Below are 72,089 nucleotides of genomic sequence, written 5' to 3'. Positions count from 1 at the left end.
GAATGGTATAATTGTCCTGAATGGGAGCAAGCTCATGACCAAGTACAGCCACATGACATGGAAATAAGTTGTCAGAGATTGTAGCAAACCTTCCAGCCCACAGTGTTCTTGGCTCAAGAACAGTCCTTGTTAGACGAGTCTTGTCAGCGGACATCATGTCACATACAAGACAACTCAAACTCCCAGCCAACAGCACACAACATTTTGAGGTGCCAGTATGGTCCACTTTGGAGCTTTCTCAATAACAGCTCAGTGACAACCATTAGGCTTCTTTAGGATGGAAATGTACAGTTTGAAATGAGGAGTAAGACTCCTTTGGAGACTGGTTTTCCTGCAAGTGCTAGAGTCATGCTAGTTTGAAGTGGAGAGAATTGCTCCTCCATATGGGCATCCTGTGTCTGCCTGTGTCAAGTGAAAAATGAGTCATTTGGAAGTTTATGGTATATACCACAAGGAGTCTTGATGTGGTAGTTTATGTACTGTGTGTCCAAGTTCCAATTTCTACTAGAATGCACTTGCTTAAGGATTGTGGTGTTCTAAAGAACACTGAGAATAAAATCAATACATCATTACATCATTAAAAAAAAAAAAACTAATGGATCTGATGTTCCCTGAGCTGATGACTCAATCCAAATACTTATTGGTCATTGTGGATAATAATGGGGTACTGAGCAGCTGCCCATCTTAATATAGTTTCTACACGCCTCAAATATGATCTATATAATAAATATATCTTTCAGGCGGTACATTTTCTTTCAGCCAAGGACAATTCATAGGATAAGAAATAGCAGGGCCATGACATGGGATGGAAACAGGTGGGAGGAGGAGAAAGCACAGGTTGCAGAGGACATCTCAACTACTATTGTATCTATTTTTGTTCATGAATAATGAGGGTTTACTAATACTAATAGTTAAGCTAAACTGGTATTTGAGATCATTGAATGTACCCTCTTCTATAATATCTAACAGAATACTTAGAATTTACAACAATGAGAAATATGGTAGTATATTTAAATAAAGTATAAGCATTTTTGTTGTTCAGTCTTTTAGTCATATCCAACTCTTCATGACCCTATTGAGTCATACTTCTCCTCTATTTCCCAGGGTCTATACAAGTTCATGTTCTTTGCTTCTGTCACAACTATCAATCTCATCCTCTGTCATCTCTTTATTCTTTTGCCTTCAATCTTTCCCAAATTAATATCTTTTCCAATGACTCCTATATTTTATGTGCCTAAATTAATGTGATCTTAAGTAGCTACAGAAAGCCTGAAGCACACTGATAGAATAATAATATTCCCAAATATGCTTAAAAGAATATACATGTTTAACCTATATTGGATTGCTTGCTTTCTAGGAGAGAAAAGAGGGAGGGAGAAAAATTTGAGACACAAGGTTTTGCAGGGGGAATGTTGAAAACTATCTTTGTATATGTTTTGAAAATAAAAAGCTATTATTTTTAAATGTAATTTAGGAATCTAAGCAAGATTGTGAAAACATTGCACAAGTCATGAGTGTTGATACAGGTTCTACAGGGCTTGGTTCTTTCTCATATTTTCCTTCCTGTATTCGAAGTCGTATATAATACACAGAGGTTCAATTTGGTAAAGACTGATATTGAAGCTAATTGGTCCAATAGATCATCAGGAGATGAAGCTGCCAATTCTGCTTCATGACAGCCCGGGATATTCAGACAATCTGAAGAGAACACTGGGACCCTATAATTTAGTCTTTTCTGGTTCAGTAATCCTTCCAACAACATTGTTAATAAATGGTGATTCTCACCTGTTACTTTGTCTGCCAAGATGTGGAGGAAGCTTGTTCCATTATTATATAGAGTTAATTTCTGTTAAATTTATCTTTTATTTACCTAATTTGAAATCTGCCTTTTTAACTGCCACCCATTACTCGTAGCTCTGCTCTTTGGACCAAAATAAAGTCTAATTTCTCTTCCTAATGAGAGCTCTTAAATATTTTAATATAGTTCTCATATTTTGCCTAATTTTTGTCATCTTCAGGGCAAACATCCTCAGTTCCTTCAACTTTACAACATCATGTTCAGGCTGCTCTGTATTCAACATCTCCTTCTTCTCCACTCCAGTTTGTCAGTAATTTAAAATGCAGGAAAGAGAAGATAATAGAACAAACATAATGTGATTTTTCACTGGTCAGGGTAGCTAAACACTATGCCTCCTTTAAATCAGTCTGAGGTAATATTAGCTTTTTAACTGCACATCACAGTTAATATATATTAAATTTTCAATTCACTAAAACCCTTAAGATATAATTTACATAAATTGCTGCTTAGCCATACCTCCTTCAACCAGAACTTATTGTACTTATTTTATTTTTACATAAAGCACAGGATTTATGCTGATCAAATTCTAATGTATTAAATTTTTGGCCATTTTAAACTATCAAGATCTTTTTTTTAATTTTGAATCCATTATCTGATGTCTTAATTCTCACTTCTAATTTTCTTTCATTAGCAAATTTGAGAAGGGAATCATCTACATCTTCAAATAATTTATTTAAAATATGTTGAATCAAAGAAAAATCCATGAGATACTGCACTAGAGACTTCTTTCCATATTGAAATTGATCCATCAATTAATTCCCATTGGGTATAGTTAACATTATTTTCAGACAGCCTAATTGGACTATGCTCTAGGTCTAGGATATAATATGAGTTTTGGTTAAATGCTTTGCTGAAATTCAGTCCTACTATACTTGTGGCATTTCTCTGATCTATGGAAAGAAGAAAGAAGGAAGGAAGGAAGGAAGGAAGGAAGGAAGGAAGGAAGGAAGGAAGGAAGGAAGGAAGGAAGGAAGGAAGGAAGGAAGGAAGGAAGGAAGGAAGGAAGGAAGGAAGGAAGGAAGGAGAGAGAGAAGAAAGGAGGAAGGGAAGAAGGGAGGAAAAGAGGGAGGGAGGAGAAAAAGGAGGGAGGGAGCAAGGAAGGGAGAGAGGAAGGGAGGGAGGAAGGAAAGGAGGGAAGGAAGAAGAAAGGGAGGGAGAGAGAAAGGAAGGAAAGAAAGAAAAAAGGAGGGTATTTTTTTTATTTTGTTTTGTTTTTTGGCATGGCCAGGATCTCTTGATAAAGCTGCGATAATTTTTAAGTGTCAATGAATATTTTGTCCAAAATATTTCTTTATAAATCTCTATATACATTTTGCCAAAACTTGGAGTCAAGCTCAATAACTTATTTTTAAAACTTCGCAGTTGTTTCTTTTGAAAATTGGTGCATTCCTACTGTCTATCTACCCAGGTTACTTATACCTTCTGAATCCAATTCTTAACGTGCAACAAGAAAATTGGATTTACACACATATATTGTATCCAGGTTATACTGTAACACATGTAAAATGTATGGGATTGCCTGTCATCTGGGGAGAGAGTAGAGAGAGGGAGGGGAAATTTTGGAAAAATGAATACAAGGGATAATGTTATAAAAAAAATTACTCATGTATATGTACTGTTAAAAAATTGGTGCATTCATCTAGACTCGTGGCACCTCTTCTATTCATCACAATTTTTCCCCAAAGATCATTATAGTAATTCAGAAATCATTTTTTCAGTTCATTGACTCTGGGCTGAATAGTTCACATCTCCCCACTAAGGCTCTAAAGGGATTGGCTTCCTGGTTTACTTGTGTCAGACTCATTTTGACATCTATTTTCTATTAGGGTAGTACATGGTTGCTTAGAATTTTCATCTTGCTTTCCCCAAAACACTCCAAACCGATGATCAGAATCTTCTATAGCTAAGACTAAACACCCAGCAGTTTCAGGGGAAGCTAAAGGATTTTATTAGTATTGAGTCTGGTGACTTCATTATAATTACTTTGCTTGCAAAACCAACAGATTGATCTGGGCATGGCCCTTTCTTTTGGGTCTGTTCCTGGAGGCTAAGAGATGAGTATAAAATAGACTTGAAAGTCAATTGTTGTTCTGACTGCTGGACTTCCTGATATGCCACTTTGATTGTATATGTGTAATAAGTTTTTCACTATGATATCATAGGATTTTAGTGTTGTAAAGGACATCAAAGGTCACATAGTCCAGATCTCCTGTGGAGGATTGCATACGACTGGGAATTTCTTCTTGAGGCAGCTGAGTCCAGTGTGGAGCAGCTCTAATTAACAGAAAGTTTTCCCTTATGTTGAGCCAAAATGTGCCTTCCTATATTCTTTTCTTGTTTTGTCCTAGTTTTTCCCTGTTGGCCTAAGTTTAATCCCTCTTGTATATTAGGAAGCATAGATGAGTCCCTGTTTCCACTATTAAACTTGTCTTTCCTCTCAGTAACTGGCCACATTGAAAGTAAAATACATTTCATATTAAGAAGCATAAATGAGTATCTGTTTCCATTGTCTTTCCTCTCAATTATAATTAACATTAAAGGTGGCATACATATTACACAGGTATCCTTTAAGGTATTATGGGCTACATGCAAGATATGTTAGAGAGACAAAAACAGTCCCTGCCCTCAAGAAGCTCACATTCTGTTACAGAAACAGAATTTCAGAGTTGGGCAATTCTAGCCCAATCTAGACCCAAAAAGAATCCTCATTATAACATACCTTGAATTTATATTCCTCTTTGTTCTGACATCCCTTTAATAACATTTTCACTCTCTACTTCAGAGAATTTTGAAGAGAGCATTCTCTATGCTTTTAAACATTACAAAAATATTGGATATTATTTCAAAGAACTTTTATGATTGTGCATGTTTTTCTAAGAATATCTCATTTTTTAAAATATTTAATGAAGTGTCTATGGATGGTTCTTACCACTACTTTAGAGTACTTATCACCAGACTGTTATGAAAGTTCTTGGATGAAAACTGTTAACCATATTGTTAACCAAAATTACATTTGTCTAGAGAAAAATAGCATGGGTTAAGGATCAGGGGATGTCAGGTGGATCAAGTCTTTTAAGCAACTGGGGAACAAACTGAAGAAAGTCCAAGAAAGAAAACAGAATTCAGGATATAGTGATAATGGAACATTCCCCTGCCATGATAGTTTCCATCTATGGAAGCATTTGTCAGGGAAGAGAGAAAAGACATATAATTTCATTCACAGAAGGAACTGAAACAAGAGGAGAGCTCATCAGTGAATGTTATGTGGACTACAGTGGAGCAGAAACTATCTTTGTGCTATGTAAAGAGCTACTTACTTTTAATATTTTTGCTTTGTTAATTATTGTTTTCTAATATGGGATTGTAAAATAGTATCACATCCAACAAAGAGAAAACTATAAGGTCTCAGACCCTATAGTCTGGATGCTGTTCAAGGTGAGCTTTGTTTGGTGCTTCTTAAGCTCAGTCTTATGCAAATATATAAAGGGACTATGAGTTCATCATCTTAGAGAGCTCACAGATAGAAAATATATGATTTAGTGAGGTAAATAAAGCTTAAGTGACTTGCCCAGGGTTACACAGCTTGCAATTGTCATACAGGAAATAAACCTCAGTCTTTTGGACTCCAAACCCAGTTCTCTATCCACTACATCAAACTGACTATAAATTCATTCATGTCCCAAATAAATTTGTTCAACATGTCATTTTGTCATTAATACATCACAACTAAGTCACACCTCAACATTAAAAATTATTCTTCACTTCAGCCAGATATCATTCTTATAGAACTAACTACCCTCAGTAATATTGTACCTATCACCATAATGTTTTCTGGAATTAATTAAGGATATCATGTGGAATATGCCTACATTAATCTTCTACCAGTAATTTGGCAACAATTGGAAGTTAGCTGTATTATAAAGTTTCTGACTTTGCTTGATTCAAAATCGATTTAATATCTTCACTTTAAAATCTCATGAGCCAGTTTATCTCCTAAGTAATTTGTACTTGGATACCTCTTTGGCTTATAAAAATGACCTTGGAAAAAGTTCTTACTACTTCTGAACTGAAAACTTTTAAATGTCTCATTTCCTTAATGTGCCCTCATTTTAGGAAGACAAATCTTCTGCAAAAGGCAAACTGTCAAGCAGGTTTGGTCAATGGTAAAGTCAAATGAACAATTCTTTTTTCTTCTTTTCCGCCCTCCTTCCTGATGCTATACTTTAGGAATGACTTATCTAAGACTGATCATCATCCAAGAGCAATAGAATTACTGAACCAGAATTATTTGATTATAAAGAATAAAATGGATTGGCAATTCTTGTCGACAATTGTGTGAGCCAGCTAACTGAAGATTGAGTGGTATAATTAAAAAATATGGAAAAAGCATGGTAAGTTATTCCACAATCCAGCAGAATGAGAAATGAAACTGCTGATAATGTGAGGTCTAGAAATTAAAAGCAATTCAACTGTGCTAAGATAAAGCAATGATGTTCTCAATAAACTGAAAACTAATTGTGAGTGAAAGTTGAATAACTAAATGTGTACCAATGCCCTAGATTTATACATTATCTTGTTCCCAAAAAGCTCATACAGTCATTATTGAGAGACAGTGTGTCATGACTGGCAGCATGCTAGACTTATAGTCAGGAGAATCTGGCTTAAAATTCTGTCTGGAATATTAATGAGCTGTATAATCTCAGGTAAAGCCTACTAAATTCTCTGAGTTTCCATTTCTTCTTCTGTAAAATGGGTTGTTGAGAAGCTTAAATGAGATAATTTATATAAAAAGTGTGCAAAATTTCCATATTTTATAAATATATATGTGTGTGTATAACATGTATGTATGTATATATATATATTATGTGTGTATATATGGTGTATATACACACATATGTATATATATATATATATGTACATACATATACATGTCAATTTTATTGAATGTGTCTCCACAATACCACTGTGGGAGTAACTAGTTCCTCCACTGTCCATAGAACACAGTGGACACAGATCAAAGTCTGAGTATCATTTTTGCTCTAGAGCAGGGTTCTTAACCTAATTATTTGTCAATAATACATTGACATTGTGGTAAATTTTATAGCCCCTTTCTCAAAACAATATTTTTATATGAATAAAATAACATACTTAGCATGACAAAGGAAATCAATTATATTTAAGTAAAGTTGACAACTTATTTTTTACATTTCATAGCCTCAGGTTAAAAACCCCTTCACTAAAAATGTCTTTAAAGAAGATTGTTCCATATTGCACGGACTATTTTATTACCCCCATCAACATAGGTCACATTAAAGTAGCTATATGCAGCTGATTGGCTTGTACGTTTGACAGCATTATAGCTTTAAAAATTATTGGTGAGGAAGAGGTGGGGGTGGGGAATCAACTGTGCAGCTACATCATTTTACTTATTTGGTCATTTTAATGTCACCCATTAGGAAGAGAAGCACATTGTGATACCTCCTAAAAAGCCTCCTATAAGTACAAAAAATATTTACAACAACTCTCAGGGAAAAAAAAAGAAAAGAAAAGAAAATTGAAGGAATGCCCGTCAATTGGAGAATAGCTGGTTAAATTATGGCATGTGATTATGATAGAATATTATTGTTCTGTAGGGAATGATGAGCAGAATGTTCTCAGAAAAACCTGGAAATCCCTTCACGAATTCAAGCAAAATAAAACATATTGTGTACAAAGTAATAGCAATATTCTGGGATGATCACTTGTGAATGACTTTGCTATTTTCAGAAATACAAGATTCATGACTGCTCTGAAGGACTTATGATGAAAAATGCTATTCATATCCAGAAAGAGAGCTGATCATATATGAATACTCTTTTTTAAACCTTATTCTTCCTGAGGTTTTTTGGGGGGGATGAAGAGATCTATGTTTTCCAAGAAATTTGATTTAATACATATATTGTATGTACGTTTTATTGTAACACATTTAATATATATGGGATTGCCTGTCATCTAGGGGAGGGAGTGGAGAGAGGGAGGGGAAATTTTGGAAAAGTGAATATAAGGGATAATGTTGTAAAAAAAATTACCCAAGCATATGTACTGTCAAAAAAATTATAATTATAAAATTAATAAATTATTTTTTAAAAAGAGCTGTTTTGTTCCTCAACATGACATTTATGGAAATATTTTGCATAACTTCATAAGTGCCTTCTTAATGGGGGTGGAGGTGGGGAGGAAGTGAGAAAATGTGGAATTCAAAGTTTTAAAAACAAATTTAAAGAATTGTTTTACATATTGCTGAAGGAAAATAAAACTATTAAATTAAAAAAGAGTAAATAAACAAATAAGCCTCAACAAAAATGAGGGGTGAAGGAAAGAAAAAGTAGAAGGGAAGAAAGAAAAGAAAAGATGAAAAGAGGAAGACACAGAAACAGAGAGGAAGAGGCAGGGAGATAGAGAGAGACAGAGAAAACTAATAGTCTGAACTCTAAGAATTCCAGAGAATATAGGACAGCAGAAGCTATTTAATTTATCATTATATTTGAACTGGAATTTTCTATAATAATATACGCAACATTTAATTCTCCAGATTCAGTAAGGAGCATCCAATTTTTCCCCAAAGCAGTTCATGTCATGCTGACATAGCTGTAATTTGATAAGAGGTTTTTCCCTTATGCTGAGCTCAGAATCAAGAGAGAGCAGGATCTTGTGTAAAAACTGGCTCTGAGATTGTGCTTTGAAGGAAAGTAAGGACTCTAAGAATTAGAAGTAGTAGGGAATGAATTTCAAATTTTGGAGAATTATACAAAGGCAATGAGATCCTGTCCAAATTTGAGGCTTTGTGCTTCTGTGAAAATATTTTGAGGAAGTGAAGACTAACCACAAGAATTATGAAAAAGGCATTGAGGAAGGAGATAGTATATGATGTATAAAAAATAATAAGTAAGGCAGTTTGAAGGAAAAGGAAATGATGTCAAAGTAATATAAATCTGAAAAGGTAGAAGAAAGCGATATTATTTTTAAATATGAAGCTGAGGATTTTGCAATTTAGCCTAAAATCAATAGAAAGATCTTTAGGTTTTTTTTTTTTTTTGGAAGAGTGACATAGTAAGGTTCATGTTCTAAGATGATCAATTTGAATATTTAGGTCAAATGACCAAGAAGATAGAAATTAGACATTTTCTCCAGTTATCAAGACTTAATAAACTTCTCCAAAATAGGAATACTACACAAGATGTAAAGCAGTTTCAGGTGGGACTATAGTCTGTACTGTATATACTTGTAGCCCAGCATATTACTGTGAGAGTAGTATAAAAATATAGATAGAAATGACAATTATTAAACTGTGTCCCCATAGGGCATATATTAACTTAGAAAACAACTTGTTGATATTATCTGTTTTAGTGTATTTTTATTTGATTTGTTAAATATCCCCTAATTATATTTTAATCTGATTCTGGTTACACTCAGAAATATTTGGGCTATATGTGACTCACAGGTCATGCATTTGACACTTCTGGTTTAGGACTCAAAGTAGTTATTTCCTAACCCTCAATTGTTCAATCAGTTCCCCTTCCTCAAATATCCACTAAATGAGCAGAGTTGTATGAACTGAACTTACAATAGAACCTAACTCAATGACTCCCACCTCCCAAAGCCAAAAAAATTCCAGTGCCTGTTTTAACTGGGACAGTAGCATGATATCTGTACTGAAACAGAGCTCAGTTAAAGAACCAAGAAACAAAAGAAACTTGACAGGGATGTGCTGGAGCCAGGTCAAACTGGCTAAAGAGGACTTATAGTTAAATTGTTAATGAGAACATTTACACTTTGGAAATCATAAAATGCTTAATATAATAGCATGATTTAATATTTTGTTGATTTCTAGATGTGAGTGAAGAAGAAAGTGTTAACACATATTAAACTTAAAAGTGTCTTGTATCTTAGCATACCCCTGAAACTTGAGGAGGACAGGTATATGTGACACTATTAAGCCTAAGAAAAAGAATCTATCATCCACCTGGAGCCAGTTCTTAGCCAAGAAAATTCATTTGGGTAAGAGATTTAGATTGCAGAAGCGTGTATCACACAGCATGGGAGGAAGCTAAGATGGTTTTGAGATCTATCCCCAGGGAAATCATAATCAAAAATAAACAAGTCAGACAGTGAGTAACACAATAAAGTAAGAGGGGAAAACTGAAATTAAAAAATATTTCAGAAGGAAGAAAACTCAAAGACCTTGAGTTTAAGTAGATTGGTTTTATACTTTGTTCTTCAGTCTCAAGAAGGTAATGTCATGACATGCAAATGAACTGGATTTAAATAAGGGTAGACTATGCAAAGTTACTAGCCTTTCTTCTAGAATCTTCTGGATCTAGTGGCAAGATATATCAGTGGTCCTCAAACTTTTTAAATAGGGGGTTGGTTCACTCTTCCTCAGACTGTGGGAGGGCGGGACTATAGTAAAAACAAAAGCTCACACTCTGTCTCGGCCCCTCAGCCCGTTTGCCATAACCAGCAGGCCTCATAAATGTCCTCAGCAGCAGCATCTGGCCCTCGGGCTGTAGTTTGAGAACTCCTGATATATATCAATGAATAACAATTAGTTATTGTTAATTAATATAGTTATAATTATATAGTTATATTATATAACAATAACAAATAAATAACAAATTGCTACAAATAGAACAATGAATAACAATGAATTCAATGGGAAACCTTGACCTTTTTCACCTAAGGTCTTTCCCAGGTGTCAGATTGCCTGAGGCAACACCCATTTAGTGATTAAGGATAGGTAAGAAGAAATGAGGTATATAATAATAGCCTTTTTTATCAGCTACAGAAGAGGGCTCATAAAAGAAGAGAGGAAAATAAAAGAAAGAAAGTAATTTGCAGTGTGACAATCAAGTCAAATGTTAACACTGAAGGGAATATAACTCTTATTTTCTCTTAGGAATAAGATTTTACAGGAAAATGTAGGAGGAAGCAAAAGGGTGAATTAAAGCATGCAGGGGGTAAAAAGTCATTAATGAATATAGCAATTCAGATATTTTTAAACAAAACTCTATCAAATATGCTATGACGATTTTTCAAAGGAATAATTCATCATCACAAATTCGATTTATATCAAGGGTTCAAGGATTGTTCAACATTTGAAAGACAATGAATATATTTAATTATATTAAAAATAAAAACATCTACAACTACATGATAGCTTCAATAAATATGAAGATTTTGACAAAATACAAAACTTATTTATGCTAAAAATCCTACACAATATAAGCATAGAGCAACCCTTTTAATATCACAAAAGTATCTCTCAATATTTTAAAAGTATCTATGAGATAGAAGCATCACATGCAATGGAAATACACTAGAATCTTTCCAAATAAATTCAGAAATAAAGCAAAAATGTTCACCCTCTACACTGTTATTTGATATAAGTTTGGAAATTCTAGAAGTAGCAATCACACAAGAATAATAAATTAAAGACATAAAATATATATAAATAAAAATATCCTTAAATATTGATATGTGATATTATACTAAGCAACTCCTAAGGAATCAGAAAGATTCTGACACAATATTATTAACAAAATTGGAGTCAGAGCAAAGATGGCAGAGAGTAGAAAGGCCTTTGAACTTTTCCTGATTTCCTTCAAATCAATACTAGATCAAGCCTCTGAACTGGTTTTGGAGTGACAGAACAACTATTTGGAGTGGAACAAATATCCTGCTCTGGGGGAATCTAATGGGAGGCCAAAATACAATAGCATTGGCTATTCTTTCCTTGTTCAGAAGGCAGAAGATCAGTAAACTAGCTGTGAAACTTCCAAACAACTAAAGAAGGAAAATAATGAGCCCCTGAATAACACAAGACCTGGCATGAGAAGGAAGCCAGAAGCACCGATCCCTGGGTACCATGAAGCCACTGTCTCCTGAAGAGGAAGCTTAGGACAATCTCCCCTTTGCTCTAAGAGTAGACTTCAACCTTTAAAAATGAGCAAAAAAGCAAAAAGAGCTCTGAACATAAATAACTTTTATGGAGACAGGGAAGAACAGACCTCAAATCCTGAGAACACTAAAGGCAAAATGTGCCAAGATGAAGCCTCAAAGGATAATATTGAGTTGGTCTCCATCTCACAAGACTGTCTTAGAAGAATTCAAAAAGGATTCTAAAGGAGAGTTAGAAGAAAAATGGGAAAGAGAAATGAAAACTTTACAGAAGAGCTTGGGGAAAAACCACAGAAATTATCTGAAGAAAACTTTTAAAAATAGATTCAGCAAAATGGGGAAAAAATATAAGTCCTTGAAAAACAAAATTTCTGAAGGGAAAAAAATCCAATGAACAAAACAACTCATTTTTTTTATTGAAAATAAAGTCACTTTATTGTAAAATTTTTTGACAGTATATCTGCATGAGTAATTTTTTTATAACATTATCCCTTATAATCATTTTCCCAAATTATCCCCTCCCTCCCTCTATCCCTCCCCTAGATGACAGGTAATCCCATACATTTTACATGTGTTACAGTATAACCTAGATACAATATATGTGTGTAAATCCAATTTTCTTGTTGCACGTTAAGTATTGGATTCCGAAGGTGTAAGTAACCTGAGTAGATAGACAGTAGTGCTAACAATTTACATTCACTTCCCAGTGTTCCTTCTCTGGGTGTAGTTATTTCTGTCCATCATTGATCAGCTGGAAGTGAGTTGGATCTTCTTTATGTTGAAGATAGCCACTTCCATCAGAATACATCTTCATACAACATTGAAGTATACAGAGATCTTCTAGTTCTATTCATTTCACTCAGCATCAGTTGATCTAAGTCTTTCCAAACCTCTCTGTATTCGTCCTGCTGGTCATTTCTTACAGAGCAGTAATATTCCATAACCTTCATATACCATAATTTACCCAACCATTCTCCAATTGATGGACATCCATTCATTTTCCAGTTTCTAGCCACTATGAAAAGGGCTGCTACAAACATTTTGGCACATACAGGTCCCTTTTCCCTCCTCAGTATTTCTTTGGGATATAAGCCCAATAGCAGCAATGCTATATCAAAGGGTATGCACAGTTTGATAACTTTTTGTGCATAATTCCAGATTGCTCTCCAGAATGGCTGGATTCTTTCACAACTCCACCAACAATGTATTAGTGTCCCAGTTTTTCCACATCCCCTCCAACATTCATCATTATTTGTTCCTGTCATCTTAGCCAATCTGACAGGTGTGTAGTGGTATCTCAGAGTTGTCTTAATTTGCATTTCTCTGATCAGTAGTGATTTGGAACACTCTTTCATATGAGTGGATATAATTTGAATTTCATCATCTGAAAATTGTCTGTTCATATCCTTTGACCATTTCTCAATTGGAGAATGATTTGATTTCTTATAAATTAGGGTCAGTTCTCTATATATTTTGGAAATGAGACCTTTATCAGAACCTTTAACTGTAAAAATATTTTCCCAATTTGTTACTTCCCTTCTAATCTTGTTTGCATTAGTATTGTTTGTACAGAAACTTTTTAGTTTGATGTAATCAAAATCTTCTATTTTGTGATCAATAATGATCTCTAGTTCTCCTCTGGTGATAAATTACTTCCTCCTCCACAAGTCTGAGAGGTAGACTATCCTCTGTTACTCTAATCTATTTATGATCTCATTCTTTATGCCTAAATCATGGACCCATTTTGATCTTATCTTGGTATATGGTGTTAAGTGTGGATCATATCTAATTTCTGCCATACTAATTTCCATTTTTCCCAAAAGTTTTTTTCCAAATAATGAATTTTTATCCCTAATGTTGGTATCTTTGGGTTTGTCAAAGACTAGATTGCTGTAGATGTGCCCTCAAAACAACTCATTTAAAATTTCAATTTGCCAAATGTAAAAAAAGCTAACTGATGAAAATAATTCACTAAAAATTAGAATTGAACAAATAGAAGTGAATGACTCAACAAAAGTTTAAGAATCATTCAAACAAAATCAAAAAAGAAAAAAATAGAAGAAAAGGTAAAATATCTCACTGGAAAAACAACTCATCTGGAAAAAAGATCCAGAAGAGACAATCTAAGAATTATTGGACTACCTGAAAATGATAATGAAAAAAAAAAGTCTAGACAACATCTTTCAAGAAATCATCAAGGAAAACTGCCTTAATATCCTAGAACCAGAGGATAAAATAACTATTGAAAGAATTCACCAATTACCTCCTGAAAGAGACCCCAAAACAGAAAACTCCAAATAATACCATAGCTAAATTTCAGAATTATCAGATTCTTCAAGCAGACAGAAAGAAACAATTCTAATATTAAGGAGCCACAATCAGGATTAGCTTGGACTTTATAGCTTCCTCTTTAAAGGATCAAAAGGCCTAGAATATGATATTCCAAAGGGTAAAGAAGTTTGGATTGCAGCCAAGAATCAACTATCAGCAAAATTAAGCATTATCTTTCAGGGAAAAGAAGATGAATATTCAATGAAATAGGTGAATTTCATTTATTTTTGAGGAAAAGATTAGAGCTAAACAGAAAATTTGATCTTCAAATACAGAATTCAAGAGAAGCATAAAAAGGTAAAAAAGAAAAGAAAAAAACAAAACAAAACTATGTTTTTAAAGGTTAAAACGTTTACATCCCTATATGGGTAGATGATGTTTAACTCTTGAGAATTGTATCTTTATTGGGGTATATTTAGAGAGTATAAATATAATTTGACTTTATTGTGATGACAAAAAAACTAGGGGTGGAAAGTGGCTTGTACTAGAAGAAGAAGAAAGGGGAGGTAAAATGAGGTAAATTACATCTCATGAAAAAGTTAGGGAGGAAAAAGAGAGCATTGTGTGAGCTTTAACCTCATTGTATTTGGCTCCAAGAGAGAACATCACACATATTTAGTTTCATAGGAAAACTTGTCTCACTCTATAGGAAAATAGGAGGGGAAAGAGGAAAGAAAGGGGTGGGGGTGGTCTAATAGAAGAGAACAGAAGTAGAAGGGAAAAGGAATAAGAAAGGGGGAGGTTTTGTAAAAGAAGAGGGCTGCTTGAGAGAGGTGGTGAAAGCAAAACACTAGAGAGGAGGGAAAGGAGGAAAAGAAAGAAAAAAGTATAACTCGAAAGAAATAAGATGGTGGGAAATAGTTAGTCATTTTAACTGTGAATGTGAATAGGATGAATTTTCCCATAAAATGGAAGTGTATAGCAGACTGGATTAAAAGTCAGAATCCTACAATTTATTGTTCACAAGAAACACATTTAAAGTAATACTGAGTAAAGGTAAAAGGGTGGAAAAGAATCTATTATGCTTTGACTGAAGTAAAAAAAAAAACAACACAAGTAGCAATCCTGATCTCAGATCAAGCAAAAGCAAAAATAGATCTAATTAAAAGAGATAAGGAAGGAACTTTTGCTAGAGGGTACCATAAATAATGAAGCAATATCAATACTAAATATAAGCATGAAAATTCCTAAAACAGAAATAAAGAGAGCTGTAAGAAGAAATAAACAGCAAAACTATAATAGTGGGAGATCTCAACCTTGCTCTCTCAGAACTAGATAAATTGAACCACAAAATAAATAAGAAAGAAGTTAAGAAGATAAAAAGAACTTTAGAAAAGTTAAGTAGGCAAACTAATATAATAAAAATGATTACCTAAATCAATCTACTTATTCAGTGTTATACCAATCAAACTGATTCATTTCTAAAATATAAAAAGGATTGACTCAAATTTATAAGAATACAAGCCATTCTCCAATGGATAAATGGTCAAAAGTCACAAATAGACAACTTTTAGATGAAGAAATCAGAACCATTTCTAGTCATATAAAAAAATGCTCTAAATCAGAGAAATGCAAATTAAAACAATTCTTAGGTACCACTACACACCTCTCAGATTGGCTAAGATGACAGGAAAAGATAATGATAAATGTTGGAGGGGATGTGGGAAAACTAGGACACATACTTTGATGGTGGAGTTGTGAACTGATTCAATCATTCTGAAGAGCAGTGTGAAACTAGCCCAAAGGGCTATTAAACTGTGCATACCCTTTGATTTAGCAGTTTCTCTACTAGGCCTGTATCCCAACATACACAAGGGGAAAGGACCCACATGTGCAAAAATATTTGTAGCAGCCCTTTTTGTAGTGATAAGGAAATGGAAACTGAGTGGATGCCCATCAATTGGAGAATGGCTGAATAAGTTATGGTATATGAATGTTGTGGAATATTATTGTTATATAAGAAATGATCAGCAGGATGATTACAGAAAAGCCTAGAGAGACTTCCACAAACTGATGCTAAGTGAAGTGAATAGAACCAAGAGAACACTGAATACAGAAACAAGATTATGAAATGATCAATTATGGAGGACATGGCTCTTTTCAATAGTAAGGTATTTCAGGCCACTTCCAATGGACTTATGATGGAGAGAGCCATCTATATCCAGAGAGAGGGCTATGGGGACTGAGTGTGGCTCATAACATAGTATTTTCAATTTTTTGTGGTTGTTTGCTTTTTGTTTTCTTTCTCATTTTTTCTTCTTTTTGATCTGATATTTCTTGGGCAATATGGTAATTGTAGAAATATATATAGAAGAAGTGTACATGTTACTAGCTATCTATGTGAAGAAATGGGGTAAGGGAGGGACAAAAAAATTTGGAACACAAAGTTTTACAAGGGTGAATGGTGAAAATTATCTATGCCTGTATTTTGAAAATTAAAAAAGAAACAAAAAAAATTTTGCAGCCTGCAGATTAAATTTTCAAAAATCAATAGTATTTTATATAATAATAAAATCCAAGAATTAATAGTACAAAGGGAAATCCTATTCTAAATAAATACAAAATCTGTAAGATATCTGGGAAGCAATTTACAAAAGTATCCAAAAAAAGACTTATAAGTCTATAATTTCACTACTAGACTTCACTCCAAATAAGCCACATATATATATTAAGACATTTTAGTGATAGTAAAGAATTGGAAACAAAATAAATATTCATTTACTAAAGAATGGCTTAATAAATAATGGTACAGGATTGTAAAATAATATTATTTCTATTGTAAGAAATAATGAATATAATGAGTTCAGAGAATCATAGAAAGTTTTATATGAATTGACATAGAATACAGTAAGCAAAGCAAAGAAAAAAGAATACAAAGTAATTACAGTGATATAAATTGAAAGAACAACCATGAAAAAGTCAAGTTAATGTTCAAAATTATAAAGAAAAGTATGACACAAAAGAGAATGTATGAGAAAATGTAATATTCTCTTTAAAATGTAATGTTCTATATTGTATTTAATTTATACTTTAACGTATTTAACATGTATTGGTTCGTCTGCCATCTTGGGGAGGGGGTGGAAGGAAGGAGGGGAAAAATTGGAACAAAAGGTTTGGCAATTGTTGATGCTGTAAAATTACCCATGCATATATCTGGCAAATAAAAACTATGATTTAAATAAATAAATAATAAAATAAAATATAATGTTCTCTGTTGAGGTTTTCTTGGGATCTCTGGGAGCAACCTTCACTTCAGTTCAGTAATCACTCCACAAGTAGCCAAGGGTTAAAGTCCAAATCCTTTATTGTCTCCTTCAAAGTCTTGTTTCCTTCACTTGGGGCTCTGCTAGTTTTTCTGGAGGTCTATCTCTCTTCTTGGTTTCAAGAGCTTGAGCTTCTGGCCTGCCTTATCTGGCTTCTGAATCTCCTGGACTGAATCCTGGCTAAGGCTCCCAAGCTTATATGCTCCACACTGAGTATAAACCAATCATTATAACACTAGGAAACTATTATTTGTTGTAGGATTAAATCAATGCTAAACAACAAACTGCAGACCTTAATATAGGGAGATAAATTCTACTTCATAGATGTCCCTAAATATTGTGAGATGTCACTCTACTGAAATATTCTACTTCTATTTCTCTACAAAAGTGGAGCACTCTTTGTATTTAAAAGGAAAAAAATATATATTTCCAGAAAGTTTATGAGAGAGAAAATTGTCTAATATAGAATTAGCTGAGTTATTCATGGTGAAAGACAGAGGAAAAAAAGGTGAAGAATATAGTATATGAAATAACTCAGGGAGAAGAAAGGTAGTAGAGGGAAAAGACATTGGGTCAGACAGTTCTCAAAGTAGTCACCAGATGGTGCCATTATTACATCTTAGCTACTATTGAAAAGGGACAAAGTAATAGTTAATCACTGTAATTGTAATAGTTGTAATATGTGACAATTCAGTGATAGGTTTATCAAATGTCTAAGATCTTCAATAACCAATAGTCTTAACCCAAGGACTATCTATATGTGATTAAAAAAAAGGGGGGGGGGAGAGACCATTGCAGCATTTTCCTTTGTGAATTGAAAGTTAATTATTAGCTATTAATTTTCTATGTGTTGGGTTTTTTTTTCTTCCTTTCCTCCTCCCTCCCTTTCCTCCTCCCTCCCTTTCCTCCTCCCTCCCTTTCTTTCTCCCTCCCTTTCTTTCTTTCTTCCTTCCTTCCTTTCTTCCTCCCTCCCTTTCTTTCTTTCTTCCTTCCTTCCTTTCTTCCTCCCTCCCTTCCTTTCTTTCTTTCTTTCTTTCTTTCTTTCTTTCTTTCTTTCTTTCTTTCTTTCTTTCTTTCTTTCTTTCTTTCTTTCTTTCTTTCTTTCTTTGTTTCTTTCTTTCTTTCTTTCTTTCTTTCTTTTTTTTTCTTCATTCCTTCTTTCTTTCTTTCTTTCTTTCTTTCTTTCTTTCTTTCTTTCTTTCTTTCTTTTTTTTTCTTCATTCCTTCTTTCTTTCTTTCTAATCTCAACACATGGCTGAGTGCCTGGCACAGATCTAACACTTAATAAATACATGTCATTCAACTTACTAGCATGACCATGATGGTATTCTATTAAAATGATACAACTAGGAGGCAGCTAGATGGCTTAGTGGATAGAGTACCAGCCTTGAACTCAAGAGGACTGAAGTTCAAATGTGCCCTCAGACATTTAAACTTACTAGCTGTGTGACTCTGGGCAATTGCCTCACTAAATGAAAAAAAAAAAAAAAAAAATTTTTCAAAAAAATGTTACAACCAGCCCTTAAGCTCACATCTTCTAAGTCATTTTAAGTGTACAATCTTTCTTCAAAACTTGATATTGGATTAAACGCATAGTTTGCAATCTATTTCCTCAGTCTAACTAGATCTCAGATTTCTGATATGTAAAAAAAAATAAAATAAAATAAAATTGATCAACAAATACTTATTAAGAATTTACTATGTGCCAGGTGATGTGTTAGACATTGGGAATACATAAAACAAAACTACTGCTGTTCACAAAGACATCGTATTTAATCATAAAAGATGATGTCCATATATAAAATCAATATAAAGTAAGATATTAACAGCTGAAGACATCAGGAAATTTTTCATATAAAAGGTGGTACTTGAACTGAACTTGAACTGAGAAATTCAAGATATTCTAAGAGGCCAAAGTAAGAAAGGGTCTTTTAAGAATGAGGGACAGGGGCAGCTAGGTGGGGCAGTGGATAGAGCACCAGCCCTGAATTTGGAAGTTCAAATCTGACCTCACTTAACACTTCCTAGCTGTGTGACCCTGGGCAAGTCACTTAACCCCAATTGCCTCAAGGTGCGGAGGGGGGGGGAAGGAAAATGAGGGACAAACTGTGCAAAGGCATAAAAACATTTGAAATGAGTTGTTGTTTGGGAAGAATAGAAAGATTTCCCCAAGCATATCTAACTACTCCCCCAAGAATGCTGTAAAATCTCTCTCATGGAATACATTAAAACAAAAAGGTCTAATAACTTTTTCTATGCATACCTTAATCCAATTATAGGGACTTTTCCCAGGCATACCTTATCTGAGACTGCCCAAAGGAAGCAAACTAGAAACTATCATAGAAGAGATTAGGTCATAAGATTTAAGTATCACTTATATATAAATAGACCAGAATCACCCTCTGATGGGCAGAAATGGATGGATTGGAATTTTGTGGGCTTGGAGGGAACATACATATTTTGAATATTTGACCTGCCTACTTTAATGAAATATTTTTACTATAATTTTTCAGTTTTATTTTCTGTAGCACTAGTGTAATAAAATGTGTGGGATTGTCAGGAAGAACTGAGTTTGAATCAAATATACATTTTCTGTGTGGTCAAATCATTTAACCTTCCTCAGCCTTGGTTTTCTTATTTCTATAATAGAAAAAAATAATGGTACCTATCTTATAGGATTAGTGTAAGAATCAAATTAGTCAAAAATATACATACATATATATATATATATATAATGACCTTTGCAAACCTTAAATCATTATAAAATGTTAGCTTTTATCATTTTTATTATTTTAATGATCACTAAAATATTTAGATATTGTTCATACTAACTCCTTCTTTGATCCAAATCTCCTATTGTGATTGCATTTTCTGCCAGTAATTTGATCAGGACTAACAGATTTGTATAATTATATTTGTATGAATAATTTATACATTTGGTATATTTTCTTAATTTTTTTCAAAGATTTCAGAATTCTCAACTTACTGAAATATATTTCCTTTTCTTTTTGTGCATTTTCTGACATTTTTTAGAGATATTCATATTCACACCATTTTTTTTCTATTTTAATTCATAGTGCTTTGATGGATCTTTGACTATCTCAGTATAGGTAATTCTCCAATAATGCATCATTTTCTTTCTTATCCTTTATGCATAAATCCTCCTGAACACTAAAGGCCTTCCTTTATCTTGATATGTCAACATATAGCTCAGGCTACCCATCTCTTGCTGTTATTCTCATCCAGCCAGCCCACCTCCTTTTCCAACAATACTTCTTTTGATAATGATCATTGTTAATCCAAATAACCATTAGTAATATTCCATCAACTGATTACAGCCATTGAGTGTCTTTCAATTGCTTTTTAAATTGATATTTTACTTCTACTTAGATGACAGTGTTCCATGATTTGTTATAATCATGGGGAAAATATTTGTGTCAAAAAAAGATGATCTCCAATGTTCCTTCCAGTACTGAATTCAATGATGAAAGGAGATGGGAAAGGGCATAAGAATGCCTCCAGTAGAGATGGGATTTTTTGACAGTAATTAGAAGTCATTGAAAACTTCACAATTTCCCAAATGTTTATGTGGCCTGATTTCTTCCTTTATTTAATTCTAGGTCCAGTCTACATGCATACATCTTCAGTATCTACATAAGATAATCATTATTTGACTAATTTAGCAGGTTGCTCCACTAGTTGTATTACACAGCGTAGGTAATATGCATTTTATATCCATTTTGTTTCTCAAATTTTAATAGTTAAACCAATAACTTTCTTATGTTATGAATTTCACTGAAGAGCCTTCAAAGTATCTCTTGGTTTGATTTATTATAACATCACCCTAAAATATGAATCTGAAAAACTCTGTTAGCAATAGGGAATTTTCCCTTAGTTTGGACTCTTCATAGTACATTCACATGATAATGACAATGTCATAGGTGAATATTCACAGGACTCAAAAATCCTCAAAGAGATTTTGAATCAGCATATTCATTTAATCAATCTGACATGGTCTTATTTCCTTGGGGATAAAAGAAAAAAAATCCACTACACTATTTATAGATAGTTATATCTGGCTTGACAGAACTATTCCAAACCTGGAAAAAAAAAAAAAAAAAAAAAAAAAAGTTAGCATATTCTGAGGAGTTAAATTCTTTGTTAGAATGTTTAATTTTTAAGTCAAAATCCTATTTTCCAGGTCTCTAGAATAGTCTCAAATTTATCTACAGGACCTAAGGACTCAAGCTAGCTCTCTAGTATAAGGTCAAACTTTTTCTTTTCACAATTAATATTCAGTTGTTTTTGTTACTTTTAAATTAGAAGCCAAGAAAGTTAAAAATGAATTATTCCACCTTGGGCAAAGGAAGGCTGTCACATTTAATTATTTCCTTACTCTCAATTCAGAAAATGGAATTGAAACCTCAGGAAATGAATAAGCTGAAATTTACTGAATATATATTTTTATAAAATGTATTTATTTTTAATACACATTGCTTTGTGAATCATGTTAGGAGAGAAAAATTATAGCAAAAGAGAAAAAACTATGAGAGATTAAAGAAACAGAAAAAATAAGTGAACATAGCATGTGTTGATTTACATTCAATCTTTATAGTTCTTTTTTTCTGGATGCAGATGGCATTTTCTGTCCAGAGTCTATTGGGATTGCTTTAATCACTGAACCACTGAGAAGAATCAAGTTTTTTAATAATTAAATCATCACACATTCTTGTTGTTACAATATATGTGTACAATATATTCCTGGTTCTTCCTGTTTCAGCATCAATTCCTGTAAATCTTTCCAGGCCTTTCTATAATAAGCTTGTTCATTATTTTTTATAGAATAATATTCCATTACTTTCATGTACCACAACTTGTTCAGCCATTCCCCAACTGATGGACAACCACTCATTTTTCAATTCTTTGCTGCCATAAAAAGAAACTGTTGCAAATATTTTTTGCACATGTGGGTCATTTTCCCTTATGATTTCCTTGGGTTACAGACCCAGTAAGGGCACTGCTGGGTCAAAGGGTATACACAAGAATATGTAGTTTTGTGTGGTACAGAAATGGTGAGGGGTGACCATTTAATTTTTTAAAAAAGCTGTAGAGATCTCTAGAAGCAAAGCCTAGTTTATTATACTTTCTTGCAAGAAAGGTATCCCAGTCCTCAAGCAGACAATCAAAGGGAGGAAGCACCTTCTGGGGAAGGATTAACACCTTTTAATCCACAACGCAAATACTCCTTCCCACCACTGACCCTCATCCTCTTTGGCTGAAAATCTTATATTCTAAACCCGAGATCTACCCACGAAATTCAACTTGACTAATAAGTACATAGTTGCCCATATTTGACTGAAATAAGGAGGAAATGATGTCATGGGAGGATAGCAGGAAGGGGACTCAATTATGTCCTTGACTCGATCTTCAGAGTCCTTCAGGCCTACTCAAACTCTGAAGTGGATGAAACCTTACTCAATTTTCACAACTGTCTTGAAAGATCTCACCTCATCTCATTCAGTCCTTTGGACGTAGCTCCAGATTGCTTTCCAGAATAGTTGAATCATTTCACAACTCCACCAACAATGCATTAATGCCCCAATTTTCCCACATCCCCTCCAACATTTATCATTATCTTTTCCTGTTATCTTAGCCAATCTGAGAAGTATGAGGTGGTACCTCACAGTTGTTTTAATTTTCATTTCTCTAATCAATAGTGATTTAGAGCATCTTTTTTTTTTCGGATGACTATAGATGGCTTTAATTTTGTGACCTGAAAATTGTCTCTTCAAATTCTATTACTGTTTATCAGTTGGGAAATGACTTACATGCTCATAAATTTGACGCCATTTTTCCTATATTTTAGAAATGAGACCTTAATCAGAAACACTGGCCATGAAGATTTATTCCCAGCTTTTTACTTCCCTTTTAAGCTTGTTTCTATTGTTTTTGTTTGTGCAAAAAAAAAAAATAAAATAAAAAATTAATTTATTGTAATCAAAATTGTCCATTTTGCCTTTTACAATGTTCTCTAATTCTTCTTTGGTCATAAAAATCTAATAGATAAGTTGCTCTTCTAATTTGCTTATGGTATCTCACCTTTTATGCCCAAATCATGAACCTATTTTAACCTTATTGCGGTGTGAGATGTAGGTCTATCCTGATTTTCTAACATATTATTTTCCACTTTTCCCAGCAATTTTTGTCAAATAGTGAGTTCTTATCCCAGAAGCTAGAGTTTGGAGGTTTATCAAATACTAGATTACTATAGGCATTGATTATTGTATCTTGTGTATCTAATCTATTACACTTATCTATCACTCTATTTCTTAGTATCAAATGGTTTTCATGACTGCTGCTTTATAATATAGTTTTTAGATTTTTATACTGCTAGGCCACTAACCTTTGTATTTTTTTCATTAATTCCCTTGATATTCTTGACCTTTTGTTCTTCCAGATAATTGTTATTATTTTTTCTAGTTTTGTAAAATAATGCTTTGGCAGTTTGATTGGTTTGGCACTGAACAACTAGACCAATTTAGGCAGGAATGTGATTTTTATTATATTAGTTTGGCCTACCCATGAGTAATTGATATTTTTTCAAATGTTTAGATCTGACTTTATTTGTGTGATATGCTACTGATTATATTTTAATTAATGATTTGTACTACACACCTAATATTGTATTTACAAAACTGATACTATATTTAGTGTTATAAAGAAGAACATATATTTTGACTTTAAAGGAACATAAAAGTTTTTTATAGATGAAGGAAATGAGGTCCAAAAGAGGTGAAATGACCTTGCCCAAGTTCACACAGTAACTGAAATTACACTTAGGAATCTCTTCTCCTTTGAGATTCATTCAGTCCTTATCTATTACTCTATCAAAATCCTGACAATTGTTGCATATAGATTGCCATAATATTCCCTTTCTTTCTAGAATGAGTTTATTGTCTGGTTCAGAGGCTTTTCTCCCCAATGCCTGCCCTCATAATAAAGGACTTTATATTGATACTTCTTCAAACATTCTTATTTCCTGTCTTTCCAATTTACTCCATCCTACTTCAGCCACGTATAAAGACAGTCATACCCTTTATCTTGCCATCACCCACAAATGTAGCACTTTCTGAAATCCCCTTTTGCCATTTCATTTCTCCATCTGCCTTATAACCTCAAACCCTGTTCTTCCTGTCCTGGCTTTCAATCCTTCAACCCATCAGTTCTCTTCTAAGACTTCTCCTTCTACCAAATACACTCTTCTTCCTTCATTCCTTGGCGAACCAGATCAACCTTACACTGTCCTCTTCTCCTGTTGTCCCTTTCTCATATCTTCAATTTTGCCTTCCAGAGTCTCAGATTTGAATCATTCTCATCCTCTATCATTGCACTTACACATGTGCTGCTTGAGAAAATTATGAAATGTTGAATGTTGTTGAATGAGTCTACTACAATACTATGTTACACAACATAATTGTGATTTTACTACTACAAGGCAATGCTTTTATAACTCCCTGACTCATAACCATAACAGCTTTTCCAAACATTTTCATCCTGCATCAAACTTCCTGGGGTTCCCACTTTTACCATCTTTTCAGCTGAGAACTTAGCCTAATTTTTACTGAAAAAATTAAACAATTTCTTGGGTCCTCCCTTTTCCCCTTTCTTTTTTTTTTCTCGTATCACTTGGATGCTTTAGGCATAATCTCCTCCTGTCTCTCTTCACAAGATGAGATAGCCCTTCTCTTCAGTGAGGCAAAGCCTTCTTCATGATCAAGTGATCCCATTCCATCAGAACTGTCCCTTCAGCACCCCCATTCTTTCACCTATTTTCAGTCTTTCCGTGTTTGCTAGCTGCTTCCCCACTCTTTATAAACTAGCATATGGTCTCCTCCAGCTTCAAAAATCCCTCACTTGATCCATTTATCCTTACTGTTATCATCCTATGTCTCTCCTTGCTTCTGTTTCTCTGCTGAATTCCTTACAATTTGATCCACTTGTAATGTTACTATTGATATAAAACTTTGCCCCTTGGCTCCTAAGGAGATGGGTTCAAGTCTGCAAATTCTTTTGAGATACCTCATGACACCAGTCTGGGACCCCAAACTTTTGGGGTCCCCCTTCCCAATCTCAACAATTTTACTTCATAAAATCTCTCACTTATCTCCCTTCTTTACTGTGATATTGCCACTACCTGGTGTAGGCCCTCATTTTGCCTGGTCATCATAAAATAGCCTGCTGCTTAATCTCTGGGCTGCAAGTTTTTTCCTCCCAAGTCCATCTTCCATTCAACTATCCAAGTGATCTTCCTAAAACCCAGGTCCTTTCCTGATCAAACTCTATGATTCTATGGCATATATGTGGTATGAAGAGAATAATTAGGTCATTCCCTAGCTCAATAAACCTCAGTGGTTTCATATAATCTCCAGGATCAAATATAAATTCCTCTATTTAGTATTCAATTCCTTTCAATTCTGCCCCCACCCCCACCCCATAAACACACAGTTTTAGTCTTCTTAAACCTTATTCTCTACCATATACTCTGTGTTCCAGTAATACTGCTTTGCCATTCCTCGAAAAAAATTCTCCATCTACTAACTTCAGGCATTTTTGATACTTGTCTCTTAGATCCAGAGTCCCCTTCTTCCTCATCTTTACCTTCAAATCTCGTAAAATCCTTCTTTCTACAAGAAGCCTTTCCTAATGCCCCTCAATGCTAGTTCCTTCCTTTAAAGGTCACAAAGTGGTACTTGTGCTACCAGATATAATTGGCTTAAGTTATGACTCATTTCCTGGATGGTGGTGTAAATGCAAAGCTTTTTAAACTGCAGTTTGTGACTCCATATGGAGTCTCATAACTGACTGTAGGAGTGGTGACATTATGACTTATTATTAGTAAATGTTTGATTTATCTACACACACACACACACACACACACACATACACACACACACATATATATATCACATATACATATAAACATTTCTTAGGGAAAAAAGGAGTCATGAGTAGAAAAAAGTTTCCCAGCATACAGCATTGCCTGCTCACCCCAGGACCCCCCCCACATATTTCTCCCTACAGTATAAAAACTCTTATGTGCCTCTTTTACATGAAAGTTTTCCCCATTCTTCCTTTCCCTTCTCCCTTCTGGTCCATTTCTCTTTCTTACCCTTTCATTCTTATTTTTGAAGTCATTTTAACACATGCCTGTCCTTTGTCTAAGTAGATTCTTTCTAACTGCCCTAATAATGAAAAAGTTCCTTAGGATTTACATGTATCATCTTCCCATATAGGAATATAAACAGTTTAATCTTATTAAGTCCCATATAAATTCTCTTTCAAGTTTATCTCTTTATACTCCTCTTATGTTCTATATCTGAAAGTCAAATTTCTATGAAACTCTGGTCTTTTCATCAGGAATGCTTGAAGTCCTCTCTTATTACATATCTTTTCTTTCCCCTTAAGGATTATGCTCAGTTTTGCTGAGTAAATTATTCTTGATTGTAATCCTAGCTCCTTTGCCTTCCAGTATATTAGATTCCAAATCCTTTTTTCTTATGTATTGCCTTCCAAGGTAGTGTGATCCACGGAGTTCTGGTCATTACCCTCCTGATCTGCACTGCACTGTGGTCCTGTCTCTCAACCACAAACATAATGATTCCCCTCTACTCTGGAATGGTTAATCAGCACTGGATGACAGAGCTGCCAAATGGTGTCTGGGTCCTTGGGAATATCTCTCTGTGCAAAAACTTAATCCCCTTAGTACTTTTGGTACCACCCACCGCTGATGCTTCTACTTACTGCAGGTACTGCTAGAACCAGCTCCCTGTCTAGTCTAGTTTTCAGGCAACCTCTCTTTTGGTCCTACTAACTGTCCTGGGATGCAAAAATGAGAAACTATGATTTTTTTTCTATCACACTCAGAATTTGATTTGAGGCATTTTTAAAAAAAGTTTAGAGGTTTGGGTTGGGATTGCTCAGTAGAAATGCCCAATTTCCTTTTGAACATATTCTAATGTGAACCTCCCAATTACTCTATGATGCAGGAAGAGCAGATATTATTCTTATTTTGCAAATAAAGAAACAAGCTCAGAGAAATTAAGTATCATGAATTTTGTAAGTGGCAAAGCTGGAACTATAAAATAAATTTTGACTCCTGGGCCAGTGATCTTCAAATTGGATGCCAGTGACATAAAGGAAGTTAAATCCGGGTCATAGAAAAGTTTGTTCTGAGTGAATGTCTAAAGTGGGTTGGTTTCTTTTTGTTTTGGGGGATAAACCTGTATTTTTCTTTCTATCCCTGCCACCTAGCACAATACCTTACCAATAATAGGTATTTAGTAAATATTTGTTGAACAAAAATGGAAAGTACTTTGGCAAGCATAAAAAAAATTGCTGTGTAGAAGGTATTATTATTCACAGACTCTCTGTATATATCCCCGTTTCTTTCTCTTGTAACCAGCATCCTCACGCCATTGTGACTGCAAGCTCTAGGGTACTAGTGTTCCTCCTCACCCTGGTTCTATGATCCTGATCCCTGTTTAGGCAATGAAAAAGAATCTTGCACCCAGTAGCAGCAGTGTTCTCTACAATCCGAGGGCTCCGGGAGTCACTGACACTGATTCAATTGCCTCCAAATCCTACACTAGCATACTGGGGCAAGGCTCCTCTGCTAGTCTGGGGGACATGGCCTGCTGCTGGCTCATGGAGTTCACTTGCTCTGGACTGTGCTCCACTCTCACCGCAGTGACACTTTTCTTGTCAACCTTCCAAATTGTCTTGGGCTGGAAAAATGTTTCACCCCATCCTTTTGTTGGTTCTAGAATTTGTTTTGAGGTCTCATTTTAAAATTATTTGGAATTTGTGAACTTCAGGCAAGTTCCATCATCTTGGCTCTGTCCTGTGTGGTGGATATGTATTTCTCTTCTCTAGGTTTCGGGTTCCCAATCTTTTTCTCTCAGTGAAATTATTCAGGGAGGGAGAAAGGTTTCAAAACTTATTTAAACCATTCCCCTCTCTTATGAATGGGGAAAAAATTAGTCCATCAGGCTGTTATGCCTTGCCAAGGATCACAAGTCATTAGAGGCTGTTAGTCCAGCTCTCTAGCTCCAAATTCACTGTTTTGTTGGTTCTTTTTCTTCACTGCATTGGAAATGGAGAGCAAAGTTCAAATTCAAAATAGTTCAGAAATTATGAGTTGGAAATAGGTTAAATATGAAAAGTGAAAGACTCAAAAAATATCAGGGAAATTAGAAGAGGGAATTGAGAGAATTAGGATAAGTGGTCAATTGTGGGAATTGAAAGGCTATCTTAATTGTTTGAACCCAGCTCTGCTTGGCTAGGAGATTGGACCAGCATGGCTAGGAAATTGGACCACCTCTATCTGCTACTTAGAGACCCTTCACCAAGAATTTGAGCTATGCTGACCAGAAACTTGGACAGATCCAAAGATTGACGCAATTCTCACAATTGGACATCTCAAGCAATTGGTTCCATGTGCTTTTGATTACAGACAGCTGTGGTGAATGTCATTTTCTGAATTTAGGAAATTGCACCTATTCACTCTCCTCCTCCAATTTAGAAAGTTTAATCCTTTATCCAATTAGAAATCAGATTACCTAATGTTGCATTTTCCTTTTAATTAATTGACCTTATTTGATTGCTTTTGATGTAGAGGTCCAGTCTATTGTTTGTTGGACAACTGGAATGCATTACTTAATGAGTCAATATGCTCAAAAGCTGTTCAAAAGAAAAACTTGTGTTTTCCTCAGTCACTTTGTGTTTCACCTGGCACAAACAAGAGAAAAGGGAAAGGGGCCATTTACCTTTTGATTTTACTGGCTTTAGATGACAAGACCTCCAAGTGAATATCTTTTTAGAAGATGAACAGTAGGACTGAAGCAGACATCAGAGGACGGATTTGGAAATTAGACTGCAGGTTTATTCATAAAAAGGTGGTAGTTGAGAGAAATCATTCATTCATTCCACATGTATTTATATATATATATATATATATATATATATATATAAAAATCCATTGAGAGCTGGTGCTGAGGCAGCATAGGGATAAAAAGACAAGAGCTAAAGAACCTAGTTTTTAATTTTTTAGAGAAAAAAGAAAGACAAATTAGAGTTATTTGTATTTAGGTATAATAGAAATACTGTATTTGGATGAGCTGGCTGTCATATTGGTAAAAGTATAGGGAATTTGTGCAGGCTGTTTTCATATCCATAACCAGTAGTTCAAGAGGAAGAGTTAAGCTTCTGAGTTTCTTACTTGTGGTAACTCACCTGTTCCTTCCCTTATAGCCTCATCACCTCTCAAATGAGGTAGCATTCAGCATTCCAAAGTTTTAGTAGGGCAATTAATTAGGAAGCATTTGTAATTTGTTTTCATGGTAAGGAATTAGGATGGAAAAAAATGGAAGAAATAAATATCTTTTTCTTTTCATATGACTTCCATTTTCTATGGAGGAACAACTTAAGTGATATAAGGGGAATAATACATAAAGACAGTTTAAAAAGGTACCAAGACATAGTACTGTACATTATATAAACAGGGGATCAACTCGTGCAGATAAATTACTGTTCTCAAAAACATCTTTTTGAATTGTAGTTCTAGAAGAACTGCTGATCATTAAAGGTCAGAAGTCAGGCATGAAGAGTAATCAACCCCAAGTATAAAAGGAATGATTAAATATTTACCTTTGGTCAGGCTTCATCATTCCAATGAATACATTCTAAAAGTGAAATAAATAACTGGAAATAAGTTCAATAGAGGGGGGGAAAAAAGCAGGAATGAGGTAATAATAGGGCTATCTCTTCTGAAATCCAGTATTGCAAAGATTCACAGTTTGACTTTATATTCTTACAAAAACTAAGTAGGTAAAGAAGAGATAAAAGAAAGATTTTAGGGAAAAGCAGTAAAAAGAAAGGAAACAAGCATTTATTAAGTAAGCACTTTACAAATATTTTATTTGATCCTCATAACACTTCTGGGAGATATATGTTGTTGTTATTTTCATTAGTGTTAGATTCAGTTTGACCCCAGAGGGGAAATCTGGAGCAATAAATGAAAGTGGAAAAGAGGCAAATGTTGGCTTGATGAGAAGAAAAAACTTCCTGATGATTACAACTACCCCTAAATGGAATGAACTGTCTTAGCCCCCTCTTGAGATCTTCAAGCTGGATGACCACTTAACCGGTATGTCATACTGAGGATTGTATTTCATGTATGAGTTGGATTAGATGGTGCTTATACTCTCCACTCCAACTCCAAAATTCTGCGATTCTCATAAGTGGTAGGAACAGAAGCATTTGTTCTCAATTTTTTCTATGCTTAAGGAGACAATTCTAAAGATTGATTACCATCTCAAAATCCACGTCCCAAGCACAATAATCCCATTTACTTCAATTGGGCACCCTACTCGAAATAACAGAACCATATTCCGTCAGTATAAGTAAATTTATTTCTATGGCAGAAATGGTTGTCTCAACAATAGAAAAATAACACTATTTGCAGAGTCAGGAAGTACAAACATACCTAGACACATATAACCTATGTATGTGTAATCTATGGCATATGTTCTAGTTCTACACATCAGCAAGCCACTCTGGATTTCACAAGGAGCAAATACACAGCCAGTCAAGTTCTCTCAATGTGTGAGATGAATTAAGTGCTAGGCTTCAGTTGTACAAAACAGAAAATACAAAAGATCTAGTTGAAAGATGTTTCCATTTTCTCTTCTCCTCCCTATTTTTTTTTTCTAAAGTGAATGTAGTGCTCATGAAAGGTGCTAAATTGATCAATGGAAGACTTCAATTCCCAGAACCAGCCCAGGAAGCAATAGCTCTACACCCTAACCCACCAACAGTAGTTGGAGCAGGGGTTGTGACCTGAGCATGGAGGAAGCACCTCCAGTATTAAGGAGAGGATTTTCTCCAATTTAAATAAATCCTAAGTTTCTGTGATTAGTGCCAATAGAGTTGATGAAACAAATATTATTCCTTGGAGTGGGGCATAAGGAAGAAATCCATTTTGTCTTAAAATGTATGCCCCTCCCCACAACTCCATTTTTTAAAAGCCTAAAAATTGCCACAGGATTTAAACTCATGTACAACTGCAAAAATTTCTATCATGCTCACCCATTTACTTGTTCAAGTTTTTAGTTAACATAGAGAAGATAGTTTTTTGTAGGACTCAAGAAAAGGGATTAATTCTGCAGCTGTGTCTACATAGGTTTGATACTGACAAAAATATCCAGTCATCAGGATAAATTGAACAGTCTTCAAATGTGATTTATTTTAGGTAAATCCCTAACAATTCCTGAACTGCTGAATCTTAAATGGCTGTTTATAAACTGAAGTGTGTGTGAGGGAAAAAGGATTATTATCATTCAATACACTATAAGATAACTACACATTTCTACATATTTAGTATTTAATGTTTTGGTCATTTAAATAACCAATGTGAATTTATTTCACCTGTCTGTAGTTTTAGGAGCAAAGTTAATAGAATATTGAAATTATACAATTAGCCTAAACATGAAGGTGCTTATGTATCCTGGACACGTATCACACAACATTCTATATAACATTACTGAATGGAAGAGAATAGCACATTCATTTTTCCTATAGTGAAAAAGCTATATCACATAAAATATGTACTACTTAGTCACAATGAGTTATTGCCTACCTTTTTTTTTTAAATTTTAAGTACACTGACAGAAAAACAGCTAAAAAAAAAAAAAGCAACTATCTTGTTGCTACTTGATTTAGAGAAATCCTACCTATGACTTATAAACCTTTACATGAAGCTATTCATTATTTATGGAAATTTAGAAAATTCATTTCAAGTGTCCCTCCCTCTGAATACGAAGCCGTTCTTTTTCTATCTGTAAGCGTTCCTTTTCAATCTGAAGCTTCTCAGATTCAAACTTTAAAAACTGCAACCTATCTTTTTCCAGTTGCAAGCGTTCTTTCTCAAGTTTCAATTTCTCAGTCTCTAAATCCAGAGGCTGCAGAATGTTTTTTTCTGCTTGGCCAAGATCATTTTCCAAAGCAGGTTTCTCCAAATGGACAACCTGTAACCTCAATTTTTCTCTTTCGATCTGCAGACGCTCTTTCTCTACTTGGAGTCTTTCATGCTCCATGTCTAAATGCCATAACCGTTCCTTCTCGATTTGTAGACGTTCTTTTTCTATCTGTAACCTTTCTGCCTCAATATCTAGCCGTTGCTTTTCTATCTCAAGCTTCTGTTTCTCCAAGGTTATAAGTAAATAGGAATCATCATAGGTAGTTTGAGGCTGTATTGAAGAAAGAGTACCAAATTCTTTGATGTGGGGGAAATCATCAAGCTCGTTTTCCCTCTTAGAATCTGGTACCACGGAAGATAACATTGCTTCCTCCTCCTCCTCCATTTCAAACTGCAAGAAAAAAAAAAAGAGGACTTTTTAAGTATTTATTTGCAACTTCAGTAAAAGCACTTTAATTCCCAATACTGTTTAAAATCTGGATTGCTTTGCCACACAAAATAAAAATGCATGCTAAAATTTCCTAGATGTCAAAGCATACACACCCATCTCACTTTTTAAAAAGCTGTATGAAAATCTCAAGACTACCATAGGAAACATGTTTCTGTGCATATATAAAGGTATATGTGCATGTGTGCATTACATATATATACACACATACAAATGCAAATATATACATACATACACATATATTCTTCTCAAGTACTCAAGGACTACACATTAGCACTGCACACAAAACCAAGCTAGCCACTTACTTCAAAATGCTGTGGACCCTTCATTTCTTCTTCCTCTTCTTCCTCTTTGACTTCTGTTAAGGAGCCACTTGCTTCCTTGAAATCAGCTGTATTTTGCCAATCCAAATTTGACTCATTTGGAAATAAAATCTTTTCATCCAGCTCTTCAGTGATAGAGTCATTGAAATCTGGTGATGAAATGGGGTAGCCAGAGCCCACCAGCTTTATGTTCGCCTTCAACCATTTCCTCTTCATAAGTGCTCGCCAGTCAAGATATCGCCTTTTCACCTCAGTCCCAGTTCTTTGTTCTCCTTCCCCCACAGCATTCACACACTCAGCAATCTCTTCCCAAGCCTTCCGTTTCATCTCATTAATTGTTGTATTGAGCTGCTTGGAAAATATGATATCTTTCCGCTTACTAATTTCTTTCAAAAGAGTCTGAGTTTCTTGAACACTAAAATTGCTTTTCCTTTTTCTTTTCAACTGCTTCATTTTTCCAACTTGAATACAATTTTTACTGTCAGTGTAAAAGTATTGAATGATGCCTAGAAATTTCAGGGACCAAAGACAATCCCTAGTTGGCACTTTGTTTTAAAATTACAGTTCTCTACTCAGCTAGAAGTATAGGTTGGATCCTAAAGGGAAAAAGAATAAAAAGAAAAAAAAAAAATCAATCAAAAAACCCAAATCAATTTCCAATGCATGTGGTGCATACTTCACCTAATAAACTTTGTTCAAAAACAAAGAATCATTATGCCAAACTGGCCACTGAGAAGAGAAAGAAACAAAACAAAATTTTTAACACTTCAATTTACAGTGTAATTATAGGGGTAATATTGGAGGTTTCAATGGGAGGAGTTACTAGCAGTGAGTAGCCATGGCCTTGGAATTAGGAAGGTCTGCTATGTACTACTGACTTTGTGACCCAGGATTATTCATTTAACTTCGCAGTGACCCAGATAACTCCTTAGATTTTAACTTGTAGATCTGGCAGAATAGATCTGCAATATGCAAGAAAATTTCCTCACCAGAAGTTCCCTTTATTAATAAAAGCACAAGTCTAATCCTTCCTCCATTCTTACCCTGCCCTCAGGCCCCATCAGAAAAAAAAAAAAAAAAAAAAAAAAAAAAAAAAAAAAAAACCTGAAATGAATGAATTCTGAACAACTATCACTGTACTTAGGCTGAAATGATACTATAACCTCAAAGACCTCTTAATACTATGGTGTTTAAAGTAAGTTTTCAGAAAAGAAATGAACAAAAAACAGTAAGAAAAATCTTAAACCACCAAAGGAAACTAATCATAACAGTACACATTTAGTTACACTGTGGTTTCTTATTTATTGAGCACTTTTCTCACAGTAGTCTTATAATGATGATAGTACAAGTATTTTCATTCTCATTTTTACAAATTATTAAAACACCGAATCCCTAACTCCCTTATGATCACATGGTTAAATAAATAGTAAAGCTATATCTTAAATCCAGATTTTCTGATTCCAATTCCAGACCTCTTTCTAAGAAGTTAGTCTTAGAACAATGGGCTATTTGCCTAAAAATCAATAGTTGTTTTTAGTTTCCTGAGGTTGTAACTTGCTCATGGTCAAACTGCAAGTATGTGTCAGAAGTACACTCTAGTCAAATTCCAACATTGAATCTATATCTACTAAGTCACATTGCATTCATGACTCACTAAGTTTTTAAAACCAACATAAAACATTTGATGAGTATAAAAAATAAATATTATCAGTTATAAAGGAGATTCCTCACCTTTTGATCAAATGCTCACTCCTACATTAAAGATCAGTAATTCCATCTGAATTCCTATCCCCTTTTCTTCCCACCAAAATATATTCATATATCTATAATCTACCTAGATAGATACACACATTATATCTGCATATATTTGCATATATACATGTGCATATTTCATATGTGAATGTAAAAAGATATAAACATACATATATCTCATAAATATATAATATAAAAATGCACAAACATACATATATCTCATATATACTGTAACATACTGTTAGGGTTTTTACTCTCCCCTAACTAATGCTAACCGGTCCTTATTCCTAGGCCTATCAAAGAAAAACTGGCAAATATATCAATAATATCAATCTCACCTCTGTTTTGAGGTCCTCAGAATCCTCTGGCTACTATCTCACATGGAAGTAGTTTGAAGCACAACAGAGCACCCGGGAGTATAAATGAACAAGCTTAGATTTTATTCTCGTAAATCACATCTACTCTATGACCTCCTGCACATACCTTAGTAGCGACTTCCAAGTCCAGTCTCCAGGTGAGAGGGGGAAAAGAGGGAAGAGACGCTCTTCCTGTCCAGAGCTTAAATAGGGTCAATGAGGTCAGACACAAGCCAATGGAGACTTCATTGCCAGATCTAGGTTCCCACCATGGGTGGAGGTCCCACCCACAAAGGAAGTCCCTAAGTTCTCAACTCTCAAGCACATCTGGGGATACAGACCATTGGTCCACTTACATCTCAATTGTGCTTGCCTGACCTTTCTTTGGACCCTTACAAGACACATACACACACACACACACACACACACACACACACACACACACACACACACACACACATATAGTTGTATATGTTGTGTGTATATTCAATAATTTTTGATGTCTAAAGTTTTCTAAAAATTTGATTTTCTGACTTCCTTCTTTTTCCTCTTTGTAAGGTCCCTAACACATTCACACAAAGTTCTATAGAACATATAATTGTACTTTATCTTCATGAATCATAAAGTGACTTGCAACTGCTTTTGTTTTGAAAATTTCACAAAAGCCTTAAATCTAAAAACAGAGCCAGGGATCAGCAATATAGGAAAACAAATGAGGTTAAAAACAGTGCTTTTAAAATTCATTTCATAATGTAATATGGGACAAAAATCCTTAATATAAACTCTTAACAATGGGTAGATTCTTTTTTAAGTATATCATGAAAGGATGAAAGAAAGGTTTTCCTCAAGTTTCTAAGGCAATTCATTGTTCTAATGGAGGAAAAAGGTAAATAGTAAGAGGTCATATTCATGACTACTGGTTTTACTTTTATCCTGTACAGTTTACAGAATAAAAACAAAGTTAGAGCTCTTAAACTACGTACTGTCTTTTGCATCCAGGATATATGGAGTAAGCAAGAATGAAAGTTAGGTGGCACAATCAATACAGTTTCATGCCTGGAGTAATAAAAACTCATTTTCCTAAGTTCAAATCTGGTCTCAAATCTGGATGCTTAGTAGCTGTATGATCCTGTTTGCTGCAATTTCTTCATTTGTAAAATTAAGCTGGAGAAGGAAAAGATAAACAGCTCTGATATTTTTGCTATGCCAGAAAATCATAGTAAGCTCTACTTTATTTAAACTAAGTCTACAGATCCTCTTTGTAGTGGCCCAAAACTGGAAACCAAGTGGATGCCCATCAATTGGAGAATGGCTGAATAAATTGTGGTATATGAATGTTATGGAATATTATTGTTCTGTAAGAAATGACCAGCAGGATGAACAGAGAGAGGCCTGGAGAGACTTACATGAACTGATGTATACATATATTATATTTAACATATACTTTAACATATGTAACATGTATTGGTCAACCTGCCACCTTGGGAGAGGGGGTGGGGGGAAGGAGGGGAAAAATTGGAAAAAAAGGTTTTGCAATTATCAATGCTGAAAAATTACCCATGCATATCTTGTAAATAAAAAGCTATATACTAATTTAAAAAAAAAAAGAAAGAAAAAGAAAAAACAAAAACAAAAACTAAGTCTACAGGGAAAACATTCAAGAAAATCTGTCTCAAAGTTGAAAAAATTTCCCTAATGGTCTAGAGTACAATGTGTACAGAGTATACATGTGTATATACACACATGTATGAGTATCTATTATGTATGTGCATGTACATACATATTTATATATTGTTCTTCTAAGAGTTACAGAATCCACAGCTATTATAAAGTTAAGGAACAAAAGAATTTAATAGAATATTTTTCTAGTTCAATGTTACAGTGGTTATATTTCATATAATAATAATAATTACTAAGGGTTTAATTGTTTGATTGGGGGAACATTATTTAAATGATATGAATTTTTGATTAAAGAAAGAAGTCAACAATTTCTCATTTATGCTTGTACACAGATGTAAATTTGGGACAATGAGACAATTATATTTTTGCAAAACTAGTGCCGTTTTGGAAAAGGTTTATTAAAAGGATTATAAAAAGGGTAAGATTTTGATTAAAATAATCTAGATGTTAGGTTCTTACTAGATGTTAAGTCCGCACTTAACAACAAAAAAAAAGGTTCAAACTTCACCTTTGCTACTTAATGCCAGTATGACCTTAAGTAATTTAAACTCTGTTTCTCATTTTGCATTTTATAAATGAAGGTTTACACTAGAACAGTGATCTCTAACCTGTAACTCCTCCCATATTGTACTGTTTAACAGAAGTAAAATATGAGCCCCCTTGAGGACAAAGATCATCTTATTCTTGTCTCTTTATAGCTCCAAAACTTAGTGTAGTGCCATATACTTGATGACATGTTTCATACACACATATGTAAATACATATTCTATAGACTAAGTATGTATTATTTTTCAACTGTATAAAGATATGATTACAATGCAAATTCATTTAAAAGCATTACTGAATTCATAATAGCTTTAAATAATTTTAATATTTTTAAAGAATCAGAATTGGGAGAACCCTCAGACCATTTAGTCCAAATCATCCCTGAACATGAATTCTCTTTACAGTAATCCTCCTTATTAAGCTGTTTGGATCTATTTAATAAATGTAACTGGTAGATATTTATTTTGGCTACCAGTACCAGGAAAAATATTCTGAATTCTGAGGCAGAATAATGAAAGCCAAGAAATTTTGGGAACTTCTGGCTTAGCCATGTAAAAAAATATGTATTTTTAAAAAGTTTAAAATATTTCTTAGGTAATAATTTTAAAGCATTTTTTTTTTACTATATTACTCTTTAGGTCAAAACTTTAGAGTCTAAATACCAAAACATTATTAAAGGATGTCATGATTTAAAATATAAGCAGATAACAATAAATGTAATCAAAGATTTGAACTATAGGTTTTTATAACTTTTGTGTTTTTTATAACATTCTATAATAAGTAACTATTGGACGGGCAGTTAAATGGTGAAGTGGATAGAGCACCAAGCCTGTATTCAAGAGGACTTGAGTTGAAATCCAACCTCAAACATTTAACACTTCTTAACTTCGTGATCCTGAGCCAGTCACTTAACCCCAATTGCAAAGAAGGAAGGAAGGGAAAGAAAGGAAGGGAGGGAAGGCAGAAAGGGAGGGAGGGAGGGAGGAAAGAAAAAGTAACTATTGGCTGTTATTATCAAAGTTTTCTGCTGTTATTTTAAAAATACTTTTCTTCCTAGAATGTTTGAGCTAAAGTAATAGGATGAAGATTAGAAACAAAAAATAAAATCTATAAAGTCTAAATCACTAGATAACACCCTAATTTTATAGATGAGGAGAAACTGAAATGTTAAGAGATTGTTTCACTTTTTATTTAAAATCATACTACTCAAACTAACAGCTTTCCAAAAGTATATTACAGAGCAATTATGAACCACCAGCCTCTGAGGAATGAGCAAGATGATTTAACAAACCCATCTATAATTTCTAGGACTATGAAATATAAAACAAAACAAAATTGCACTAACAACATTGTGAATTAGCCAGACATTTTAGGAATACCAAATTCTTCATTATTTGTGAAAGAAAAAAAATTAGTAAAAATAGATTATCATATAAAAAGCTTTAAGCAGCCTCCTTCCATTATGTTTGTTACTGCTAAATATATTACTGTTCATTCTATTGCCCCATGCCACCTAAAACAGATATGCCAAACTTGAAGTATTCAAAGTAGACTAGGAAAAATGAGTAAAGGGCTGGAATTAAAACCATGGATAAGAGGTGCCCCAGGCAATCAGGGGACTAACAGTAGTAGGGATAGCAGCAAACAAAACCCCAAATATGAGTTAGTACTATCTACTCTGGAAAGGTACAAGGATTCATCTTGAAGAATCTCAGTGTTAGATGTTAAGCAAAATTGTAAGGAATTAATAATTAGCGTTGAGGAAAATTTTCCTGATATTAAAAGTGGCCAAAGACTAGAAAACTGTTATCAAGGCAGGTTAAAATATTCTTTTCTGGAAGTTGTTTTTTTTTTTTTTTTTTTTTTTTTTTTTTTAATGTAGAAGACAGAATTAGAGACCACATTATGATGTGTTCATTGGGGAGTGGGATTTTTTTTGTTTGTTTTGTTTTGTTTTGTTTTGTTTTTTAATGTCAAGAGAGGATGAAAAGTGATGGCTGATGAGAACAGTAAAGATTGATACCTGGTGTTGAATGAGCCTGGCAGAGCAGTGTGATTATACCATTAGTAGCCTTTCTATTGCACAAGAAATATTTCTAATTTTATTTTAATAAACTTTCTATTACAAAAGAAGACATTAGATTCTTATTTTAGGACTTAAGAGTCATTTGCTGAGTGTTTTACTATGTCATTGTTCTAAGCACAGGAGACACAAATAGGAAATATATGTGATATAGAGATCCATACAGAATTCTTTCATGCATGCATATGTGCATCTTCAAGTATTTTTATATGTGGCTATGTATGTATAAAGATACAGAAGGTTTAAGTAGGTACAGTCTCAAGATAAGGGAATGGAAAATTCCTGGCTCCTTCAGCTCTTCCAAATAGTGAGTTCTGTTTTGTTTCTATTGTTGGTATTTCTATAATAGTATACTACTCCTAATAGTTCTCTTTGCCCTTGATTTCTTTCTCCTCTTTGTTGATGTCTGTCAGTAAGCAGACTATTCTAGTACTATGCCTTTCCAGTTTAGTATATATTAACAGACGTCAAATCCTTATAGAAAAAGAATAATATTCCACTATTACTAATTTCAAAGATTTTTGTAATGTTTTATTTTTATTTCCAGATTCTAACAATTTCCGTTGTTTTGTTGTTCTTATGTGGTTAATATTACTTTGAAAAATTCCCCTATTGTACTCTCTTTATTCTAAGCACTGATGTGGAATAACTATCTTCTGAACTGCAATGAGGCACTGCTGAAATGGAGGTCAGTAAGAACTACAGATTCAGAAAGGCAGAAAATGAACACTTTGGGAATAAAGATCTGATTTTACCCCCCCCCCAAAAAAGTATATAATATACTAATACTAATGCAGAAAATGAACATAAGAAAACTTCCCAAAATGAATTATCTTTTATGAAGTCTAAGAGATATTTAAGGTTAAAACCAAAATCAACTAAGTCAGGAAAGTATTTGACAAGCTTCTGTACCCTGATACCTATATTGACATTTACTATTACCAAAAGTATGGTGTCTACTTGTGGACATTTAATATATATATAATCTTTTTTTAAAATAGTTTTTATTTACCAGATATATGCATGGGTAATTTTACAACATTGATAATTGCCAAACCTTTTGTTTTCATTTTTCTCCTCCTTCCCCCCTCCCAGATGACAGGCTGACCAATACATGTTCAATGTGTTAAAGTATAAATTAAATACAATATATGTATACATGTCCAAACAGTTTATATATAGAATCTTAATCTTACTATGATAAACCAAAGCTGATAGGAGCTTAGCTAATCCAACATTTTATATAAAAACATCAAAATGAATAAAACAATTCTTACAATCCTCAAGATCTATCATAAAAAAGAAGCAATTTCAACATAAAAGTTATTCCTATATTATCCAATTTATGGAGTGGTTCTCAGTGACCCCATAATTATTACCTTTCTTACATTCTTCATGGCCACAAGAGACCCTGAAACAAAACTGTTTTGATAGTGTATTCCCCTCTATTTTATGGTAACTCTTGCCATGGGAGCTAAGTTCCTGTTTTAGTTCCTGAAAAGCAGAATCCAGAGTCTCTTATTTGTTTTTTATGATCCCTGATAGTGCACACCTCACAGCAGTCTGCTATATGTACAGAAATTACTAATAACTCTTTTGTGACAAAAAAATCGGAATCTCTTTTCAGCAGATTTCTTCCTTTGGAAGAAGAGGAAAAGACTTGTCCCTCCCTGCCAACTGCAGGTACCAGCAATGCCCCTCCATAAGTCAATTTAGTGGGGTAAAATTACAAAACCCACATTCTGTGTTAATTTTTTTTTTTTAATGGCTGTACATCTCTCCAAAGTACAAAGACAAAGAGATAGAAAAATAAAGTCAAAACCCTTCAATGAATGTGAGCACAGAAAACCTACTGCCAGATTTGTTCATTTGGAATTGGCATAGGAACTAAAACTAATTTAAGTGGAAGAAAATATATCAGAAAATACTGAGCCATTTGGCATTTCAAACTGGATGTCTTATAGGGAACTCAAATATAATGTTAAAAACAGAACTCTCAGTATCTTTTCCCAACAATCCACTCCTCTTCCAAACTTATTTCCATCAAGGTATCACTACACCTCTACTCACCTAAAATTACAATTTTGGAGTTCCTCTCAACTCCTCACTTTCCATCAATCCAAATATATAAACAATTGCCAAGGCTAGTCCATTTTATTACCCAACCTGCCTTACATAATCCCCTTCTTTCCACTCACAGTCATTACCCAAGCTCATATCTTCATTATCATTAATGACTTGAAACATTGAAATAGGCCTAATTGATCTCCCTGACTCAAGTGTCTCTCCTATCCAATGTATTTTCCATATTGTTGTAGTATATGGAATAATAAAGTACAGGTCTGACGACTTGTCATTCTCAAACTCAATAAACTTTATTCCTTAGCAGCCCTAGGGTAGAATATGAATATTTTGGTTTGGCCTTTTATAATCTGGCTCCAACATTATCTTTCCAGTTGAATTATACATGACTCCCTTTTTTTTTAATATGTTTTTTTCTCCTAGCCAAACTGACTTTCTTGCTGTTTCTTGCAAATATTATTTGGCTTCTAATCTCTGTTCCCTTGCACAGTCTGCCAACAAGCCATCAACAGACAAAAGAAAAATGAGATCCAAGGAAACCAGAAGGCAGAGATGAGTGAAGATCAAATTCCAGGTACAGGGAACAATCAGTGAAAATGCCAGGAATTGGAAGACTAAATATGTTGCGTAAATAACAACAAGAAAGCTAGTGTCAGTAGATTGTGGGCTGAGTAGGAAATATAAAATATATGAGTTTTGAAAAGATGGGCCAGAGCAGGTTAGTAATTTTCATAACTGAGTGAAGGGCAAACTGGGGTAGGCTGAGGTTTGCTGCTGACACCCAACAGCAGACTTACCTACAATAACAGAAATAGACAAACTGTGGAAGTGATAAGGGCCTGCAGCAAGATGGGGGCAGTGGCAGGGGAGAGAAGAGGGGGAATTCAAAAGAAGCAAAGGTAAAATGAACACTCTTACTGTTGGGTGGCTGAGAGATCTAAAGCAACTCCATTTTGTCTGCAATCTATCTTTTCTCTGTTATAATCCCCACACTGTCTTCACCCTTCCTTTCTGCTGAGACAGCAAATATCCAGAATGATTCTAACTATTAAAGAGAGAGCAAACCTGAAAAAGAACCTTTCCTGTTATTAGCCTCAGCAACAGGCCCTATCCAATACCCTTTACATCCCCAACTCCTACCCTGTAAAACCCCAGCAACAAGCTTAGTCCAATCAAGAAATGCCCCAATACTCTCCAGGCTAAAATGTAATCTATAGAAGCTCTGTTCTTTTGTTCTTTTGGTATGGGTGGGACTCCCACTTTGCCTCAATAAAGCCTGTTGCTTCTTAAATTTTTGGTTAGTTTGTTCTGGTCTCAACAATTTTATCCACACTATACTCCCCCATGCCAATAATGCAGTCCCTATTTACTATATCCCAGAATCTCTAATTTCCTTCAAAACTCAAGTATACTACATGAAGCTTTTTCTGATTCTTTATTAAGGCCCCACCCTCACCCATTCCCTTGAAATCCTTTGCATATGTTTGTGTCTTACATATACTTTTATATGTATTCTGTTTATATGTAATAAACTCCTTGAGGGCAGGGACTAATATTTTTCTCATGTTCCTAGCACCTAACCTGGCATCAACCTGACAATAAATGGATTATTGTTTGATAATACCAAAAAAATCAACATAGAGTATGTATAGTAACCAACACATGACTTAGTAGATAAATCTAGATTATTACCAGAAGCAAAATGTGGAATAATTGACCTATTTATATATAAAAATAAAAAAACAAAACAAAACAAAAAAAAACTAATAGGCACCAGAGACAAGATTTGAAGCCCAATCTTCTTGACTCTACATCCAGATACCCAATAAACCATTTTGCTGCTATCCCAGAAAATAAACATTACAAAATCCAGCAGATCTGATACAAACTGAGAATGAATAACCATTTTGAGCAAAATTACTGTACTGACAAAGTCTACTGATTATAATTACCTAAGCAGTATCTAAAACAATGAGACCAATAAATAGAAAATCAAATGAATAAGGTTAGTCTTTTCTTTAAGTAACAGAAAAGTATGACAGGACATCTGTTACACATCACAGTGAAGCTTCCTGTCCCTCCTTTCTTAGGGTTATAAAACATCTTATTGTTATCAAAACTGGTTTCTTAAAGTGTTTTTTTTTTTTTAATCACTTGAATGAATTCATGATTTCTCCTCAATGTAGGTATGTCCTCCAATGATACAGAGATCAGAACCTAATCCTTTACAATTCATCCTTGTCTTCCTATAAATCCTCCAAACAACTACCCAACTCTGGATACTTTTTTTTTTAACATTACATGGAGAACAGACCAGAACTGAGCTATCCACTTGTTATCCCTTGCTTAAGTTCATATCATTTATAGATATTAAACAGCTGACATATATAGCATTTGAAATTATATTGAAACTAACCTAACAATGTTATTGTAGTAAGAGTACTAGAAGAATTATCTCCATTTTACATATATTTAAATAAATCTGAAAAGATTAGATGTTTAGCTAGGAAGTGTCAGTGCTAGTTTTTCAACCTAGGCATCTTTTGACTTGAGAAAGTTCACTCATTCTGATTCATCACTTGTTCAATTTATACTAAATAGGAGTGTTTTAAGTAAAATAGTAAAATAAGCTATCTAACCAGAAAAGAGTGAAAATGTTTAGTCATGTTTATATGACACCATTACTGGGTTGGATACATAAAGAAAACATTTATTTACAAGCCAAAGAAGGAAATCTAGGGTACAGATAATACACCAGCAGCATACTGCACCTATATGGGAAATTCTTGTAGCAAATAGATGAGTCTGTCAACCAGCCATTAGCTTTAGTCTTATTCTTTTCAAACAAGGCTGACTATGAGAGGAAGTAAAGTCCTCATTGTTTGGATGAGTATACAGGGTGTCTAAATCTGTGATTCATCATTATAGGAATAAACTAACAATGTACATCTAAATTAAAAACTATTATGCAACTTTACTGTTAGAAAGTTATATGTGTCACACTGAAAGGCTAAAAGATCTGTTCCCCAGATCACAAAGCCAGTAAGTGCCAAAGGTAGGATTTGAACTCAGATCTTCCTAACCCCAAGGCTACTAATTTAAGGACTGATATGTCTCTCATTATCAAGGATGTTAATCCTAGGCTATAGGACAATCTTGATTTTTACATTTTGAGAAAGATTTTTGGTCATGTGGTGCACTAAAATAACTCAAATGGATCTGTGAACAATACTTCCAATAACTTAGATTTACAAGACATCCATACTTGTTCACCCTTTGAGTTTTTTGTCCATATTTTTCCATAAGTTTGCCATAGTGGGTTCACCCAATATGTTGGGAATCTGTTTGCTTGTGATATTTCCAGGATGACAGTAGAGCAAATAGGCTTTTCATTGGTGGACCCTCATCCTTATCACTTGTTCAATGTATATTTCTTCAAGAGGTGATACTTGCTTTGAGCAATTAATAGAATTTTTATTGGTAAAGATTGGAACGGAAAGCACAGGGTGGGGAAGAAGGATTTCAAGCTTATAGAATGGCAGGGGGGAAATATAGTATGATGTTAGAAAAGGAACATAGCTGCTTTAGTAAAATTTAGATGGAGGCAAAAGAGTGACAGTTGAAACTGGTTTGTAGCCAGGCTGTGGAAGACCTGCATAATAATAATTTCATTTTAAAAAAATACTTAGACTAGTCAGTTGCCCAAGACTAAGTTCCATAAATGTTCACATTTCTTAAAATTCAAATATTTTATCTCATTCTGCCAGCAATGAGTTCAAAGTACTAAAAATTCAAAAACCTCAGTTCACATAAATTATCAGAATTTTCAACAGAAATGTAAACATAACACCTGAATAATTTACTAAGAGTTGTTCAAATCTGTGGAGTTGATATATATATGTGTGTGTGTGTGTATGTATATATACATATATATGTGTGTATATATACATATATATACTGCATGTCTTCTTGTTCTTTGTACTCAAAGTTAAACAGTGATAGAATTGCTGCTAAGTATGACAATACTTTTCTAAAATTTTTTAAATTTTTAATTTAAAATTTAAAATTTAAAATTTTGTTTTCTGATTTGCAAAGTACTTACCATTTATTTGCAGAACCCGATGACATCTCAGCCTCCTCAAAGTTTTGGCCCAGAACCTTTGAAGAAAATTATCTAAGCTGCTCCCTCATGTACCATTGGAAGCTTGGCTACGACCATTGTGTGAAATTCTGCTTCGGTACACTTATCCTGCCATTTGTTTGAAAACCAAGAAACTACCCTGAAATGTCTTCAAAGTTACAAATGACAGCAAAGCATGATTTACCATTGTCCCTTACAGAAACATTCCCTAGCAAGGTGACTTCGTTTTTTCTGAAGGGTCAATAGCAAAGCCCTGGAGCCTTCCCCTTGGGGAAGTTTTCGGAGGTACAATGACTCGGAGAGAATTCGATGCTTTGGAGAAACGGCAGGAAATTCTGGCTGGTAACATTTCTTCAAAAGATTTCTAAAAGGCATGGGTTAAGCTACAGCTACAAGAAAATAACTACAAATGTTAAATCCAGGAGAAAAAAAAGTAAACACTAGGAAGTAAATTTTGCTCACTCCCGTATTCTCACATAAGGTTAATTCCGGTGGGGGAAATTGATACAATTTGTGTTTACTGAAACGAAGTCAGGGAGATGGTCTGGAAAAGGGAGAAGTCGGGGGGTTAGGGCAGTAGGTTTTCTCAGCAGAATTTCTAACTGGAAACAATTTAATCCCTGGCTAGGCTGCTGGCTGGGATGAATTCCATTGGACGGCGGTGAAGCAGGAGAGAAGACATTTCCGTCCAGTTTTGGTTTTAGGTTTTTTTTTTTTTTTTTCCTTCTTTTCTTTTCTTTTTTTTTGGGGGGGAGGGGGCTTTTTTCTTTTTCTTTTTTTTTGGGGGGGTTGTAAAGGATTGATTACAAGGCCAAGGGAAAGAGCAATCCGGTGTAAGAGGGGAACCCGGTGTAAGAGGGGAAAGCTGACATTGGATAGTAAAGCACAAAATCGGGCTTAAAGAGGGAAGAAATCTTGCAGGTCACTCTTAGAGATGAGGACAGTGATTTGCCCGGACACCGCCAGGGGCAGAGATTTAATACACATCTTCTGCCAACCACTTTCCGCTAGTGACCCGCAGTTATTAAGCGTAGGAAGGAATTGTCTGGTTTTCCAGGCAGCTAGGATTTCCTCCCATCCCCCTTCCGAGTCCGCCCCTCCTCCACGCCCCTCCCCCACCTCCTGGCCTTTTTTCTCCGCTGGGAGGAGATGAATGGGGCTCCGAGGGTTTCACTGGCGCTTTGCACCGTCTCTTACACAGCCTCAGGGCCGGCCGGCGGAGGGGTTAGGAATAGGATCGCGGCCGAGCCAGGGCGGAGGACCTCGGTTCTTCCTCCCAGAGAGATTATTAAGACTCCAGGAGACTGAGGTCCCCCCCCCCCTCTCCTTTCTCTCTGCAGCGAGGTTACCCTCCATTTGGAGAGGAGGAGCTCCGGCCATGCACAGGGCATGGAGCACGGGTTCGGGTTGGGGCTGCCGCCTCACCTGCTATGCAAAGCCGCGCCCCTCCCTGGCCTCCACCTCCGCGGAAAAAATTTCCCCCTAGCGGGAAACACTCACCTGCGGCCCCACCTGCACCTCCGGAACTTCTCCACCAAGAAAATAAATAAATTATGCCACCTCTTTCCTCTCCTACACAGCCGCCTTCTGCCCGCCCCCTCTACCTTTCCAGTATCTCTATAGGTGAAGATCGCTGCCACTCAGGCGATGTCGTTAAGCCATTGGTTCACAAAGATCTGTCATTCTGGCTGATCTGCCCGCCCCAAGGTTAGCGTCACAATGGGAATCGAACTCACAAACTGGTCCCCGGGTTCCTTCTCTGGAATGCTGCAGCACCAGAATTCGTTATTGCCACTTCTGCGCTCTCTCTTTGGTGCACGCCGCTGTCCATCACGGAAGTTCTCGACGGGGATTGGTCCCCTGCCATCTCCAAATCTGTTGGGTTTAAACGAGGTAAAGGCAGCCAAGTGTCTCCAATGACCTGGGCTCTTTGCTGGGGAGGGAAGGAAAAGTGGGCCTAGATATGTCTCTGGGTGGGAGACAAACTTCAGAGTAAAGGAGAGGAGCCCAGAGGTGAACCCCAGAGGAAAAGGGCGTGACCGTGGTCCCAAATAAGCCCTACATATATTTATTGGGATGGAACATACTTGAATCCTTTCTCCAGTCTCCTCCATAAAATAAATGGAGGAGAGGAGGACGGAGTTCCTTCTACTTCACTTTACTCAGTGTTGCTTTTACCTGATCTCTTTGCCCTCCATTAGCGCTGATGACCTTGCTGAATGAGAGTTTTGCACGATCAAAATTAACACATTTTCTAAAAATATGTTAGGGACAAAGGGTTTATATCATTTCTTAGGGCTTTTCTGAATTTAACCTTTTAAGCTCTCCAACAGATCTTTCAGGAACGCCCATGTGCACGACCGCATTCAAACATTCTTGTAAATAAATAAAAGAATAAGGGCACCAGAGCTTTTGTATTTTAAATGAGTCAAGAATGAGCTTTCTTAGATGCAAATTTTCTAGCCCGACAGCTTCTGAGAGGAAATTTTTAAGTTAGTTCAGATCAGTGACAAACAAGTTCTAGAGGTGTCAAACACAGGACCGAGGCTGGCACCCAGACTTAAATGTAATTGGGACATATTTAATAAATAAAAACACATTAGATTAACATTACGTAATGTTGATATGTCGGTTTCTGAGTATATATGACATAGCAGGGATTCTTTTTTTTTTTTTTTTTTGTCTGGGGCAATTGGGATTAAGTGACTTGCCCAGGGTCACACAGCCAGGAAGTGTTAAGTGTCTGAGGCAAAATTGACCTCAGGGCCTTCTGACTTCAAGTCTGGTGCTCTATCCACTTCACCACCTAGCTACCCTCATAGCAGGGATTTTTATTAATGGTTTAGTGGTCCCAATTTCTATTTGATACCATTGACAAATGTATTCTAAGACCAACTTTGAATTTCTGTGCTCAATACCACAGGCTCAACAAACTGACTAGAATATCCTGTCAACATAGAAACCTGCTGTCCTTCTGCTTGGGAGCCAAGGAATGCTACGGGATTAATTTCAGAAAGCAAAGAGTGAAAAAAGGCAATTTCTAGTTTGAAATTGATGAGGAGTAAACTGAGGTCTAAACCGAGATGGGTCAGTTCCTTTTCTCTCTCTCTCCTTCCTTCCCCAAAGTAACCAAGGGCAGGGTGGGCAGCAAATGAATTTGCTACTTAATGCTATATGGAAACATAGAAACATAGAGAGCCAGTGGGCAAAATGGCTGCATGGTACAAGGCCAATTTTGCAAAGAATAGATTTTTGAGGACTCTGTTTTATACAAGAGCACAGTCATTCAGATGCAGTGATGTAAGGAGATTCTGGAGAGTGATGTAAATAAGATAAGGATTCTCTTGTTATCTTTTGGGGACAGACAAAAGTCTCTTCCCAAAAAGGAAGATGATGGCATTTAGTCTATCTGATCAGATTATAATTGGGGGCTGTAAAACCCCAGCCAGCTCAGATAGCCCAAACTAGTTTGACCAGAACTTGTATCAAAGGTCCAAGTCCCAAAGGAAGTTGGAGATCAAACAAGGAATATCAAGGGGCTACCGCCCCTAACATAATGTGCAATAAGTAGTTAGTGATAGGAGAGGAACTCTGAAGAGAGATTTTTAAATGATTAAGTAGATTGAGAATCATCTGCAGAGAGAGGATAATTAAATAATATGAGCAGATAAAATCACCAGGAGTAGAGGAATCAAGACAGACACTGGAGGAACCACCATGGTTTTCGGGCATGATCTGGAGGATAACCTAGCAAAAGATGCTAAGAAACAATCAGACAAGAAGAGAGAGAGCAGTGTCTAGAGACGGTTTAAATCTAGAATGTCTAAATTTAGAGTGGAGAGAGTATCAGGAAAAAATGATCAACAGTATCTAAGATTAGTAAAAGATGGAGAAGGATAATGATGGAAAAGAGATCATTATGTTTGATGATGAAGAGATCATTAGTAACTTCCAAGAGATCAGTTTTGATTGAATGATGAGGTCAAGAAAACTTACTGCAGAGGGTCAGTGAGATGGCCAGGTGTGATGTTCATATGCCTGGAGTCCCTGCTACTAGAGTCTCTGAGGCTGGTAGATTGTACTTCGGAATTCAAAAGAGGAAAAAAGCAGTTTAGGTATCTCTATTAATTCCTGTGCCAATATGGTGAACCTTTAGAAGTTGGGAGTCACCAAGATGTCTAAGCAAGGATGAACCAGCCCAGGTCTGAAAGAGAGGTTACTAAATCTTCATTGTAATCAGCAGTGGAGTCAGGCTCATCAGTGGCTGCTGAACTTGCAGTTTGGGCTAGATAAAAGACGATCAGAAAATAAAAGGCAGGAGAAAAATGGAGGGTCCAGTTTTAGAAAGCTTTCTTAAAGAGTTTAATGATGAATGAAAAGAAAATTGATAGCTACTAGAGGTGAAATGATTGAGTTTTTGTTTTATTTTTAGGTTGAAGGAGGTGTGTGCATGTTTTGAGACAGCTGGGAAATAGCCAATAGATAGGAAAGAAATTTAATATCAGTGAGAAAGTAAGCTGTGGGAAAATATAGGAGAGAACTGGATTAAGGAAACATATACAGGTATTTGCCTTGGCAAGGAAAAGAGACATCTTTCAAGGAGGGCTAGAATCTTCAGCCTCTCTCTCACAGAGGTAAAAAAAAATGTAAAAAGACATCTGAGTGATGTAAGACAAAGAGAAGGAGCTGCTGTCAGTGAATGGCCTTATTCTTTTTTTTCAATGAAATGTGAGACAAGATTGTCAGCTGCAAGGAATGGGGTGTGTATACCATGAATGGCTTGAAAGGAATGAAAAATTTTGGAAAACAGATTAATTTGATTAAGGAGATAGTAAAAGGATTGCTTTGCCACAAGGAGTGCCCAATAAAAATTATGTAACAAATTTATAATAGACCCAGTCAACATAGTTTAGTGATTTTCTCTATCTCCTTTCACCAGCATTTAAAAGGCAGTAGATGGTGAAAGTAGGAAAGTTGAGGGTTGATTAGCCTTATAGGTGATAGGACTTATTGGCAAGAGACTTGAATTTGGAGCAAAGCATAGAGTTTTCTTAATTAAAAATATTATCGTCAATAAAGGAGTGATAAGCTGGGAAAGAACTAAACAACATGAGGAACAGGGTTAGGGATCATGAGACAAAGTAAAAAGTAAAATGTTACAAGTTTATATGATAAAGGAATTTTGCAGTTCATGATTCTGGAAGTAGAACACCTGTGTCAAGATTGCTATCTCTTTGGGTCTTGCTGAGGTAGAGTAAAACAATAGGTTATAGGAATGAGTACATTGAAAATTTGGGAAAATGTGTGTTTGAAGGAGTAGTAGTGTATCTGTTGATGTCCTCTAGTATGAAGGTAGGTGTTGGGGTTGAGAGAGAGACTGCAAGCCAGGAATTGAATTCACTGACAAAGAAAGGGAGAGTATCCTAAGGCTTGATGGTTAATAGTTACTAGAACAAGATTTCTATTTCTTAGGCAAAGTGACTCAGGAATCCATACTATTAGCAAAAGAAGAGGATTTATGGGATGTGTTAGTTTTAGGACATGTATTGAAAGTAATCCCAAATTTGAGAATTCAAAGATTACACATTCTTAAATAAAAAGGGAATTTCCTGAACCATGTTGCCTCTTGGAGAATGAAGAATTCTGGACACACCAAAAAAATAATTTTTAGTATGAATTGAAGAAAACTCTGTTAAACAATTTAAGAAAATTCAGTTTCTCCCAAAACATGATGAAATAAAATCTGGATAGTATATTTAAGTACATTCATTTTATAATGAAATTGAAAAAGTAGAGGCAAAGTAGAGATTACTAGAATCAACAGGAGGATTTTCAGAGAGGAGCCACAGGTTTAAATCTACTTCAAGTATAGCAAAAATATCCTAAAACATACTATAGCTGGCTTTCTAGAACCCATTCTTAAATTTTCAGATTGGGCACTGACACCTCAAATGGCCAGGTCTTTAAAAATCAGGGTTTGATTTATTGTTTTGTTGATTGTCTTAACTTAAGAAAGCATTAATAATGCAGAATAACTTTTTTAAAGTACCTTAACCTTAAAAGTGTTTTATATAATCTTCCTTTCATCTCCCCATAACCCTTTATTTACTACTAGCACCCTCTGAAGAGTATCCATTATAGCTAGGAGGCAGACAGTTTATATATCAATGAACATAGATTCAAAAATCATATGAGAGTACTTATTATTAATGAGAAATGTGGAATATGATACATAAAAAAAACAAAGGGATATGGATTGCACCCATATACAAGGATTTTATTACAGTCCAGCACAGATAAAGGATGATCTTCAGATCCCAGCACATCTATTACTTAGTTTAAAAAAATCTTTGGGATTTAGATTAAGTGAGTTGACCAGAGCCACCAAAGCTAGGGCATTTAGCCAAGTTGGAATTTGAAACTAGGTCTTCCTGACGAAGCATAGCACCCTATATATTATAGCAGGCTGTCTTTTAATAAAACAATAATAAAAATATCTGAAAAAAAGAACATTTAAAAATTAAGTCTACTAGACCTTTAGCAATTGAGTGAAGATATTAAAGGATATATTTGTTTTTCATCATCTCATGGCACCTGAGAAACAATTGATAAATAAATGTAGAAAAATTGATTTCATATTTTGTTATTGAATTGTTTCAATTATATTCCATTCCTGGTTACACCATTTGGTTTTTGGTTTTATTTTTGTCAATCAATGAAGTTAAGTGATTTGTCCAGGGTCACATATTAAATGTTTCTTCCTCACTTCAGGGCTAGTGCTCTATCTACTATGCCATTAAGCTGCCCCCAATTTGAGGTTTTCTTGGCAAAGATACTGAAGTGTTTTCTATTTTCTTCTCCAGATTATTTTACAGATGAGGAACTGAGACAAACAGGATTAAAGAGACTTGCCCAGGGTCACATACCCCTGCATACCCCCCACATATACTTAGAACTATATATATATATATATATACATACATATAACTGTATACATACATACATACCTATATGCATACAAAACACATACACACATTTTATATATACATATATATATACACACACACACATATGCATTTACACATATATAGACATGATCTAAAACAACACTAATATGGCTGACAATGTAGATTTCTCTCTTGATTGAATCTTTTTGGTTTTGTTTGGAATCAATGATTACTAGTGCTACTTTTTTTCTAATAAATTATACTTTTGATCCTTCTTATTGTATCTGTGTATATCTCTTATTTCTTATCCCTATTAACTCTTCTGCTTTAGTTTTTTTCTTCTTAACTTGCCTTGCTATTACTTTACCTCCCTACCTCTCTTTATGGATCCTTCTCATCTTCTACTTTTTCCCTCGCTCTTTTTCCCATTCCCATTAATCTACACATCTTGTTCCCCTGTTATAAATCCACACAACTTTTTATATCCCTCATTATCCTCTTCTTTCCCCCCTTCATTTCTATATATATTTTTGAATGTGTATAGATATATGTATGTATTGTTCTCTATCCCATTCTCAATATGAGTAGGCTTTCAGAACTACCAGCCCTACTCTCCTATCTAATTCCTCTGTTACTTCATGCTCTTGCACCTCAGTTACATAGCATAATAACTGTTTTTACCTTTCCCCACATCATTTGGTTTTTAGAGTCATATCATACTCCTCTACTCCAGTCTTTCTTTTGAACTACCCAATTACTGATATCAATTTTAGACATGATTCATATTTTCAAATAGAAAACAGTTTGTCTTTGATCCCTTGAAATTAGTCTTTGATATTGGCTCTTAAATGTTCAATGTTCTGTTGAGTTCAGTTTTGCTTGCAACAAAATCCTGAAAATCTTCAAGTTATTTGACTTCATTTTTTTGTTGTTGGTCACAGACCTAGTTGTTTTGATTGTTTATATATAATATTCTAGAGACTGTGGTCTTTTACTGTAACTATTAATAAATCATGCACAATTCTAATTGTTAGCTCTAGCATATTTGAATTATTTTTGTTTGTTTCTTGTAAAATTTTCTCTTTGATCTAAGAATTCAGAAATTTAGCAATAATGTTCCTATGTGTTTTTCTTGAAGGATTCCTTTGAGATAGTTATTGGTGAATTTTGGGTGAATTTTTTTTCTATTTCTATTTTCCCCTCTTATTCTATTACTTCAGGACAATTTTCTTTCATTATTTCTTGTATTATTGTGTTAAGGTTTTCTTTTTGGTCACAGCTTTCAGGTAGTTAAATTATTCTTATGTTTTTTCCTTCTTGATCTGTTCTCTAAATCTGTTGTTTTTTCTTACATTTCACATTCTTTTCTATTTTGTTTTTCATTCTTTGCATTTTGTTTTGTTATTTCTTAATTTCCTATAGCTTCACTGGTTTTCCCTTGCCAAATTCCAATTTTCAAAAAAATCATTTTCTTCTTTAAGACTTTGGATCTCTCTTTGTAGTTGGTTGACTTTCTTTTCAAAATCTTGTTTTTCTTAAATGGTTTTATTTTTATTTATTTTAGTTTTTCTTCAATTTCCCTCATTTGATTCTTTAAGTCTTTTTTGAATTCATCTACAAATTCTTTCTGAGCAGTAGCCATTTTATGTTACTCTTTGGAGTAAGAGAAACTTTTTTACTTTAGTGTTCTCCTCTGAAAATGAATCTGTTTTAAGATTGGGTTCTTTCTCCTTTGCCTATCTTTTTTTTTTTTTTTTTTTTTTTTTTTTTTTTTTTTTTTTTTTTTTTTGAGAACTTAATAGTGTAATACTTTTAATCCTTGGAAGGGCTCCCAAAGACACTTTCCTCACTCTTTGCCTCCCCATCTGCCCATCTCTCTTCCCTTAAATTTCTTTACAAATTTTGGAGGGTGCCATATTCTTCATGTTATATATGTAGTGTTGCCTATTTAACCTATTGATATGAGTAGGTTTTCAGAACTACAAGCCTTCCTTCCTTCTTTGATGATTATTCTTCTATTTCACCTCATTTGTATAACATAATTACTGTTTTTACCTTAACTCTGCCAACCTTTCTTTTAAGCTATTCTATTGTTGATGTGAATCTTAAACATATATTTTCCCATATTAAAAAAAAACAAAACAATTTGTCCATGTTGAGTTCCTTGAAATTGATTTTTGATATTGGCTCTTATATGTTAAATTTTCTGTTAAGTTTAGTTTGGTTGATAGAAAGTCCTGAAATCTGTAACTTCATGCCCATTTTTTCTCATTCAATATTACAGATAATTTTGCTAGATATGGTATTTTTGGCCTCAGGCCTCGTTCTTTTGATTATTCCAATATATGATTCCAGGACCTCTGGGTTTTTTTTTTTTTTAATTGTAGCTGATGTTAAATTCTATAATCCTAATTGTAGCAACAGTATTTTTGAATTGTTTCTTATAAAAAATTCTATCTGATCTAGGAGTTTTTAAATTTGACAATAATATTCCTATGTGTTTTCCACAAAGAATCTTATTGAGGTGGTTGATCAGTGGATTTTTTTTTTCTATTTCTACTTTCCCCTCATGTTTTATCATGTTCTTGGATCATTTCCTGCATTATAGTGTCAAGGTTCTCTTTTTGGTCACAACTTTCAGGCAGTTTAATTATTCTTAAATTTTCTTTTCTTGATCTGTTCTTTATATCTGTTGTTTTTCTTTTAAGATATTTTATATTCTATGCTAATTTTTTATTCTTTAGAAACTGTTTTATTATTTCTTAGTCTCTCATAGTTTCCCTGGCTACCTCTTGCCCAATTTTAATTTTCTTTATTTTTTTTTTTTTTTTTTTTTTTTTTTCCTGAGGCTGGGGTTAAGTGACACAGCTAGGAAGTGTTAAGTATCTGAGATCAGATTTGAACTCTGGTCCTCCTGAATTCAAGGCTGGTGCTCTATCCACTGCGCCACCTAGCTGCCCCTCCAATTTTAATTTTCAAAGAATTATTTTCATCTTTGAGACTCTATATCTCTTTTTCTAGTTGGGTAACTTTTTTTTTCATAATCTTCATATTTTTCTTGGATTTAAAATAAAAATTCCTCAGTGTCTCTTTTGATTTTTAAAGTCTTGTTTAAATTCTTCTATAAATTCTGTCTAGGCTGGGAGTCATTTCACTTTACTCTTTGGAATAGAAGCTTTTTTATTTCATTGTCCTCTGAAGACGAATCACCTTCTTCCCTGTTCCCAGGATATGTTTCTATGGTAGGATTCTTTCTTCTTTGACTGTTTCTTTTTTTAGTAAGAGATATTACTGTAAGAACCTTTAATCATTGAGTTGGAGGATAGTGCCTCAAGCTTCCCTTTAAGTTCTCCACTCTGACCAGGAACCCCACACCAAGAGTTTCACTCTTCTGCAAGTGCCCACAGCCAGCAGCATCCCTGTCCTGCTGTTTTTGCACTTACTGGGTACTGGTTCCTTCTTGCCCAAAGCCAAGTCTCAGCAGTACAGTGGGGTCTGGCAACCCTAATCAGCCAAGGTTCTCTCAGTCTTCCCAGACTCAAATCCCAACTTAGAAGACAGTCAGGGAGGTGAAAGCCTCTGGGGTTCTTGGTAAGGTTCCAGCCACACTTAGTAAGCCAAAGGGGTCCCAGTTGGTGTTTCTGCCTATATATTTGTTCTATGTTTACAAATGGATTTAAAGAACCCAATATCAGAAATAGAATTATTGCTCAAATCTCTCCCAAAGAAACAATGTCTGTTCCAGATGAATTTAGCCATATAGTATTATAAATATCCAACAATAAATAATATACATAATATAAACTATTATGAGAAATAAATAAGACACCTTATTAAACTTTTTTCTATGAGATAATGTGGTTCTGTTACCCAAACTAGTGAGTCATAAAACAGAGAAAAATAACTCATTATCACTGATGAATATTGATGCAAAAAATTAAATGAAATAATAGCAAAAAAGTTATAGCAACATGTCTAAAAATTAATTAAGATCAAATTTTATTTATGCCATTAATATAAATATGATTTAACATTAGAAAAACTTTTAACCTAATTAATTGTATTGATCACAAAACATCATTTTTAATAGAATTGTTCCATACCCACACCCCAATTAAGGTAATTATAGAAGGCCTACAAATCTCTCTTTTATTAACCAATAGTATAAAAAAGAGCGAACAAGGTCTAAATATTTCTATTGAATCAATCAATCTATCAGTAAACTAGACTTGAATAAGACTTCAAACATTTGGGAAAGAGTGAAGTACTTTGATCATTGGGTAAAAATTCAGGAGGATGTTGGGACCAACTGGGACTCAATTAAATTAGCCATATCTCAATAACAAAGTTTGCTAGGCCTTTAAAAATTTACTCAATATCGTTATTTTCCCCTTTATCTTAAAATATACCACCAGAAATATGGAAAATAATTACATCTATATTCCCACATACTTAATTTGTGATAATTCACTTAAATCCCTGCAAAAACAACACTGGCCAATGGCTAATGGACCTCCAACTTAACTTATATATAAATATATCTTTTATAACCTTTTTTATTATAGTAATTTTTAGTTATTTTTAATATACAATGCTTTATGAATCATGTTGGGAGAGAAAAATCAGAGCAAAAGGGAAAAATTCTGGGAGAAAAAAAACAACAGAAAAAAAAGAAGTGAATATAGAATGTGTTGATTTACAATCTCCTCAATTCTTTTTCTAGATGCAGATGGCATTTTCTGTTCTAAGTCTATTGGGATTGCTTTGGACCACTGAACCACTGAAAAGAACTAAGTTTTTCATAGTTGATAATTGATCATCACACATTCTCCACCCCCACCCCCAGGCGGTTGGGGTTAATTGACTTGCCCAGGGTCGCACAGCTAGGAAGTGTTAAGCGATTAAGATCTGAACTCAGATCTCAGGGCTGGTACTATTTACTAGATAGATTTTGTCTATAGTAATTTTGAATGGAATTTCTCTTTTTGTCTCTTACTAATGGGCTTTGTCAGTAATTATATAGAAATGTTGATGATTGATGTGACCTTATTTTATATCCTGCAACTTTGCTAAAGCTGTGAATTGTTTCCAATATATTTTTCTATGATTTTCTAGGATTCTCTAAGTATATCATCATATCATCTGAAAAAAGTGAGAGTTTTATTTCCTCATTGCCTATTCTAATTCCTTTAATTTATTTTTCTTTTCTTATTGCTAAAGCTAATTTATACAGTACAATGTCCTTTTTTTCCCCCCCTGAGGCTGGGGTTAAGTGACTTGCCCAAAGTCACACAGCTAGGAAGTGTTAAGTGTCTGAGACCAGATTTGAACTCTGGTCCTCCTGAATTCAGGGCTGGTGCTCTATCTACTGCTCCACTTAGCTGCCCTCCTCTAGTACAATGTTGAATAATAGTAGTGATAATGGACATTCTTATTTTTACCCCTGATCTTATTGGGAATGTGTCCAGTTTCTCTCCAATACAAATAATGCTTGCTGTAGGTTTTAGATAATGCTCATTATTTTAAGGAAAGTTCCTTTTATGCCTATGCTCTTTAGTGTTTTAATAGGAATGAGTGCTGTATTTTGTCAAAAGCTTTTTCTGTATCTATTGAGATTATAATATGATTTCTCTTGGTTTTGTTATTGAGGGTAATAGTTTTCCTGATATTGAACCAGCTCTGCATTCCTGTTATAAATCCCAGTAGATCATAGTGTATTATCCTGCTGATAAATTGCTGTAATCTCTTTGTTAATATTTTATTTAAAATTTTTACATTAATACTCATTAGGGAGATTGGTCTTTAATTGTCTTTGTTTTGGGACTTCCTGGTTTAGGTATCAGTGCCATATTTGTGTCATAAAAGGAATTTGGCAGCACTCCTTTACCTATTTTTGCAAATACTTTATACAGAATTGGAATTAATTATTCTTTAAATGTTTGATAGAATTCACTTGTGATTCCATCTGGCCTTATAAATATATCTTTAAATGAAACTCATTCTGCATGTTAAACAGGCTTGAAAATTATGCCATTTTATGTAAGTATTCATATTTACTGAGTAAGAATTCCATAAAACAGAAAAAAAAATCTTACATATTGTTCATAAGAATTTATGACTAATTGATTCCAAGAATCCTTGTAGGTTTCCAAAGAAGATTTATAAGGTCTTTTCTTTGTACAGTTACCAATTTAAATAACATAATAATTCCAAATAACTTAGTTAACAATCTCATAATTTTCATAAATTATAGCTGAATAATTTTTAAGAGAAAACTTTCTCTTAAAATATAGGCAAAACCTGTATGTTTAAGTTCTTTAATGACAGTACTTCAGAATATTACAGCACATTGTTAGGCGAGCTGATAAAAAGACCTAACAACTTTTTAATCCACTTTTTTTTTTTTTAACAGTACAATCCCTTTTCTTTTTTTCAATATATTGTTTAAGATGTTATTTTTAACATATGAAATGTAAACAAAGATCATAGATTAAATGATATTTATATTTAATTTTATAACTTTATATTAATATTTTGATTGAAATTTTATTAGAAAACTATTACTTCTTTCCTTTTTTTCTTTGCTTAATTGCATTTTTTTATTTTCAAAAGTATTTTATTTTTCCAAATACATGTAAAATTAGTTTTTAACATAAATTTCTGTAAGATTCTTTTGTTCCAATTTTTTCTCCTTTTCTTATTTATCTCTTATCTCTTCCCCAAACAGCAAATAATTTGATATATGCAATTCTTTTAAACATATTTCCATATTTGTCATGTTGGGCCAGAAAAATGAGATCAAATAGAAAAAAGAAATGAGATCAAAAAGAAAAAAAGGTTAAAATACTATGCTTTGATACACATTTATTATTCATAGTTCTTTTCCTGGATGCTGATGGCATTTTCCATCTCAAGTCTATTGGAATTGTTTTGGATTATCATATTGCTGAGAAGAGATAAATATATCATAATTGATTATTCCATAATTTTGTTGTTATGTTATACTCCTAGTTCTAACAGTCCAATTCTTAGTTTATAAGGGAAACTACTGATAGTTTGCCAAATTACAGAAATACAGAAATAAAACAATGCCATGAACATTATCATGTATTTAAAACTTGAAACAAAATCCATTACCAATCAGATGAATGTTTCCAAATTACCTTACACAGAAAATCATGCATCTCATTACCAGTGGCATTGTATACTGAACACATCTGAAAATCCATGTGAAGTTATCAAGTGTAATTAAAAGGATAAGAAAAATAGAATTAATTAATTAATTATCACAAATTCTATCATAAGGAATAAGTTGCTTATCAAATTCCTCCTATAATGGAACAAGAGGGGCTTGGAATATGTTGTGTCCTTCTTTTTGACTCCTAAGCTTATTAATAGTTTACAAATGGCTTGGCTACCTACTTAAGAAAAACATTTTTCAAATTCAAAATTATACTCACCTTTCTTTCTTTCTTGCTGCTTCTTATCCTTTAGGATCTGGAAAGAGTTAACATTTAATAATTTACAGATCAAGAGAGTTATATTTCTCTTAACACCCTTCACCAATATTATAAAAATAACTTTTACACTGTTAATATATTTTAAAGAAATTACTTGTTATCTTTCATTCTCAAAGAGGACCAAAGTAACATCACTCTGTTAGAGCCCAGTTATAGTGTGTCCAACTGTGGCTGATCAGACCAATATGAACTCAGAATGCTCTGCCACAAGTCAGACACAAATAACCTATATGAATATTTGGGGTGGGTTCTCTAATTTTGGGTATTTTGTGTTTCCTCTGAGCTAATTCAATTCTGCTTTGCTCATAGAGCCCTGATGAGGGCCCACCATGCTGGGTGGTCCTGTGCTAGTGTCTCCCATGTCATACAATTGATTCTAAAGTTCATAAGAGCGACCTTGAGAGTTTCCTTGTACTATTTTTTCTGACCCTCTGTGAGTACTTGTTCTGTGTTAGTTCTCCATAAAATAATTTTTTTGCAAGTGTACATTTGGTATTTGAACATTGTGGCCAACTGTGCTCTGCAATGGAGTTAGAATGCTTGGCAGTTTAGTTCGAAAAAGGACTTAGGTGTCTGATATGCTGCCAGGTGATCTTCAGACTCTTCCAGAGACAATTCAAATGGAAGTGATCTAGTTTCCTGGCATGGAACTAGTATAATATCCAGGTTTCACAGAAATACAACAATAAGGTTGTAATATAACCTAATGGCTCTGTAGATCTTCAGTTTGGTAGTCTCCTCCCTCATGCTTTCCTTCAGGACCTCCCAGACACTGAGCAGGCTTTGGCAATGTGTGTGTCAGCCTCAATGTGTACACCCCTGGAGAGCACACTGCAAAAGGAAGTGAACTTATATCCACAGCATTTAGAACCTCTCCACTTACCATAACTGATGGTTCCACATAGAGATGGTATGGTGCTGACTGATGGAGGACTGATGCTTTATTGGTGTTAATTGTTAAGCCAAAATTAGCACAAGCTGCAGACAACTGATCCATAATGCTAGAGTAAGCTCAGATTTCCAGATATGCCAGGGAGTCCTCGGGAGGAATGAAGTTGGAAACAGCAATAGCAATGATCATTTACTATCAAACACTTGTGCATCTCATGACTTCATAACCAACACTGCATTCCATTACCTAAACACAGTAAAACTTTGTGGATGCACTTTCACAGAAAGCATTGGCATTTAATAGACTATGTGATTGTAAGAAGAGATAGGATGTGAGAGTGACCAAGGCAATGTGTGGTGCAGAGTGCTGGACTGGTGAGTTGTCCCCTCCAAGCTTATTGCATTCAACAAGAAGAAATTACCGAAATCCTACAGTGATTGTATTTAAGGCTATGAAAGAAAAGACCTGATCAAAGCGTCTTAAAAGATAAAAAAAAAACAAAAACAAAAAACCACTTATTTTTGTAACTTTAAACATTATCCTGATGTCTGATAATCATGAGGAATAGGAAGGAGGTGGCAGATTCTGTAGATTTAATTTAAATATAATCCAAGTGGCTTTAAACTTGTTTATTTTCACTTGAAAGATGAGCAAGCCCCTAGAAATCTGCCTTTGTAGATTACAGCCAAACTATAGGCTGCTTGGCCTGAGATATTATCAGCTGTGAGCTGCAGTTAAAGCCCCACCAAAGAAAAAGTTGGGAGTTAACTCAGAGAGAAATCCCCTCTCTGATTGCATTTCCCAAACTGTGAAATCCTGAGTTGTACTCTGCTTTTTCAGCTCTCCCCACCTAGCAAATATGAGCTATATCCTAAAGACAAAGCACAGATAAAAATATACAAAAATAAAAGTTGAGAAAAAACTACTTTTTTTTTTAGTTTCTGCTCTCCTCACAATAGATTTTTCCCACACATAATTGTACATTTAGTCTAATTCTTCCCCCAAATACCTAATTCTTTCCTTTATTTAAAAACTTATTTTAAAGACTTTAAAGATTTACACAGCTTTGTATGTTTGTATGTAATATGTGTATAAGTATGAAATTACAAAAACTTGAAAGCAAGGATTGCAGCTTTAGAAATTCTCTTAAAGAATAATGGCTTAGATTTCCTCTTTGGAAACCCTATTCCTGCAAGAAAAAAAGGGGTGACTTATTGCCAGGACTTTTGGGTTCTACCAATAATGCTTTATAAACTGAAATCTAAAATATTTTTCAGGTGACCTTTTATCGTTGTAAATATGTTTTCCTCACAGCTTACTTTAGAAGATCTCTTTCAAGTAGTGGAATCTACTTGACAAAATGACCTTCTGTGAGAGTGAAAGTTAGAAAGCTTTGGCTCAAATACTAAAAAAAAAAAACAAAACAGAACTATTAGACACATATGTGCTACCTAAAAATGACTGAAGGTTAGAATCAGAATTTTTAGATTGAAAATAGAGTCTTGGGGAAGGGGCAGGAGAGAAGGAGGAGAAAAGTTGAAACAGAAGTTTTTGCAAGGGTCAATGTTGAAAAATTACCCATGCATATGTTTTGTATATAAAAAGCTATATTTTTTTAAAAGAGTTAAAATCTCAACTTACAAGTTCTCAAGAAAGGTCCTCTTTCTAAATGAAGAAATCTCTCCCAAAGGTGAGAACATTTCCTAGGAGGCCTTAAGTCAGATCTGTCTCTTTTCCTCAGGTATCCCTTCATGATTCACCAGTTCTGTGGCAATTAAAAAGTTTCTATTGACTAGTTTCTGGATAATTTAATCATTCTATTAATAAGGCCAACATATGTCAATTGGATGTCTTGTCTTAAACCAAAGATAATCGTGGACAAACTCAGGGCATATATATTGGAACAAGAGTATTAATAAACTCTGATCATTTAAAAATTAATGGAAGAAAGAATATTATGATGAGAGGCTGAGAATGACTTCATATTGCCCTTAGAGAGATTATCTCTATTCCCCCAGCTGTGGACAAGCGTTACTCTATCTGGTGAGATCTTGAATAAGAAATGACCATCAAGAGACTGGACTTTTAGAAATCAGAACTTTAGAAAAAGCAGGGAATTCTGGATCACCCGTACTCATTGGTTATCAATGATCATTTCAGCATGATTGGGGTCAGGAGCCCTGTTATCTGTAAGTAAATGACATGTGTTCCACAATGAAGTATAAAATCTATTAGAGAAAGGAATGACAACTGACTGGTAACAAAGGTCACTAGAGAAATAGGTAGTAATAATGTGCCATAATTTGACTTCAGGTATCATTCATTCATTCACTAAATATGAAGTACCTGCTATTACTCAGCTCCAGCTTGGGATCATGTCAATTTGCTGACTGTATTAGCAACCCTTGATAGAGGAAGGTTCTTCAGTTTTTTTTCCTTTTCAGCTTTACAATCACCATACTATCCCTGAGCTGAAAGTTCCTGAGATTGAGGCTGCCTCCTACTCAAATGTCTACAGGACTTGCTGTTTGTTGATTGCTCAAGTGGCCTAGAAGTATTTGCACTTTATTCAGGCAGAACTTCTACTGTTGGAAGACAACTCTTTCCTGGGGTCTTCTCAAGTTTTTAGGAGGATAACTGTTTAACCTCCATACATTTTTACTTCTGCTGCTCTATATTCATTCTGCAGTGACATTCTATCTTTTTGTGGAGGGGAAATTAGAGAGTAAAAGTTTTCTGACCTACTCTGCTATCTTTCTAGAATTCTCTCCTTATTTGATTTTTAAAATAATTTTTGGGGACTCTTCCAGGAATTATTGTTGGGCTTGTGTTCAACTCACATTTTTCTTTGAGACTGCAGCTGATTTGACTTTGTTGTCTTTTGAATTTATGTCTTGATCTTTCCTGTCACTATTGTACTTTCTTTTCTTTTTTGTTATTGATTGCCTATTTTTTCCTGGTTATTTCTTTACTGTTAACTTTATATTAAATTTGGGCTTTGTTCCCAGGGTGGGATGGATTTGAGTGGGGAAAGCAATGTTTCACACTTCAGCTTTAGTGCTATTTTTTTCAGAGTTAGTTCTGGAGGTTTTGAAGCTTTCCATGCTTCCACAATGATGTGATTTATGAAAAGGTCATTGCTCTTGTGGTCTATTTCCTGCTCCTTACTCAGGAAAGGCCCCTAATCCCTAGAGACCACAAGCAGTACTATTGCTCAGGGACTTCTGAAGCTGTTATTCTTTGTCACAACTATCTTTAAGGTCCACAACTGATGTTGCTGCCATGTGGACTCTGGGCCAACTCCTATATCAGAGACCTCTCTTTCTGACCTCCTAAGTTGTTCTGGCCTGGAAAAAATGTCTCACAGAGTCTATTTGTTGGCTTTCCCTCTTCAAAATTCAATTTGAGGCATTTTTAAATTGTTCAGCAATGAGGTGATTGATACCAGTTCTAATGAAGATGGATGTGATGAAGAGAACCATCTACACTCAGAGAGAACTAAATGTGGATCATAACATAACATTCTCACTCTCTTTATTGTTGTTTGCTTGCATTCTGTTTTCTTACTCATTTTATTTCCTTTTTGATCTGATTTTTATTGTGCAGCAAGGGAATTATATAAATATGTTTACATATGTTGGATTTAACATATATTTTAACATGTATAGCATATATTGGATTGCCTGACATCTAGGGGAAAGGGTGGGGGGAAGGAGGGGAAAATTTGGAACACAAGGCTATGCAAGGATCAATGTTAAGAAATTATGCGTGCATATGTTTTGAAAATAAAAAGCTTTAAAAATATAAGTTGTGGAGAATATTAGGAAAGTAGGCTGTAGTGATTCCTTTACTTTGTCATGTTGGCTCTGCTCCCTCTTCAACAATAGTTCCTAAATACATTATTTTGCCTAACCCCATTGCAGCAATGGGCAGACATCAAATCCCAGCAGGGACTTTGGCTGCACAAATACCTTATGCCTTTTCAAATTGGAAGAAAGCAAGAGAAAGATTTTAGCCATGATGCTGGGACATTGACTGTGGGGTTGGTCTTGGAGACACAGACTTCATTCAAATTAGTAATATTAATTGGTGGTCAAGACACAGAGTCTAAAAATCAGGAGTGTCTGGTGTGTACAATTAAAAATTGATTTTCATTTTATTTTACTAAGACACAAGCATATTTAATATTCCTATTTGAAATTCCTTCCATTTACAAACTTTACCCAACACCTACACCCCAGAGAAATTTACCTAAAGGTCAAGCTTTTGTCTTGTAATTACTTCACCTTTGTAACTACCCTTTTCACCTACTTTCTCAATAAATTTGATTAACCTAAAAGGTCAAATCTCATCAATTTAAATTATGGTAGCAACTCCATAAATTGCAAACTAATCCCATTGCCTGGAAAATTTTGTCTTAGGGCTTGAATCACGTGTCTTGTCTGTGATTAGGGGGTTTGGAAAGAAGTCCAAATGATGTAATCTAAATTCTGACTATGTCATTGGCAGCCAATGAGAAGAAGAAACCTGTGTTGTTCAAGGTTTTCCTCTGTCTTCTTGCTAATTTTTATATAAAACCCTGTTAGCCTTCACTCAAGGTCTTTGGTCCTCAAGAGAGATTACTAACCCCATTTATTGCTAATAGCTAGCCTTCCTGACAAATAGATCAGAATTTCTCTCATGATAGGTAATAGTAATTTCTGAGGTGAAAAGCCAAGTTGGTAGCTGGAATGTCAATTGGTTGCACTTGTTGGTTTAAGGATGCACAGGGATTATTAAATTGGCTGAATTCTCAAGATGGCTTAAAACTGTCTCTATAAGTGGATAACTCATACTTCTGTTTTCTTAAAGGGGACTAAAATCTTAAGGAACAGAATGTTTTGTGACAAAGCAATAGATAAGACAAAGGATTTCCAAGCCATTCTCCAATTACTAAATGGTCAAAGGATATGAACAATGCTCAGATGAAGAAATTGAAACTATTTCTAGCCATATGAAAAGATGCTCCAAGTCATTATTAATCAGAGAAATACAAATTAAGACAACTCTGAGATACCACTACATACCTGTCAGATTGGCTAGAATAACAGGGAAAGATAATGCTGAATGTTGGAGGGGATGGGGGAAAACAGGCACACTGATACATTGTTGGTGGAACTGTGAATACATCCAGCCATTCTGGAGAGCAATTTGGAACTATGCTCAAAGAGTTATCAAAATGTGCATACCCTTTGACCCAGCAGTATTACTACTGGGCTTATATCCCAAAGAGATGTTAAAGAAGGGAAAGGGACCTGTATGTGCAAGAATGTTTGTGGCAGCCCTCTTTGTAGTGGCCAGAAACTGGAAACTGAGTGGATGCCATCAATTGGTTGAATAAATTGTGGTACATGAATATTATGGAATATTATTGTTCTGTAAGAAATGACCAGCAGGATGATTTCAAAAAGGCCTGGAGAGACTTATATGAACTGATGCTGAGTGAAATGAGCAGGACCAGGAGATTGTTGTATAAGTATACAACAATACTATATGATGATCGATTCTGATAGACGAGGCCCTCTTCAACAATGAGATGAACCAAATCAGTTCCATTTGTTCAATAATGAATAGAACCAGCTACACCCAGAGAAAGAACTCTCGAATTATGAATCACTACACAGAATTCCCATCCCTCTATTTTTGTCTGCCTACATTTTTTATTTCTTTTACAGGCTAATTGTACAATGTTTCAAAGTCTAATTCTTTTTTGTACAGCAAAATAACTGTTTGGACATGTATACATATAGTGTATTTAACTTATACTTTAACATATTTAACATGTATTAATCAACCTGCCATCTGGGGGGAAGGGGTGGGGGAAAGGAGGGGAAAAGTTGGAACAAAAGGCTTTGCAATTGTCAATGTTGAAAAATTACCTATGCATAAAATTTTTGTAAAAAGTAAATAAATTAATTTTTAAAAAAGACAAAATATTTCTTTTTTATGCTGTGTATCAACTTCTGGTCTTAAGAGTCTAGAAGATCTGAGTTCAAGTCTAGTCTCAGACACTTAGTAGTTCTGTGATCCTATTCATGACACTTAATCTCTCTCAGCTTCAGTTTCCTCATATGCAAAATAAAGATAATAATAGCACTTATTTCCCAAGAGTGTTGTGAGGATCAAATTTGTAAAATGTTTTGCGAGAATTAAAATATTATATAAATACTAGCTATTATCAAACCCCATGGGATACAAGAAGAAAGTCAAAGAAGCAAAATTATTTTAATAGAAAATAATGATAATCATTTTTTTCTACTAAGAGTTTGCTCAGAAAATTTCAACATTTTACTATAGTTGAAAGATTAATAAAATGTTATATTCTAGATGAGAAACCAGTCAGACTTATTATCTCTCCCTATTATCATCCCCTGCAATCTTTGGCTTCCTTAATAAGCTGCTTTAGTATGAATATGAACAGATATGTAACTAATAATATTCCCTCCTGCAACAAATTTAGGTGGGTTGGGGATGAAATTAGGTTTCTAGATAGTACCATTATTGTTTTTTTTTAATTAAAGCTTTTTATTTTCAAAACATATGCATGAATAATTTTTCAACATTGACCCTTGCAAAACCTTGTGTTCCACATTTCAGGGAATTTTTGTTTCACTGAGCACTCAAAAATAGAAAGATGCTGTTAATAGGAGTTTGGATCATAGGATATGTTAAACTTGTTAAAAATATATGTTAAATCTAATACATATTTATACAATTTATACAATTATCTTGTTGCACAAGAAAAATCAGATCAAAAAGGAAAAAAATGAGAAAGAAAGCAAAATGCAACCAAACAAGTGAGAATGCTATGTTGAGGTCAACACTCAGTTCCCACAGTCTTCTCTGTAGGTGTAGATGGCTTTCTTTACCACAAGATCATTGGAACTGGCATCTATCATCTCATTGTTGGAAAGAGTCACATTCATTAGAACTGATCAACACATAATATTGTTATTGCCATGTACAATGATGTTCTGGTTCTGCTCATTTCACTTAACATCAGTTCATGTAAGTCTCTCCAGGCTCCTCTGAAATCATCCTGCTGATCTTATAGAGTAATAATATTCCATAGCATTCATATAGCATAACTTATTCAGGCATTCTCCAATTCAGTTTCCAGTTTCTTGCCACTACAAAAAGAGGTACCACAAACATTTTTGCACATGTTGGTCCCTTTCTCTTCTTTATGATCTCTTTGGGATATAAGCCCAGTAGAAACACTATTGGATCAAAAGGTATGCACATTTTGATAATCCTTTGGGCATAATTCCAAATTGCTCTCTAGAATGGTTGAATCAATTCACAACCCTACCAACAATGTATTAGTGTCCCAATTTTTTCACATTTCCTCCATCATTCATCATTATCTTTTCCTGTCATTTTAGCCAGTCTGAGAGGTATGTCTTAATTTGCATTTTCAACCATTAAAATTGTTTATTCAAATCCTTTTACTATTTACCAATTGGAGAATGGCCTGAATTCTTATAAATTTGAGTAAATTCTCTCTATATTTTTGAAATGAGGCCTTCATCAGATGAATCTTGAATGTAAAACTATAAAAAATTTCCCCCAGTTTATTGCTTCCTTTTTAATCTTGTCTTCATTGGTTTTGTATGTACAAAAACTTCTTAACTTAATATAATGAAAATTATCTATTTTTTGTACAATAATGATTTCCAGTTCTTCTTTGGCCAAAAATTCATTCCTTCTACACAGATCTGAGAGGTAAACTATATTTTGTTCTTCTAATTTGCTTATGAAAGAAAGTTATTTTTTTCTTTTCTTGTTACCTTTTTATGCTTCTCTTGAGTTCTTCATGTGAAGATCAAATTTCTATTCAGCTCTGGTCTTTTCATTAGAAACAGATGAAATTCACCTGTTTTCATCTTCTTCCCAAAAAGATGATGCTCAATTTAGGTGACTAGTTGATTCTTGCAATCCAAGTTCCTTTGCCTTTTGAAACATCAGATTCCATGACATTTGATTCTTTAAACTGGAAACTGCTAGGTCCTGGGTAATCCTGATTGTGGCTTCTCGATATTTGAATTGCTTCCTTCTGGCTGCTTGCACTATTTTCTGCTTGATTTGATAATTCTGAAACTTAGCTATGATATTTCTTGGAGTTTTTATTTTGGGGTATCTTTCAGAAGATGATTGGTGAATTCTTTCAATAGCTACTTTACCCTCTGGTTCTAGGACATCTGGGCAGTTTTCCTTGATGATTTCCTAAAAGATGTTGTCTAAGCTCTTTTTGTCATCATGGTTTTCAGAAAGTCCAATAATTCTTAGATTGTTTCTCCTATATCTATTTTCAGGTCAGTTGTTTTTTCCAATGAGGTTTTTTACATTTTCTTCTAATTTTTCATTTTATTTTTTATTTTTTTGATTAATTCTTGAAGTCTCATTGAGTCATTCACTTCTATTTGTTCAATTATAATTTTTAGTGAATTGTTTTCTTCAGTTAGCTTTTTTATCTGTTTTTCAATGAATTGATTTCTTTTTCATATCTATTTTGTAAGGAGTTATAGGCTTTTTCTATTTCATCAAATCTATTTTTAAGGAGTTTTCTTCAAATAATTTTCACTTTTCTTTTTCTAAACACTCTTTCCAATTTCTCATTTTCTTTCCCCATTTTTCTTCTAACTTTTAAGATCCTTTTTGAATTCTTCCAAGAGAGCCTTCTGAAAAGGGGACCAGCTCAAACCATCTTTTGCAGCTTCATCTGGCAATGATTTGCCTTTAGGATCCTTGGGATTTGAATTCTATTCTCTTTTTTCCATAAAAGCTATCTATGGTCAGAATTATTTTTGCTTTTCTCCTCCTTTTTTTAAAAAGGTTGAGGTCTGCTCTTAAGGCACAGGGGTCAGTGCTGCTAACTGACTTCTGGGGCTGGGTAGGTGTGGCCAGGTCCCTGTTTTTCTGGGTTTCAGAGGCCCACTATTTGCCTTTTGTATTTGCTTTAAGTGTCTTACAGCTAATCTGCTGATCCACTGGCTTGTCACCAGGCCATAGGAGCCTTTGAGCCTCCCAGTAAATAGATTCTCTGGTGAGTGGACCCACAAGGCCCTGGATTACCACTCCAGCTCTCTGCCCCATGTTGTACTCAAAGCATTCTATCTTGCCAAAACCAGTTCAGAGGCTTGATCTGCTGTTGGTTTGAGGGAAGCTTGGAGGAGGTCATATAGAGACGTATCTAATTTCTGCATCTTGGACCTTATTTTGTCTGTGTATGGTTCAGATAGAATGGAAAGAAAACTTAGAGGAGCTCAAGGGGTTGAGAAACGGGAAGGTCTGGGGATTTGAAGAGGGAAGGCATTAAGATGGTAGAGAAGCCCATGAGGTAATTATTAGATTTGTGTGGGAGGAGGGAGAATGATCTGAGAGGCTATGTACATAGAAACAGTATGAAATGAATTTTAAGGGAGGAGATGTGAGTGCTTAGTTATAGTAGCATTTAGAGAGGGTTAAAATAGCAGACAGGACAAAATAGACCAACTCTTCCTCCTGGCTCCATAAGTCAGAGTTTTGATACAAAAAGTAGCTAACTTTGGAGAGAAAACCTCAGGAGAAATTTTGGTTTCAGTGAGCACTAAAAATGGAAAGATGCTATTAATAGGAGAGTTTGGATCATAAGATCCTAGGTTTAGAGCCAGAAAAGACTTTAGTGTTTATGATCTAATACCTTAATTTTAAAGGTAAAGAAAGGCAGACTAGTGATTTGCCTGGAGCCACATAGGTAATAATTAGGAATACCAGAATACCAGAACTTCTGACAAGAAATCCTGAACTCTTTTCCACAATAAAGAAAAAAGTCACAGATGGTGTGGCAAAAAGGAATGCAACAGAGGATGTGAATAGAAGATATTACTTTGGAGGGGAAAAGGTAGAGAAATAACAGCTCTTATAGCCTTTGAGGAGCTGCTTTCTATATTATCCTACAAGCAGGGATTCTCAGGCAAAGAAAATCATATTGGTCTACCTCCAGCTATAAAAGGGGATTATGATTCAGGGTATACAAGCCATCCAGTGTACTTATTAAATCATACATTACATGAGATATCTATAAAGCACTTAGCACAATCTCTGATGCACAGTAGGTGCTATATATTATTTAAAAGAAGAAGAAGAGGAAGACATGGCAAGAAAAGTTTGCTTGGTGCACTGAGTCCAACCAAGAACAATCTCTCCAAAGCATCTCTAGTTTCCCATCCCCTGGTGTGGCCAAATTATTGGCCCCATTTAGGCTTTCATTATCCTGAGTGTATCCATCCCTTATTTCTCTTGCTCTTCTGTTTCATTTGAGGGTTGGATTTTGTGTTGTAGCTGTTGTTTTGGTTTTTGTTTGTTTTAGACCCTGGACCTTCCTTTATCAATCAAAATTAACAATTGTTGGTCTGGCTGATTTCTTTGAGGAATTCTCAGTAGGTTACATAATTGCATGAAAACAGTGGGCATATATACTTTTAAGATAACCATCAGATGATCATTGCTCCCATATGTTATACTATATAGAGTAAGCTTGGATCATTATACAAAACTGATATTCTTGTTTACAAATATAACCTGAATTAGATGACCACTGAGGTTCCTTCCACTGCTGAGAAGCTATGATCACCTGAATCATGTTTAAGCTAGGTAGACAAGAATTGACAGAAAGAATCCTCTGAAATCTACTCAGAGGAAAATTTGTAAGAGAACACCTTGTAGAGGACATCTATCTGTGATAAGTTCAAATTATCATGTCCAGGCTTTCTCTATCCTGCAGGAGAGAAAGAACTTAAGGATGTGAATTTTATTTTTGAAAAACAGTAGAAAATAGATGTATCACAGAACTAGACATATGCAAATGTCACATGTT

The 72,089-nt window shown here is 34.6% G+C and overlaps 1 protein-coding gene across 3 annotated transcripts; it reads right to left on the bottom strand.

Moving 5' to 3' along the window:
- Window positions 1-30,839: 30,839 nt before the first annotated feature.
- Window positions 30,840-47,447, bottom strand: MSANTD4 (Myb/SANT DNA binding domain containing 4 with coiled-coils). Of its 3 annotated transcripts, none has more exons than XM_074304364.1 (4): window positions 47,334-47,417; window positions 45,795-45,941; window positions 33,176-33,789; window positions 30,840-32,813 (listed from the first exon to the last, which is right to left on the bottom strand). In XM_074304364.1, exons 3-4 carry the CDS (start codon window positions 33,644-33,646, stop codon window positions 32,235-32,237), a joined length of 1,050 nt encoding a protein of 349 aa, XP_074160465.1. In that variant the 5' UTR covers window positions 33,647-33,789; window positions 45,795-45,941; window positions 47,334-47,417; the 3' UTR covers window positions 30,840-32,234. The 3 variants fall into 3 exon arrangements, with proteins under 3 accessions (XP_074160465.1, XP_074160466.1, XP_074160464.1); XM_074304365.1 differs by having other exon boundaries at window positions 45,795-45,850; window positions 47,334-47,348; XM_074304363.1 differs by lacking the exon at window positions 45,795-45,941 and having other exon boundaries at window positions 47,334-47,447.
- Window positions 47,448-72,089: the final 24,642 nt, after the last annotated feature.

The sequence above is a fragment of the Sminthopsis crassicaudata genome, chromosome 3 (genome assembly GCF_048593235.1).
Source record: "Sminthopsis crassicaudata isolate SCR6 chromosome 3, ASM4859323v1, whole genome shotgun sequence".
Classification (NCBI taxonomy): domain Eukaryota; kingdom Metazoa; phylum Chordata; class Mammalia; order Dasyuromorphia; family Dasyuridae; genus Sminthopsis; species Sminthopsis crassicaudata.
Note: the sequence above shows the minus strand (reverse complement) of the source record. Positions and strands in the feature narration are given on the sequence as shown.

Coding starts and splice junctions, on each gene's coding strand:
- MSANTD4 (XM_074304363.1), bottom strand. CDS start 33,646: ATGAAGCAGTTGAAAAGAAAAAGGAAAAGCAATTTTAGTGTTCAAGAA. Junction 32,814..33,175: donor AGGGTCCACAGCATTTTGAA/GTAAGTGGCTAG, acceptor TTTTTCTTGCAG/TTTGAAATGGAGGAGGAGGA.